The sequence below is a fragment of the Trichomycterus rosablanca genome, chromosome 8 (assembly GCF_030014385.1).
Source record: "Trichomycterus rosablanca isolate fTriRos1 chromosome 8, fTriRos1.hap1, whole genome shotgun sequence".
In the NCBI taxonomy this organism is placed as follows: Eukaryota; Metazoa; Chordata; class Actinopteri; order Siluriformes; family Trichomycteridae; genus Trichomycterus; species Trichomycterus rosablanca.
Genome location: NC_085995.1, coordinates 3306714 through 3378802, shown reverse-complemented (window position 1 = coordinate 3378802; position 72089 = coordinate 3306714). Strand labels below are relative to the sequence as shown.

At 40.6% G+C, this 72089-nt stretch overlaps 3 protein-coding genes across 4 annotated transcripts; 2 read left to right on the top strand and 1 right to left on the bottom strand.

Moving 5' to 3' along the window:
- Positions 1 to 30665: 30665 nt before the first annotated feature.
- On the top strand, positions 30666 to 33868 carry zgc:174917 (uncharacterized protein LOC565650 homolog). The gene is made up of 6 exons (XM_063000943.1): positions 30666 to 30795; positions 31458 to 31716; positions 32203 to 32294; positions 32517 to 32656; positions 33176 to 33280; positions 33785 to 33868. The coding sequence occupies exons 1-6, from the start codon at positions 30666 to 30668 to the stop codon at positions 33866 to 33868; spliced, it is 810 nt and encodes a 269-aa protein (XP_062857013.1).
- Positions 33869 to 37870: 4002 nt separating this feature from the next.
- si:ch211-153b23.5 (uncharacterized protein LOC321177 homolog) lies at positions 37871 to 43516 on the bottom strand. Of its 2 annotated transcripts, none has more exons than XM_062999704.1 (5): positions 43441 to 43516; positions 42013 to 42142; positions 39545 to 39716; positions 38384 to 38585; positions 37871 to 38257 (listed from the first exon to the last, which is right to left on the bottom strand). In XM_062999704.1, exons 2-5 carry the CDS (start codon positions 42118 to 42120, stop codon positions 38065 to 38067), a joined length of 675 nt encoding a protein of 224 aa, XP_062855774.1. In that variant the 5' UTR covers positions 42121 to 42142; positions 43441 to 43516; the 3' UTR covers positions 37871 to 38064. The 2 variants fall into 2 exon arrangements, with proteins under 2 accessions (XP_062855774.1, XP_062855773.1); XM_062999703.1 differs by having other exon boundaries at positions 42013 to 42125; positions 43441 to 43496.
- Positions 43517 to 46822: 3306 nt separating this feature from the next.
- si:ch211-153b23.4 (uncharacterized protein LOC335392 homolog) lies at positions 46823 to 53741 on the top strand. The gene is made up of 9 exons (XM_062999702.1): positions 46823 to 46886; positions 48390 to 48503; positions 48809 to 50488; positions 50574 to 50673; positions 50755 to 50903; positions 51440 to 51552; positions 51960 to 52049; positions 52956 to 53078; positions 53173 to 53741. The coding sequence occupies exons 1-9, from the start codon at positions 46823 to 46825 to the stop codon at positions 53392 to 53394; spliced, it is 2655 nt and encodes an 884-aa protein (XP_062855772.1). The 3' UTR covers positions 53395 to 53741.
- The last annotated feature ends 18348 nt before the right edge of the window (positions 53742 to 72089 follow it).

Sequence of the window (72089 nt, the reverse complement as noted above, 5' to 3'; positions counted from 1 at the left end):
TCTCAAGACCAGCCTAAAAGACCTGGGAATCAACCCCTCAGGTTGGGAGGACCTTGCCCTTGACCGCTCCAGCTGGCGCTGTGCTCTCTCCAAGGGAGCTCGAGAAGTAGAGTCTGCTCCAATCAAGAGAGCAGAGGAAAATCGAGCCATGAGGACTGCCCCAAACCCTCACGTGTGCCCCACATGTGGGCGATCCTTTCAGACACTGATTGGACTCTTCAGTCACCTCCGGACCCATCCCTCATCATGAAACCATGATCATCATCAACCACGATGAACAAACATCAAAGCAGAGGAAACACACATATGGATAAAGGAATAATACAGCTAGACAAAACAGTCCAAGGAGACAATAGGACTCGTCCATTGTCATAGTCAGTCTGTGTTTCCTCACACCCAGCAGGAGTGTGAACCGTTCATACATGTGTAATAGGAACATACTGGGAAGTGACAGTCTGACAAATGAGATCATGAATTAGCGTCTATTGTACGGCCAGAGATTGCTAACACACCATTCGAAATATCTATATTTCAGATTTAATGAATTTGAGAAATGAATCCACTTGTGTGATACATGCCAAAATACACCGATCAGCCAAAAGATTAAAACCACCTCCTTGTTTCTACACTCACTGTCCATTTTATCAGCTCCACTTACCATATAGAAGCACTTTGTAGTTCTACAATTACTGACTGTAGTCCATCTGTTTCTTTGCATGGTCAGGACCCCTACAGGACCACTACAGAGCAGGTATTATTTAGGTGGTGGATCATTCTCAGCACTGCAGTGACACTGACATGGTGGTGGTGTGTTAGTGTGTGTTGTGCTGGTATGAGTGGATCAGTCACAGCAGCGCTGCTGGAGTTTTTAAACACCGTGTCCACTCACTGTCCACTCTATTAGACACTCCTACCTAGTTGGTCCACCTTGTAGATGTAAAGTCAGAGACGATCGCTCATCTATTGCTGCTGTTTGGGTCGGTCATCTTCATCTTCGATACATCACTTTAACATATACTAAAGGAGATTAAAGGGGTTGAACAAACTATTCGGTTAGCCCATGTGTCCTGTGGATGAAAGCAATGCCATCCTAGAAAACATTACTCCCATAAGGCTAGAATTGTTGTACAATTCAATGCCTCTTGTATTTATTGTATTGTTTGTTTTGTGTTGTCTGCACTGTGTGTATTGTAGTGTTTTGCACTTGTGTTCTGTGTTGGTCCAGGAGGAACGTTGTTTCGTTTCAGTATGTACTTGTATAGCTCCGGTTTCCTCCCACAAATCCAAAGACATACAGTCAGGTTAACTGGAGATATTAAAATTGCTCTGTGTGTGTATGTGTGTGTGGGTTTGCCCTGTGAGGGACTGGCAACCAAGCCCAATGAATCAAATCCACCACGACTAAACCAAAACCATACCAGCAAAATGCCCTAGAAAGCACATCAGGGGTCTTGCATTCAGTTCTGTACTGTTCTCCTGTTGCGCTTGGCCACTTGTGGTGAAATCGATGTCAGATGTGTCCACTCAGCGATTTTTTAACATGCCTCAGAGCTCGATGGGACGTTAATATACATGTTATAATGCATTACAGTCTGCTTAAAGGCATCTGCACTTTACGTTCCTCCAATCCAGTCCTCCAGTTGACTCTCGTGTAGGTAGACAGACTCCGAGTCTACACTGTGCTTCGCTTATTTGGACGGTTTTGCGGGCAGACGTCAAACTCTTAATTAAGAGTCAGTTTTATTATCGACAGCATCTATTTAAAATGACCTTCAGTCAGGCGCTTTTGCATGCTAACCCATCCGTCATGCACTGAAGGCACATCCATTTATCCAGCAGCACTTTCCGCAAGTGCATGCAAATGAACGAGCGACGTCGGCGAGCCGAAAATGTCAGACCACACACGAGAAGCGAATCAGGTTCAGCACTCTTTGTCGGGATTTGACCCGCAGACTAACACTGCATGACAGATTATCTGTTTCTAACTCCGGTCCTGAGCAGAAGGAGATTTTTTTTTTTATTGTGCCGTGCTGAATGTGGAGTAGATTTAGGGCTAATTTTTATTATAAATAATCCTGACCTTTACCCAGCCCTTCAGCGTGCCTGATCTAAGGTGAAAATGAGGAACAAATTACACTAACGGCCGCTCAGAGTAATAAAGCTCGCTGATGTGGGTATTGTGGACGCACGTAAATGATTGGTCTTGATCTTACTATCAAAAAATTCAGCTCATAGTCTTGACGCTGAAGAATAAATATGGACAAATACACTGATCAGCCATAACAGCTCCACTTAGCATATAGAAGCACTTTGTAGTTCTACAATTACTGACTGCAGTCTATCTGTTTCTGTATTAGTGACACTGACATGGTGGTGGTGTGTTAGTGTGTGTTGTGCTGGTATAAGTGGATCAGACACAGCAGCGCTGCTGGAGTTTTTAAACACCTCACTGTCACTGCTGGACAGAGAATAGTCCACCAACCAAAAATATCCGGCCAACAGCGACCGTCTCTTACTTTACATCTACAAGGTGGACCAACTAGGTAGGAGTGTCTAATAGAGTGGACAGTGAGTGGACACGGTATTTAAAAACTCCAGCAGCGCTGCTGTGTCTGATCCACTCATACCAGCACAACACACACTAACACACCACCACCATGTCAGTGTCACTGCAGTGCTGAGAATGATCCACCACCTAAATAATACCTGCTCTGTGGTGGTCCTGACCATTGAAGAACAGCATGAAAGGGGGCTAACAGAAAAACAGATGGACTACAGTCAGTAATTGTAGAACTACAAAGTGCTTCTATATGGTAAGTGGAGCTGATAAAATGGCCAGTGAGAGAAGGAGAAACAAGGAGGTGGATTTAATGTTATGTCAACACGCTGTTATCGCTTTGTAATGGTTGGCTGCACAGACGGATGATCTTTCTCCAAAGCTGTCTGTGTCAGACTAGTCTGTAGAAGATCAGCTCCTGATAATTCACTCCAGGTCAGGATCTTGTCAATCCAGCTCACTCTTGGTCTTCCTCGTATTTCCACAAGTATATGAAAGAACAGCATTGATGAATAGGAACAGTGGTTGCAGGTAAAAGGCTCACAGATGTGAATAAAAACATACGTAAGCAAGAAAACAATGTGGACACCCCTTGGAATTAATAGACTAGTAATAAGTACAGTGGTAGCCTAGTGGCTAGAGCTTGGGGCTATCAATCAGAAGAATGTGGGTTTGAATCCAGGCTCTGGTTTGAATGCAGACACTGTTGGGCCCTTGAGCAAGGCCCTTAACCCTGTCTGCTCCAGGGGCGTCGTACAATAACTGACCCTGCGCTCTGAGCCCAGCTTCCAAACAAGCTGGTTTGTTCAGAAAAATAATTACATTGTACTGTACACGTGTATCTGTATATATGACAAATTAAGGCGTTCTTCATTCTTTTTCATTCTAATTACTAGAGTTCAGATGTTTCAACCACACTCACTGTTACCAACAAATATTTGCAGCAACTACTTAAAGACCAAAGAAGACCATGGAGTGATGCCTGTTAAGATGTTTTTCTACAATCACCTGAGCATTTACGGGGCACTTGAAGACAAAGAAAGTCAAGCAATCAGTAACATCACACTTGGAATATCACTGAAATCATGCTGGCGTGACATGTATCATTAGGCAAGGCATTACACAGTGGCAATTCAAAGTGCTTTACATAAGGACAAAATTAAAAGCATTAAAACATTCCTGAGATCTAGAACCTCAGAAAGACTTCTTGCAAACATTTAGTTACAATTAAGAGAACATGAAATTAAAACAAGAGAGATCAAAAATAAAGAACATAAAAAACTAAAAGAAAATATAGTAAAATGAGGGCCACACAGACCCAGAGCCACACAGACTCTCTGTAAATATCAATAAATGGGGGCCACACAGACCCAGAGCCACACAGACTCTCAGTAAATAATAATAAAAATAGGCCACACAGACCTTGGGCCACTCATACCCTGGAGCCACACAGACTCCCCTTAAATAATAATCAAAATAGGCCACATTAGATTTTGCACAAACTTGTGAAGTCGATGCCAGCTCGAGAGCATGCTGGTGTTTCTGCTAAAATAACACTGATAAAAATATCTGATAAAAATAACACATTTTTGCTGATTTTATTATTTGTTGTGAAAAACATTGTATTTCATTCAAGAAAAATGCTAAATCTAGGCATTTTAGCTGAGCTTTGACCATCACTGTTTATGTTTATGTATTGCTATAGGTAAGGTAAGGGAAGGCTGAACTTTTTGCCTTGTATTATCTATGATGTTTTTAATAAAGTAGTTCTGAATAATGATTGATGCCATACATACATAAATAAATAACATTTAATGTTTTTTTCAATAATCACATATTTTCACATAAAAAAAAAAGAAACATGAATTAAACAGATGCTTTTATCCAGAGCAGTAGAGACGCTTGAACCATTAACCTTTCACTAGTAAACCAGTAGTAAATGCCAGTGATGCAAAAAGTGGTTGGAAAGCACCAGTAACATTTTAAAATGTAGTTTTGTACTTACTTTTCCACTCCAGATATTAAACACAGTTGATTTGAAAATCTATTTCTGTCAGTGCAACGTCTCGCAAGAGTAAATTATTCATAATTATTATTAATTAATTATGATTCATATATTTTACAGAAATGCTTGACTACTTTATGACTTTACATTAGGTCAGAGCATTCCAACCTTTTACACATTTATGTCAAATGTAGGTTATATTAAAGCAAACATCACTTAAAATTTAATTTATATATAATTTAACAATATAATAACAAAATATATTTTAGTTGGTCAGTGCAGCTTTAGTTGTCGGGCGGCGAGATGCGAAATATTGGGAATGATTAAAGTAAAAAACATTAAAGCTACTGAATTTTTGTCACTGTAAATATTAGAAGAATTTTATTAATTTATTAATGTATGAAACATTAAAGTAGCAAATAGCCTAAATATATTCTTATTTTAATGATTTATTACACTGTATTTTTATACGTTTTCTTTCTTGAAAATCTGCAAGAATGTAAAATGCACCCAAATTAATGGTACGTGTCTACAGCAAACCTTTGAGCCCTTAAACTCTATGTTTATAACCTTAACGTTTTCTGTAGTCTGACTACATTTTAAGATCAGTATTACATGTGTTTCTGTATTTAAGGAATTTTAAGACACACACTAGTATTAAAAGTATGTGGACACATTTTTAAAAGCATGTTGGACATCCTATTCTAAACGATGAGCTTTAATATTAATTTGGCCTCTTTGCAGCAGACACTGATGTTAAACAAGAACAAAAACTAATTTTTGAAATCTGTTAGCAATGCATTAGGCTGAACCACCTGATGTCAATAACAGAGGGATGTCCACATATTTTTGGTCAGAAGACTGAATATTAGTCACGGATCTGTATTGTGTGCAGAACATTAGCCGGGAGCTGGAGCCGTGTGTAGCCCGGTCAGAGTTAAATTCTATAGATACCTGCTAACAGAGCAGTCAGTACAGGAGCAGCACTGAGGCATCATGGGTAAGGTTTGTGTGGGCTGAAAGGGCGAGGTCGAACAGGACCGGAAGCATTGTGGTGTCTGTGTGGGCTTCATGGATCATGTGACTCAGTGAGCGTGGGTTCAGACTGAGAGCGTAGAAGCAGCTGTAATTACTACAGTTTACTCTTCTTATTCCTCTATTTTTATTCTATCAGTCCTCAGATGAGTGGAGGTTATAAATAGATAGATAGATAGATAGATAGATAGATAGATAGATAGATAGATAGATAGATAGATAGATAGATAGACAGACAGACAGACAGACAGACAGACAGACAGACAGACAGACAGACAGACAGACAGACAGACAGATAGATAGATAGATAGATAGATAGATAGATAGACAGACAGACAGACAGACAGACAGACAGACAGACAGATAGATAGATAGATAGACGAACTGACAGACAGATGGATAGACAGACAGACAGATAGACAGACAGACAGATATATAGATAGATATAAAGATAGACAGACAGTCAAACAGACAGATAGATTAAATAGACAGACAGATAGACAGACAGATAGATAGATATATAGACAGACAGACAAATACATACATACATACATACATAGATACTGTGAATGGAACCGACATCTGGGCTGAACACACATACCAGACACAGGCTTAGTCAGATAGCATAAGGTTTATTACAGGCTCAGAAAACACAAATTTGGCAATCATAGGTACTGAGTCCGAAAACGGATGCAAAGAAAAAATGAACTAAAAACTACACCCCAAATGAGGCGGCAAAGAAACACTATGCGTCGTAGCCCTGGCAATAATTGACAGAGAGAGTCAGCGGCAGCCCCGGAGACGGCTCAGCATGCAGGGAGCTAGAGCAGAGTCAAACGGGACTTGTTTAAGGGTCCGAGTCCGTTGTGTGGCCTGTTGCAAAAGGGAGAGAGAGAGAGAGAGAACAAAAGGGTTAGTGCGTGGCTTTCTCCTGGAGAGTCCTCCTCTTCTGCTCACTACATGGGCCTTTTTATCCTCTTCCCTCTGCGTTGCAGCTGGGCTGTTTATCTGCTGCCAGCCATGTATGATTAGCTGGCCCCGCCCTCTGCCTCCAAGTTTTGTGGTCCACAATACTGGTGCTGAGGGTTGTTTTGCTTGGGGTTTCAGCTCCTTGGCGAACGCTTTGGGGCACTGGCGTGGCTCGGCCGACCTTTGGTGTCGGCAGGCGCGGAGCCTGCCGTCACAATATATAGATATATAGATAGACAGACAGATTCATAGATAGATTAGATAGATAGGTAGATAGATAGATAGATAGATAGATAGATAGATAGATAGATAGATAGATAGATAGATAGATTAGATAGATAGATAGATAGATAGATAGATAGATAGATAGATAGATAGATAGATAGATAGATAGATAGATAGAAGATAGACAGACAGACAGGCCAACAGATAGACAGACAGATAGACAGAGACAGGAAGACAGGCAGACAGATAGATATAAAGATAGACAGTCAGACATGTAGGCAGACAGACGGACAGATAGATATGCATCTTTTTTGGAATCGAATATTTAACAAGCACATGATTATGTGTCGACATAATTTTTTTAAAGTAAAATTGCTAATGAGCTGTTTTATCAAATGAAATTGATTTTAGCCTTTTTAGAATATAAACATAAATAAGCAAAAGAAGTCACAAGTTGCTTGATGAACAAGAGCTGAATAAATCTCAGATGATCTGTCGGTTTGCTTTTGCTCGGTACTGAAAGGGTTACACAGATATTTCTGCACCTCTGGATCTATAGAGCTCCAAGGCCAGTCCAGCTCGTCCAGAAATTATATTTCACAAATCATAATAAACTGCAGATATTTCTGACACAACCTTAGCAAAACCAGATTCGTGGGAGTGTAACATGTAGGAAGGGTGATACGCTTGTTGGATGACTTTGTTCCTTAAATAAATGAGGTTTTATTTACTCACGTTCATTTATGTAATGTGCTTTTTGTTTTGCTTTTTGCAATCATTCAGTGTGACAGAGAGGCAATCAGAAGAAGGGTAATTACTTTTCACCCCACCTTTTGTACCTGCTACGACGATCTTTCTAGCTGTGAGGGTTCTGAACTCTGAAATAAATGACAGATTGTTCTCAGCAGCACCTGAACACCCTGTAATTGTCGTTTAAACATCAATATAATAGTGGAGTAATCTTCCAGGAGTAACGTGAGGTGTCTCTCCAATCACATCTCGGACTGATCTGAAGCCTTTATTCTGTACGTGTCCCAAACCCAAAAGCGGCATCATCGATTCATGTAGCGACATGCTAAAATACAGAGCTCACCGGACCATGGCTAACCAGTAAACAGCACTTCCTTTTTATCCAGCCTAACTTCTCACTCCAGCTATTCGGCGTTTAGGAGCAGAGAAATCGATGCTCGGAGAAATGGTGTGTAATTCGTCCTTGGCTTTGACAGGCTCGGGTCAATAAAGTCATTCCACCTTCAGCCTCTCTCTGCCATCGCGACTAATGCAGGACGCAGCAATACACTGACTGGTGAACTGGCATAATGGATGGCAGCAGCATCAATGATGACTCAAAACAAGGCAGAACTGTGTTTATCTGGGTCCAAATCCACCTATAAGTGTATCAAATATGGCTGCTGAGAGGAAATCCTCATGTCAGGGCAGATCTAGCAACATGTCAGAGCTGCTGAAGGGTTAACGTGATTATACTGGAGCAGAGGTGGATCGATATATATGGTAGTGTATTGACGCATCCGCTCTCCGTACAAATGCACCAGTCATCCCATTTATCAAACCATTAAAACATTAAAAAATATTCAATTAAGTAGAAATATATATTTAAAGATTCATTTATATAAGATAGACAGACAGACAGACAGACAGACAGTTAGATAGATAGATAGATAGATAGATAGATAGATAGATAGATAGATAGATAGATAGATAGATAGACAGGCAGAGGTATATATATATATATATATATATATATATATATATATATATATATATACAGTATATATATACTGTATATATATATATATACACTTGAGGACAAAATTATTAGCCCCCCTATGAAAAATTCATTGTTTTAAATGTATTTCCCAAGTACTGTTAAATAGAGCAAATAACTTTTAACACAGCCTTTTCAAACATCCCAGTTTTATTTTGAATGATTAAATCATTTTACTTTGCCCACAGAAATTAAATTATTTCACAAAATCAAAAACTACCACGGCCAAAATTATTAGCCTCCCTGATGCTAATAGTCAGTTGTGTATCCTTTTTGCTGGATAACAGCCTGCAGTCGTTTACTGTAGTTTTCAACAAGTCTCTGACACATCTCCTGAGGAATCCCAGCCCATTCTTCTTTGGCAAATCTCCCTAGCTCCTCCAGATTTGATGGCCTTCTGGCATGAATCTTCTTCTTCAGTTCACCCCACAGATTTTCAATGGGATTCAAGTCAGGGCTTTGTGCAGGCCAGTCAATAACGTTCACTTTGGTCTTCTGGAGGTAGTTCTTCACCAGGAGCGATGTATGTTTTGGGTCGTTGTCATGTTGGAAGAGAAAGCGACGACCCAGACCAAGTTTTGCTGCTGACTGCTTAAGGTTTTCTTTCAAAATATTCACATATCCTTCTTTCCTCATGATTCCTTCCACCTTGACAAGATTCCCAGGTCCAGATGCACTGAAACATCCCCACAGCATAATACTCCCACCACCGTGTTTCACTGTGGGGACGGTGTTCTTTGGGTGATAAGCCTCCCCCTTTTTCCTCCAAACATAAGCAATGTCTCTATGGCCAAAGAGCTCTACTTTTGTCTCATCTGACCAAAGGACATGCTTCCAGTATGCATAATCTTTCTCCAGGTTGTCCTTAGCATACTTCAGTCTGGCTTGAAGGTGTCTTTTCTGCAGGAGTGGAGTTTTTCTTGGTCTGCAACCTCGCAATTCATTCCTGTGCAGGGCTCTAGTGATTGTCTTTTTTGAGACAATTATTCCTGACCTGGCTAAGTCGTTCACTAGTGTCTTGGCAGTTGTTCTGGGGTCTTTAGACACATCTCTCACTAGTTTTCTTTCCAGGGTCTTTGATATCTTGCGCTTCCTACCTCTGCCAGGCTTGTTCTGAATTGTGTGGCTCTCTTTGAATTTTTTAATAATACTTCTCACTCCAGTTCTTGACACTTGGAAACGCTGTGATAACTTTGTATATCCTTCTCCTGCTTTGTAAGCATCGATGATTCTTTTTCTCAAGTCTAAACTGATTTCTTTTGTTTTTGGCATGATGCTTTCTCAAGTGACAGCTCAAATGCTTACTGAAGCTTTTATACTGTGTGTAAATTGGGAGATAACCCTCAGCTGTGACTTGATTTAACGAGCTTTTATCATTACAAAGTTAAAGCACACCATTGCACAGCAGTGGTTTGTGCTATGGCTCAATAAAAAAGTCAGTTCTTAAGGGGGCTAATAATATTGACCCCGGTGATTTTTGTTTCTTTTGAAATAGTTCTGTTATAGTAAGCAAATAAAAATAATTTATGCTTTCTAAAGAAAACTAGTATGTTTAGAAATGCTATATTAAAAAATCCCTGCTCTGTTATAAAATGACTTTGGGAAATTTGTAAATAACTTTAAATTTCATAGGGGGGCTAATAATTTTGTCCTCAAGTGTATATATATATACAGTACAGGCCAAAAGTTTGGACACACCAGTCAAAAGTTTGGACACACCTTCTCTTTAATGTTTTTTCTTGATTATTTTTATTTTCTACATTGTAGATTAATACTGAAGACATACAAACTATGAAGAATTATGTAGTGAACCAAAAAGTGTTAAACAAACCAGAATATGTTTTATATTTTACCAACTCTACCTCTGCACAACCCAACTGATGGTCTCAAACACATTAAAAAAGCAACAAATTCCAAAAATTCACTCTAGACAAGGCACAAACATTCATTGAAAACCATTCCAGGTGGAAACCTAATAAAGCTGGTTGAGAAAATTTCAAAGAGTGTGCAAATCTGTCATTAAAACAAAATATGGCTACTTTGAAGAATCTAAAATATAAAACATATTCTGGTTTGTTTAACACTTTTTTGTTTACTACATAATTCCATATGTGTTCCTTCATAGTTTGGATGTCTTTAGTATTAATCTACAATGTAGAAAATTTACAAAAATTAAGAAAAACCACAGGAATGAGAAGGTGTGTCCAAACTTTTGGCCTGTACTGTATATAGACAGACAGACAGACAGATGTATATATAGATATACAGACAGACAGAGTATATAGACAGACAGACAGATAGATAGACAGAGTATATAGATAGATCAATGGATAGATAGATAGACAGACAGACAGATGTATATACAGTGTATCACAAAAGTGAGTACACCCCTCACATTTCTGCAAATATTTCATTATATCTTTTCATGGGACAACACTATAGACATGAAACTTGGATATAACTTAGAGTAGTCAGTGTACAGCTTGTATAGCAGTGTAGATTTACTGTCTTCTGAAAATAACTCAACACACAGCCATTAATGTCTAAATAGCTGGCAACATAAGTGAGTACACCCCACAGTGAACATGTCCAAATTGTGCCCAAATGTGTCGTTGTCCCTCCCTGGTGTCATGTGTCGAGGTCCCAGGTGTAAATGGGGAGCAGGGCTGTTAAATTTGGTGTTTTGGGTACAATTCTCTCATACTGGCCACTGGATATTCAACATGGCACCTCATGGCAAAGAACTCTCTGAGGATGTGAGAAATAGAATTGTTGCTCTCCACAAAGATGGCCTGGGCTATAAGAAGATTGCTAACACCCTGAAACTAAGCTACAGCATGGTGGCCAAGGTCATACAGCGGTTTTCCAGGACAGGTTCCACTCGGAACAGGCTTCGCCAGGGTCGACCAAAGAAGTTGAGTCCACGTGTTCGGCGTCATATCCAGAGGTTGGCTTTAAAAAATAGACACATGAGTGCTGCCAGCATTGCTGCAGAGGTTGAAGACGTGGGAGGTCAGCCTGTCAGTGCTCAGACCATACGCCGCACACTGCATCAACTCGGTCTGCATGGTCATCATCCCAGAAGGAAGCTGACGCACAAGAAAGCCCGCAAACAGTTTGCTGAAGACAAGCAGTCCAAGAACATGGATTACTGGAATGCCCTGTGGTCTGACGAGACCAAGATAAACTTGTTTGGCTCAGATGGTGTCCAGCATGTGTGGCGGCGCCCTGGTGAGAAGTACCAAGACAACTGTATCTTGCCTACAGTCAAGCATGGTGGTGGTAGCATCATGGTCTTGGGCTGCATGAGTGTTGCTGGCACTGGGGAGCTGCAGTTCATTGAGGGAAACATGAATTCCAACATGTACTGTGACATTCTGAAACAGAGCATGATCCCCTCCCTTCGAAAACTGGGCCTCATGGCAGTTTTCCAACAGGATAACGACCCCAAACACAACCTCCAAGATGACAACTGCCTTGCTGAGGAAGCTGAAGGTAAAGGTGATGGACTAAACCCAATTGAGCACCTGTGGCGCATCCTCAAGTGGAAGGTGGAGGAGTTCAAGGTGTCTAACATCCACCAGCTCCGTGATGTCATCATGGAGGAGTGGAAGAGGATTCCAGTAGCAACCTGTGCAGCTCTGGTGAATTCCATGCCCAGGAGGGTTAAGGCAGTGCTGGATAATAATGGTGGTCACACAAAATATTGACACTTTGGGCACAATTTGGACATGTTCACTGTGGGGTGTACTCACTTATGTTGCCAGCTATTTAGACATTAATGGCTGTGTGTTGAGTTATTTTCAGAAGACAGTAAATCTACACTGCTATACAAGCTGTACACTGACTACTCTAACTTATATCCAAGTTTCATGTCTATAGTGTTGTCCCATGAAAAGATATAATGAAATATTTGCAGAAATGTGAGGGGTGTACTCACTTTTGTGATACACTGTATATATATATATATATATATTAGGGCTGTCAAACGATTAAAAATTTTAATCGCGATTAATCTCTGAATTTTATATAGTTAATCGCAATTAATCGCATTAAAAAAAATCTGTGTAAATGTTATAGAAAACAAGGATTTTTAAGTGAAATGTTACAATTAAAATGGTGAACACATTTTATGCTAAATGTACTTATGTAAAAAACTGCTGGGACAAGAGAAAACTGTAAGGGAGTTTTATTCACTCACATACTAGGCAGTAATACTATCCAGCAGAGACCCTTGACTTCGTATATATGTCAGATTGTAGGTTAAAATTTCTCCATCAGCAAACATTGTAGATCAGCGGTGCTTTAGGTGGGATAAGGCGTAGTTATTGTAACAGACTTTTCTGTGGTTGTATCGTGATGGACGTTTCTACACGAAGTGAGTGTGTTTTGACCCTTTGGGTCTTCCATAGCGCATGTAGCATGCTCGGCTAACGCGAGGGCTCTGGCTGTCAGCTATTCGGTATGGTAACAGAAGACGTTAATAAAGTGTTAAATGCTCCCGAAACTTGTGAATATACCGTGTATTTATTTCTTTATTAGGCAAGTGCATTACTACCACGCTCGGTTACATTTCAGAAACGCTGTCTTAATGAGAGATGCCGTGCACGGTCAAGTCTCAACATGAACTACGGAAGACTCAAAGGGCCAAAGAGAATTCGCGTTAACGGCACTATTTTTTTTAATCGCGTTAAATTGTGATCGCGTTAATGCGTTATTATCGCGTTAACTTCGACAGCCCTAATATATATATATACATAGATAGACAGACAGATAGATAAAGACAGACAGATAGACAGACAGACAGACAGACAGACAGACAGACAGACAGATAGATAGACAGTGTATATAGATAGATCAATGGATAGATATAGACAGACAGACAAACAGATGTATATATATAGATAGACAGACAGACAAATAGATATAGACAGACAGATAGAGACAGAGTGTATAGATAGATAGATAGACAGACAGACAGACAGACAGACAGACAGACAGACAGACAGACAGACAGATAAATAGACAGACAGAGTATATAGATAGATCAATAGATAGATAGATAGATAGATAGATAGATAGATAGATAGATAGATAGATAGATAGATAGATAGACGTATATACAGACAGACAGACAGACAGATAGATAGACAGATGTATATATACAGACAGACAGACAGACAGACAGACAGACAGACAGACAGACAGACAGACAGAGTAGATGATGATAGATAATGATAGATATTTTTTTTGGGGGGGGGCTACTATGACATACACTACATGGTCAAAAGTATGTGGACAACTGATCATAACTCACTGAACATAAATTTGGGCAAAATATACAGTTGGTCATTAACAGATCATGTTTATTGTTACTAAATTACAAGTGCAGTCCAGGTTTCACTCACTTCTGTCCATGACTGCTGGGTTTTTTAATGATTTGATGTCGTTCTTTTAAATCAAATGTACTTGCGCAGGTAACGTGGTAAAAGAGAAGTTTGTGGTTTTGTCAGATTAAGGTCAGATTCTACATAACAGAAAGTCCACAGAGCACATGTTCTCACACAGGAAATTCCCCTGGTCCACAGCGTCACACTTCCTTATTTTCACCTCGGTTTAATAACTATAACAACAAAACAATGTAAAGCCACATCAGTGTGATAGTTCTGCTCACCTCAGGTCAGACAGACAGGTACAGATCTGTAGAAATACATCATAGATAGACTATTTTAGTTTTTACTTTATTAGTAGTAGTAATTTTAAAACTCTACTTTTAGTGCTTCTTCCTTTTACTGATTTGCATAAATCTTTAGCATTTATATTTTTAGACTTCCTGGCGAAGTGCATTGGGGGGTTTTAAATTCACATTACGGCTCTCGAGGTTCAGCGTTTTATCTGAGCACGTTTAACTATCAGAGTAAAATCAAAATCTTACAGCGTAGCATGGATGGAAGTTCGTTTTCGTCACTGTCAGAGGAGGAATCTTCAACCCAACAGCATAACGACACCACGGAGGAAAATGAACACACGGGGTAGGTGTATATTAGTGTGTATATGTGTATTTCTGTTTGTATATTTGTATATATATACACCGATCAGCCATAACATTAAAACCACCTCCTTGTTTCTACACTCACTGTCCATTTTACCAGCTCCACTTACCATATAGAAGCACTTTGTAGTTCTACAATTACTGACTGTAGTCTGTTTCTTTACATACTTTTTTAACCTGCTTTCACCCTGTTCTTCAATGGTCGGGACCACCACAGGACCACCACAGAGCAGGTATTATTTAGGTGGTGGATCATTCTCAGCACTGCAGTGACACTGACATGGTGGTGGTGTGTTAGTGTGTGTTGTGCTGGTATGAGTGGATCAGAGTTTTTAAACACTGTGTCCACTCACTGTCCACTCTATTAGACACTCCTACCTAGTCGGTCCACCTTGTAGATGTAAAGTCAGAGACGATCGCTCATCTATTGCTGCTGTTTGAGTCGGTCATCTTCTAGACCTTCATCAGTGGTCACAGGACGCTGCCCACAGGGCGCTGTTGGCTGGATATTTTTGGTTGGTGGACTATTCTCAGTCCAGCAGTGACAGTGAGGTGTTTAAAAACTCCAGCAGCGCTGCTGTGTCTGATCCACTCATACCAGCACAACACACACTAACACACCACCACCATGTCAGTGTCACTGCAGTGCTGAGAATGATCCACCACCTAAATAATACCTGCTCTGTGGTGGTCCTGGGAGAGTTCTAACCACTGAAGAACAGCAAAAAGGGGGCTAACAAAGCATGCAGAGCCACAGATGGACTACAGTCAGTAATTGTAGAACTACAAAGTGCTTCTATATGGTAAGTGGAGCTGATAAAATGGACAGCAAGTGTAGAAACAAGGAGGTGGTTTTAATGTTATGGCTGATCAGTGTATATATCTACAGCAGAGACCGGGCCATACAAGAACCAACTCAGAGAAGAGTAAATTAAAGGCGCTGGGTACTAATGAAAGTCTGATCTTCTTTGCGCTTCCGTGTGTAAAGCTAAAGGTTTTGGCCCATTCAGCACAGAACCGCAAGAGCAGCACTAACAGAACGGAGAGCATTATACACGTACCATCAATCCTGCCTGTGAAGTGTTCCACCATAATAAGCTCTTCATTAAGTTCTGACATGCTGCTGCTGACCACGGGGTGGAAATAGTGCGCTTTTTAGCAAAAACCCTGTACGATCTGTAACACGCCGGCGAGAGGTAAAGTTCATGATGAATGATTTCATTACTCTGATCGAGAGTGGGTGCAGATGAGTTACAGTAATGCCCATAATTCCGCACCAGCGACACTCTCACAACCCACTCTGAGCTAACTAAGCTGACTGAAAAGTGACCTTTGGGTTAGAGGTGGGTGCTGGTGCCCACAGACCCTCAGCATAATTATTATAACTGTTTTACTCAGAGGAAATTACACAAAACAACCCGCTAATCATGTACAGAACACTTACAGAACTGAACCGATCTGGCCAAACTGATTAATGCCCTTAGAAATATGTACCAACAATTACAATAAGGGATACAAAAGAGTACAAATGGTGTCACTGGCATGGTATCATCAAACACACACACACACACACACACACACACACACAAACAGACAAGAAAGAAATGTGGACAGCCTTACTTCTTAAAGGGTAATAGTGGCTCAGTGGTTGAGATAATAGACTAGTAATCAGAAGGTTGCCTGTTCAATCCCCACTGCTGTAAGTTGCTTTGGAAGAAAGAGTCTGTTCCATTCATGATATTTGGTGGACACTTTTATCTTAAGCAACTTATAATTGTGTATAAATGCAGATAGTTGAGGGTTAAGGGCCTTGCTCAGGGGGGCAACTGTGGCCGCTTGGTGGTGGTGGGGCTTGAACCAGCAACCTTCAGATTACGAGAGTACCTTACCAGCTCTGCAGTCTGTATAGACGTAAACTGGCAGTAAAATAAGTCAGACAAAAAAGCTCAGTGAGGTGGATGAGGAAGCTCTATCAGGCAAAGTACCATGCTATTGTTTTTTGTTAGCAACATCTACTACCAACTTCCAAACTGCTTCTGTGAGTTGCACCAACAGCTTATAGATTGGGTTTTGCTAAGCCAATATTGCACAAAGACATGCATTGACTCAAGTGGTGTAAAGCACATCACTCATGGACTCTGGAGCAAATTTCATTTAAATATGAACTTTTTTGGTCTAGTTGTTTTAGAACTTCAGTTGGAATTATTATTGCCCAACATCAGTGCCTCACCTTACTAAAGTTCTTGTTCTTAGACTCACATAACAGCACAGAAGAACCAACTCTAATGTCCATGGGTTTGAATGTGATGTTCAGGTGTCCACCACTACCACTAGACAGATACTTTGTACCGCTGGTTTTGAGTGCTGCTGGACCGTGCGTGTGAGCTGTTTTATAGGTTTAGTTAATCATTATTTTGTGTGTTACAGACAGGAGAAGGATTCCGCTCATGAAGAGAGACTGCTCTCAAATGAGGAACAGCTAACGTTAATTACAGAGAGCATGTCCGTCACGTCTGCAGACATGGAGAAACTGCAGCTCCTCAACAAGAACACGGAGCTACGCAGACTTAACAAAGAGGTAGAGCCGGTACACCACACCAAACATTTACACCCTTCAACTTTTATTATACCATTAATAAATCGTATTACCTAAAACACCGGTCAGCTGGGCGCCATCCAGCGGGCATAATTGGCAGTGCCTGCAGGAGACACGGTTCTGCTAGGGCGGGATGACCGGATTATGTGGGTGGGGTCTTCAAACGCTGTGTAAGGACTCTGATTAGCAGATAGAGCCGCCTGTACAGAGTGCATGGGTGAATAAGGGTTCCACTACAGGCTGTGCACTGGTCGGAGGAGGTGTGAGCAGCAATATAGCCACCTTAACTGCAATCAGGGATCCACCAGCAGCGGAAGACAAATTGACTACAATAAATTAGGAGAAAATGTATAAATAAAATAGAAAAAAAAGAGATGTGAAATGATCGGTTCGTGCCTGAGAAACTGCAGCATGACAAAGTATTTAGCTGCAATCAGCTTTTAGTCATAATTACATACACTTTATATACATAGATCTAAGTGTGTGTGTGTGTGTGTGTGTGTGTGTGTGTGTGTTATAGTTAATGAAATTAAATGAAGAATGGGATCACATTTACCGCAGCACCAGCTCTGGACTCCAGCAGCGTTTGGAGTCTCTGGAGCGGGAAAACTCGGCCCTCAAACAGCTAAACAGTCGCCTGCTGCTCAAAGTTGAACACGAACAGGTATCAGTCACATGATTACTACATGATTACTACATGATTACTACACTCATCATGACCTGATTAGATTCTGCCCATTTTTGTTCTGAGCAGAAGTATGTGCACACTCTTATATGTTAAAACTGGAACATGGAACATGAAGCAAATCAGACCGAGTTTAGATGTTCCAGCCAGGCAATCATGCCCTAAAATGTTAATTTACACTAATTTACAGTATTTAGTGGACGCTTTTATCCAAAGCGACTTACAGCTGTGACAGTATACAGTCTAAGCGATTGATGGTTAAGGGCCTTGCTCAAGAGACCAACAGTAACAACCTGGCAGTGGGGCTTGAACCTGCAACCACCTTACCACTAGGCTACAGCTGCCTACACTAGAAGCGTTATACTGTAGATAATTAGAACGTGTAGATATACTTAGGGCATGATTGCCAGTAGTCATATTTCAATATCCCAAGAATACTGCTAGTGTAAATTAACATTTGTCTCTCACACATGCTAACGACATTGTAGCAGTAGTTGATAAAGGCCATCTTCTCACACGGCCCAGAAAGACGTGCTTTGACAAGTTTGGTGTGAAGAAACTTGTTTAGTTTTGTTAGACCTCATTAGATGAATTGAAAATGTTCATTGTAAAACTAACTAACAAAGTTATGGACAATTTGCACTGCACACACACACACACATACAAAATCTTCCCTAATGTACACTAAAAGAGTAACGACTGTTATAAACTGTATTAATGCTCATGATTTTGACCAATGTGATGTCCAATAATCTCATGTTATACATTTTACTACCTCTATTTCTGATATATTAGATCTCTTTTACATTAACAATGCAGCAAATCAACACCAGTTGGCTGAGTTGACCTCATTTTAACAATAAAAATGAAAATATTCCAAAGAAATAAATATATTTGAATCATAACATTTATTCATTGTCTGTTGCACCACAGCTTTATCCTATTCAGGTTTGTGGTGGGTCCAATTCACCCAGCAAAATAGAGGAAACTATCAAGACAGGTCACAAGTGCTCCCACAGAGCACTGCATCTGGGATTTAAACCCAGGACATTCTTGTTATGTAGCGACAGTGCTACCCAGCCTATTAAATAATTTAGACAATGCTAACATCTGTTTTGCTTACTAACTCATTAGCTGAAATTACAACCCAGACTGTCTATTCAAACATACACTCAGGATTCATCACTGGGTTTTTTTACTTTCATGATCTTGTTCCTCATTATTGCCTCACTATTGTACAGACACTCAACCTGATGTTCTTCACATCCAACCTGGTCTAATGATACTGATACTGATTCTTCTGAGCTTTAAGATGCTGTCGGCTCTCTTCAGACTTTAATGTAACCTTCTGATTTAAACTCTGATTAGCTGCTGTCTAAACATTTCACCCTGAATCTGACCAGGAGAGGAACTCTGATGCTTTCTTGCTTTTTAACAACAACCAAAGCTACAAATGATTTGGTTTTATGACTCTGACCTCCAGTTAAATCCCGGATGTGGATACTGTATGGATCACTCACTCACTCACTCACTTTCTTAACAGCTTATCCAATTAGGGTCACAGGGGGGTGCTGGAGCCTATCCCAGCTTTTCAATGGGCGCAAGGCACACAGTAACACCCTGGACAGGACGCCAGTTTATCACAGGGCAGACACACATACACACACACACACACACACACACACTCATTCACCTACAGGGCAATTCAGTGTCTCCAATGAACCTGACTGCATGTTTTTGGACTGTGGGAGGAAACCGGAGCTCCCGGAGGAAACCCACGCAGACACAAGGAGAACATGCAAACTCTGCACAGAAAGGACCAGGACCGCCACCTGTACGGATCAGGGTTTTTCAAGTCCCAAGCCAGAAAATTATAATAATTAAATAAACAAATATTGAGAGGTACGTAAACATGAAAAGAACTTGTACACAAATGTCCCTTTTTGGAGGCTTTATGACACACCTTGTAAACCACAGTGGGACCAGATAATTCACAAATTACATTTATATTGTTTTGTGTTTTGATGCACTATTTGTGTTGCCTGGGTCGCGATAAAAATCATAAACAACATGTGGGTCGCTTGAAAAATCCTGGTATAAACCACATGTTACTGTTCTGTTTACCAACAGACTCTGTTTGTGATTTAGTTTTAGTTAATTTTATGTTGGTATATTATATTTTATTTCAGTAAAATATGTGTATTATAATTTATATACCTGTAATAGGTTACAGGGCTGTTTTGACAGTTGTTTTGTGCTGCTTTTGTTTTATTGTCCTGAGCGTCTGTAGAGATTTGTGGTGGAAGTCATAAATGTGATCTGTTATAAATAAACGTGTCAGGTACGATGGGTTTTGGCACAGAACAAGCGATTGTAATACTCAGCCATGAGATCGGGGTCTTAAATTCAGTCCATCCAAAGCTGAAGCAACTACCTCAGGTACTTGAGTTTAATTATTAAGTTAACGCCTCAGTTATGAAGTTCAGGAATTACCAAAATTGGGTTGCGTAGAGCAGGGTTTTTTAACCCATGTGCCAGGGTAGTTATAGTGTTTAAGTAAAGTGCAAATATCCATATAGACAGTGACCAGAGGCAGGGATCGAACCCAGGTCCTCGAGACCTGCTGTATGTAAAACAAGCTGATCACATGTACAGTGTATCACAAAAGTGAGTACACCCCTCACATTTTTGCAAATATTTCATTATATATTTTCATGGGACAACACTATAGAAATAAAACTTGGATATAACTTAGAGTAGTCAGTGTACAGCTTGTATAGCAGTGTAGATTTACTGTCTTCTGAAAATAACTCAACACACAGCCATTAATGTCTAAATAGCTGGCAACATAAGTGAGTACACCCCACAGTGAATATGTCCAAATTGTGCCCAAATGTGTCGTTGTCCCTCCCTGGTGTCATGTGTCAAGGTCCCAGGTGTAAATGGGGAGCAGGGCTGTTAAATTTGGTGTTTTGGGTACAATTCTCTCATACTGGCCACTGGATATTCAACATGGCACCTCATGGCAAAGAACTCTCTGAGGATGTGAGAAATAGAATTGTTGCTCTCCACAAAGATGGCCTGGGCTATAAGAAGATTGCTAACACCCTGAAACTGAGCTACAGCATGGTGGCCAAGGTCATACAGCGGTTTTCCAGGACAGGTTCCACTCGGAACAGGCTTCGCCAGGGTCGACCAAAGAAGTTGAGTCCACGTGTTCGGCGTCATATCCAGAGGTTGGCTTTAAAAAATAGACACATGAGTGCTGCCAGCATTGCTGCAGAGGTTGAAGACGTGGGAGGTCAGCCTGTCAGTGCTCAGACCATACGCCGCACACTGCATCAACTCAGTCTGCATGGTCGTCATCCCAGAAGGAAGCTGACGCACAAGAAAGCCCGCAAACAGTTTGCTGAAAACAAGCAGTCCAAGAACATGGATTACTGGAATGCCCTGTGGTCTGACGAGACCAAGATAAACTTGTTTGGCTCAGATGGTGTCCAGCATGTGTGGCGGCGCCCTGGTGAGAAGTACCAAGACAACTGTATCTTGCCTACAGTCAAGCATGGTGGTGGTAGCATCATGGTCTTGGGCTGCATGAGTGTTGCTGGCACTGGGGAGCTGCAGTTCATTGAGGGAAACATGAATTTTAACATGTACTGTGACATTCTGAAACAGAGCATGATCCCCTCCCTTCGAAAACTGGGCCTCATGGCAGTTTTCCAACAGGATAACGACCCCAAACACAACCTCCAAGATGACAACTCCCTTGCTGAGGAAGCTGAAGGTAAAGGTGATGGACTAAACCCAATTGAGCACCTGTGGCGCATCCTCAAGTGGAAGGTGGAGGAGTTCAAGGTGTCTAACATCCACCAGCTCCGTGATGTCATCATGGAGGAGTGGAAGAGGATTCCAGTAGCAACCTGTGCAGCTCTGGTGAATTCCATGCCCAGGAGGGTTAAGGCAGTGCTGGATAATAATGGTGGTCACACAAAATATTGACACTTTGGGCACAATTTGGACATGTTCACTGTGGGGTGTACTCACTTATGTTGCCAGCCATTTAGACATTAATGGCTGTGTGTTGAGTTATTTTCAGAAGACAGTAAATCTACACTGCTATACAAGTTGTACACTGACTACTCTAACTTATATCCAAGTTTTATTTCTATAGTGTTGTCCCATGAAAAGATATAATAAAATATTTGCAGAAATGTGAGGGGTGTACTCACTTTTGTGATACACTGTATGTCCACTTCTCATAGGATTGCATGTACAGTGAGTTCTGGAGGTGTGAATATATCCTTAAACTTACAGCACACACACACACACACATACACACACGCATTCTATAGCAGGGTTAGGTCATAAAGAAAAATAATAATAATGAAATAAACAAATTGTAACAGGCACATAAAAATGAAATGGAGGCTTTACATTACATCTCGTAAACCACAGTGGGACCAGATTGCCACCATGTTTATTATTAAGTAGATTTTGTTTTGTGTTTTGTTTTGATGCATCGTTTGTGTTGGCCAGGTAATAAATGGCCCACAGCAGCGGTAAAACACGCTAGCACACCAGAGCTGGGATTTCAAATACATCGTTTTGAATCTCAGCTCTACCATCAATGAACAATGTTTGGCTGTTGTTCATAGGGTGGGACAGGCCGGATAGGGACTACTCGAAATGCGGCCTCTACTGGGTGGTTGATGGTGTCTGCACAGAGTCGAGGAATAATGCTGATTGGGCTGTGGCTTTCCGTGTACAAAGCTAATCAGCATATGAACTCGCCTCGTGCAGGTGAAAAGATGCGGTCGGGTACTGCACATGTGTCGGAGAGGGCGTGTGACAGTCTCGCTCTCCTCAATCGGGGCGGGGGTCAGCTACAGTAGACAGAAAGCATAACGCAATTGGGTATGAATTGGACATGCTAAAATTGGGAGAAAAAGGGAGAAAATGCATTAAAACATAAATAAATAAATGACCCACGGACAAGTATCAGCTGGTAGCCCAGTGGTTGGGGACCAGTGTTCTAGAGTATTCCAGATTGTGGAATGTCTTGACCTGACCTCAACCTTACTCAAGACCAATGAGGTGAATTGGAACACTGACCTTCACTTACTTTAATGCCCTTGTAGCTAAGTGGAAGTGAATATCTTCTTTTATAATCTATTAGCAAAGAACTCCATATTAATGTTGAATCAGCAGATACGGATGTGATGTTTGGTGTCCTCATACATTTGTACAGATATTAACACGTAAATGTACCAGAATAAAATCCATACATTAATAAACGTTTGCTTTAACATAAGCGTTTGTGTGCAGGATAAAAGTGAGTACTACGAGCATACGCTCATGCAGGAGCTGAAGAAGAACCAGCACCTTCAGGAATACGTCCGGCTCCTTGAGAGCCGCATTCACCGCGCCGACGCCCTCAAGAACTGGCCACTAGGTCCACAGGTGAGCTCCACACCTCCGGCTTGTGTGTTCGTCTTCAACAGCATCATGAGTTACTCATCATTTTTATAATCATTTCCTGTTTAGAACATGACAGGAGTGGCGGAGGTGCACGCTCTGGAACCGAATCCTAAATCCACCACCCCCTCCGCTCCTCTGCCTTCAGAGCTCCAGAGCCGCAGGTCCAGCCGAGGTCTTCCCGAAACACAGAACAAGCAAAGCGGTTCCGCAAAGGAGGTGCAGGACCTAAAGGAGCAGCTGGAAGCTCTGAGGTGTCAGGTCAGTAAGAAGATCTACACAAATCTGTGGTCCAGTTATGGTGGTTTAGAGATAAACTCAGGACAGATGGGACTGAGCTAGGACTAAATGCCCAACACCAGATGGAAGCCTGAATGAATATTCACGTCCTAAACAGCAATTCGTTTTGATGGAAATATTCTGTGTTTTAGCGGGTAGACAGCGCCACCCAGTGGCTTGTTAGATTGTTGTTTCTAGAACCGAGGCACAGATTCATTTATTTACCCTTACTAATCACTTCAATCTGGTCAGGGTCTAGGTGGGTTCTGCACCATTCAGAGCAAAATTAGAGTAGCCATTCAACATTCTGCATGTCTTCTGGAGGACACATATGTACCTAGAGGATCAAAAATTCTGCCCATTTAATAACTGCACCATCACATCACTTTCTGTGTGTGTGTGTGTGTGTGTGTGTGTGTGTGTGTGTGTTTGTGTGTGTGTGTGCGAAAGAGAGATTCAAGTTTTTAACCAACAGCTTTATCCTGGTCAGGGATGCAGTGGGTTCAGCACCACCTTGAACAAGCCACCCTAGACAGAGCACCAGTCTGTAGGAGTACATAAGACCATTTTACATTTACTTACTCACAACTAGGGGATATCAGGAGAAACCAATCTACCTTCTGCATGTTTTGAAGAGCTGGGAGAAAATGTGTGTTCCCCAAAAGAAACCTAAACAGACACAGAAAAACAAAAACTTCTCAGACAGTGAGCAGTGGTTAGGGATGCACCCAAGTATGTTTATGTGCCTAACATATTTAATGAGTAGGTAAATGTGTGTGTGTGTGTGTGTGTGTGTGTGTAGACTAAGGTCTATGAGGACGACTACAAAATCGAGCAGAAGGATCACGAGCGAATGATGCAGGAGAATAAGAGACTGCGGAGGCGTGAGGGAGAGATGAGGCAGCAAATGGTTCTCTTACACGAACAGGTGAGGGTTTATATCCTGGACAGCTGTGGACATAAACATAAACTATATGGACAAGTATTGGGACGTCCCTTCTAATTATAGAATACATGTGTTTCAGCCAAAGCAATTGCTAACGGGTGTAATAAATCAGTTTTATAAAAGGAATTATATGCTGCCAACTTTGGAGCAACAGTTTAGGGAAGGCCCTTCATTGTTCCAGCATGACTGTACCCCTGTGCACTAAGCAAGCTCTATAATAACATGAAGAATAGGACAGTGGAAGTCTAGTGGGTAGAGCTTTGGGCTATCAACTGAAAGGTTGATCACAGGTTGGTGATTTATTAGTGGTTGTTAATATGTGGCTCAGTAATCTGTTGTAAACAGGAAAATCATCCCAAAGACGGGAAGGAAGAAGAAAGGAACTAAAAGAAGGAACCCTGAGTTGCCATTAACACTTTTTCGACATTTAGCAGATGCTTTTATCCAAAGCGACTAACAGTACTGTGACAGTATATCGTCTGAGCAATTGAGGGTTAGGGGCCTTGCTCAAGGGCCTAACAGCAGCAACCTGGCAGTGGTGGGGTTCAACCAGTGAACTTCTGATTACTAGTCCAGTACCTTAACCACTAGGCTACAGCTAGGCCAATGCATCTGAAATGTTTCTCAGTGTCACTCAGATACCAGGGTTGCCAGTTTTTTTGTCTGAAAGTTTTAACATTTATACTTTAAGATCCAGGGTAGATTTAGATCCATGGTCCACCTTATATTATGGTTTGAGTGACTGGATCTTCTGGCCTTTGTCTTTAATTATATAATATAATAATAAGAAATAATAATAAAAATAATAGAATTTAATTTATAAGCGCCTTTCAGGATACCCAAGGACACTGTACAATTCAAGTAAAATTAAAACAAGTTGCCAACCAATAATGTACAGTAAAATATAGGTAACAATACAAACAACACAAAAACAACAAAGCAAACCAAGAAAACAAGAAAGGAAACAGAAAGTAATTATGGTGAATTTATTGATACCAGATCAACAGAGATGTTTCCAGAAAAATGTTAAGTTGGCATGATGGTGCAATTAGTCTGAACTGGAAAAAAAAACGTTGTTAAAGTTTCTTCTATATTATTACAAACATACAAATTCACCTTTAATATTTTTATGTTCAACATTAATAATTTTTTGTTTATTTTTAATGATCTTCAGTTGAAGGTGTATGAGGACGACTTTCATAAGGAGCGTTCGGATAAACAGATCCTCCAGAGGCTCCTGATGAAGAAAAGTCCCACAGTAAAGGAACCGGTTCTGGTCCATCGCTGTAATAACGATCAGGAGAGAGCCAGAGAGAACCGGAGGAGGAACCGAGAGGAAAACCGAGCAGCTTATGTGTGTCCCAAACACGGTGAAACTCCCTGAGAACTGGAGTACCCATGACCTACACGATAAAATCTGTGTTAGATCAGTTCTGAATTTACTCTGTATGTTTCTGTGGTGGGAACCTGTATGCAGCTGTATGTAGTATATTGTTTATAAAAGGGTCATCACTTTCTTAACTGCTTATCCAATCAGGGTTGCGGTGGGGTGCTGGAGCCTATCCCAGCTTTTCAATGGGCGCAAGGCACACAGTAATACCCTGGATGGGGCGCCAGTCCATCGCAGGGCAGACACACATACACACACACCCATTCATCTATAGGGCAATTCAGTGTCTCCAATTAACCTGACTGCATGTTTTTAAACTGTGGGAGGAAACCGGTGCTCCCGGAGAAAACCCACGCAGACACGGGGAGAACATGCAAACTCCACACAGAAAGGACCCGGACCGCCCCGCCTGGGGATCGAACCCAGGACCTTCTTGCTGTGAAGCGACAGTGCTACCCACCTTGCTGCCCCGAGTCTCTTGCATTACTATTTCTAGTACATGTTGTAATAACTTATAGAACCTTTAAGGGTTTATCCTTAGATGAGTATTCAAAGACTAAGATCAAAGATCTGCTTCAATGTGAACAAAGGACACTATTTTAAGAATCCCTTATTATTATTAGTTCTTTAATGTATTAGTAAAGATCTTAAAATGTTTTTATAAAAAGGGTTCTACTTACTTTTTTATGTTTTAAAATCCAACACAGAATCATAACCCTTGAGGAACAAAGTAAAACTCTTTACAGGGTCACAAGCTACACGTTGCAGCCCCATAATGTTAAAATAGCACTCTGTTTTGCGTTCCCAGACGGTTCTTAAGGTAGAACCGTTTTACCTTGAGATGTTAACCATCCAAAGAACAGAATCCTTTATGTTTTAGGTGTACGAGAGACAGATGTATAGTATGTAAATAAAACATAAACATGTATTTCCTGATTGATCATGATGAGGGCAGTATTTTTGCAGCAGAGGGCAGCAGCAAGTAACAGATACACGATACTATAAGCTGTATGGCCAAAAGTATCCGTACATCCCTCTTTAATACCTAATACCAAAATCATGACATTAAAGGACACGTATTACAAACAAGTTAATAACATGCATTACATTTTATGCTTTCAACTTTGTGCTAACAGTTTGGGGAAGGCCCTTTCTTGTTCCGTGTGATTGTGTGTGGGAAAACAAGTGTTGTTTATTGTTTTATTTACTGTAGATTAAAAAAAATTCAGACCCCCTTTATTGTGTTGTTAATATTTATTCTGTAAATAAAATTGTTAAATGCAAATGACACCTGGTTTCATTATATAAATTGCAGTTGGATTATTGAACCACAAGTTGTCCCCAGACAGGTACACGACACAAGATTTTCCAAACTGCTCTCAGACTAATGATAAGAAAGCTAAATGAGAATCCAATAATTGTAGGATAACCCACGAGTAGCAAAAACAACAGTAAATACAAAACATGTCCTAATTATTTACTGGTCATACTGGGATTAGATGTTTAGAAGAACACTTATGTCTCTGCTTGGGTCTGTTGTTAAATAAACCACTAACAGTACCAGTAAACTTTCTGTTAATCCTACACTAAATTATACATCCAAATGATGAAACGGTCACATTTAACTAAACATTGTCACGAGTAAGTAACAGTTAAAACAATACACTGGATCCCAAAAAAATCCCAAAACTAAACAGAACTTAAATTAATTCTATAAATGTAACTTAAATCATTGATTTAAGCCTATAAATAATCATTATGAGACTAATAATAATTATTGTAGTAACAAAAACAATAACAACAACAACAACAATAATGATAATAAAAATAATTTAAAAAAAAATTAGAATAATAATAAGAAGAAGAATATTAACAGTAATAATAATAATACTCATAATTATACTTATAATGGTTAAATGACCATATAACTACAGAACTCAACACATGACCATATAACTACATAACTCAACACATGACCATATAACCACAAACCTCAACACATGACCATATAACTACATAACTGAACACATGACCATATAACTACATAACTCAACACATGACCATATAACCACAAACCTCAACACATGACCATATAACTACAGAACTCAACACATGACCATATAACCACAAACCTCAACACATGACCATATAACTACAGAACTCAACACATGACCATATAACTACATAACTCAACACATGACCATATAACCACAAACCTCAACACATGACCATATAACTACATAACTGAACACATGACCATATAACTACATAACTCAACACATGACCATATAACCACAAACCTCAACACATGACCATATAACTACAGAACTCAACACATGACCATATAACTACATAACTCAACACATGACCATATAACCACAAACCTCAACACATGACCATATAACTACAGAACTCAACACATGACCATATAACTACAGACCTCAACACATGACCATATAACTACAGACCTCAACACATGACCATATAACCACAAACCTCAACACATGACCATATAACTACAGACCTCAACACATGACCATATAACTACAACATTCAACAGATGACCATATAACTACAGACCTCAACACATGACCATATAACCACAAACCTCAACACATGACCATATAACTACAGACCTCAACACATGACCATATAACTACAACATTCAACAGATGACTATATAACTACAGACCTCAGCACATGACCATATAACTACAGACCTCAACACATGACCATATAACTACAGACCTCAGCAGATGACCATATAACCACAAACCTCAGCAGATGACCATATAACCACAAACCTCAGCAGATGACCATATAACCACAAACCTCAGCATATGACCTGACCATATAACTACAGACCTCAGCACATGATCGTATAACCTGCAGATGGCGGTGTAGAATGAATGTATGTGGAAGCTTTTTTTGGGTGTTATGTTCCTGCTTGGGTGTAAACCAAACCCTCTCTAGTACTCACATTTTACACATGAAGGAAATACCTGAAAAAAATCACATCACGATGTGATCGTGATCAGGAAACTGATTTAGGATTCAACAGAGCAGAACTTCCGAGCAGGACTGAAACTCGAGAGTTATTTAAGGTGTGGATCTAGTGATGATTTAATTGTGGAAAACCCTCAGGTGTCTCTCACTGTATATAAGAGCACAAACTTCTGCAACTGCAAGCAACCTGAGACACATCGGTACATCAGCACATCAGTACACCAGTACACCAGTACATCAGTACACCAGTACATCAGCAGGTAGTACAGAGTTCATTTTCCTGATTTATATATTCTATATATTGCATTTCTGACTCATACATGTATATAATTAATTCTTCCTTTTTTAAAAGTCATTTAATATTACATTAAAATTTTACTTTTACTTATTTTAGGGTAGTTTTGTTGGCTTCTCCTTTTTTAAATTTAATTGACGTTGTATATGTACTTTCATTGTAGTATTTCAGTTTAAGGGTAAATGACAGTGTAAGTTATTATCTTTAAAAAATTAAATTAAATTAAAACGTTATTACAGTATATTTTTGCCTCATAATATTATTAATGCTTTAATATTTTTCCTATCTCGTAATAAAGTACTTTAACATTCTAAGTATGTTAACATTGCAATTAAATATAGTTATATGTTGTTTAATTCTACTTTTATGTTTTTGTGCATAAAATGGACATATTTATTATATTTTACATTTACAATGCTATCATTATTATTAGTTAAATATCAGTTTATTTTAACAAACTGAAAATGAAAATGCTTGTGAACAAAAGACTAAAATCAATCATTTTAATTTTACGTTAGTGTGTCCTTGATTAATTTCATTTTTAGTTTTAAATAATAACCCTGATCTAAGTATTTATTCATTTATTAGGATGTTAACATCATGTTTTACACTTTGGTTACATTCATGACAGGAACGGTAGTTACTCATTACACAAGATTCATCAGTTCACAAGTTTAATATCAAACACAATCATGGACAATTTTGTATCTCCAGTTCACCTCACTTGCACGTCTTTGGACTGTGGGAGGAAACCCGAGCTCCCGGAGGAAACCCATGTGGACACGGGGAGAACATGCAAACTCCAGACACCACATGGGGATGGAAGCCAGGACCTTCTTGCTGTGAGGCGACAGTGCTACCCACTTAGCCACTGTGCCTCCCCCCTGATCTAAAAAACCTAAATTAGATTATACAATTGGTCTGGATGATAGATATGTTAATTTTATTTAATATGGTGTATTATTCAGGAGTTCTCTCCACTCCTATCAGATATATTGATATTTTGGAGGTTGATTCTTCTCTTACAAGGCACAGCTTATGTAAGGTTTAGTAGGTAGGACGCTCTTCACCCTCCACTATTTTATCAAGCCGCTCATGCATTCCAGTTTTTGGCCAGTCTCCATTTCTCTATAAAAAGCACAGAATAAATTTGCTGAGCGGGCACAGCGTGAGAACAGGAGGTTTTTAGAGGAGGAAATGCCTCAGTCAGGGGGTCAATCTGAGTTCAATCACTTTGTCCTTTTCTTCTTTCTCCAGAGGCCTTAATAAAATAAAACCTTTTTTCTGTAGTCTTGTTGAAACAGACTCAGGAAGAAAAAGCAGCACCCGTCCAGACTGTACGAAGACTGTACAAATCCACAGCCATGGGACTTGAGAAGACAGACGTTCAGATGCTGTACAATAAGCAGGGCTATCTGACCAGCCTCAACATCCTGAACAGGGAGGATCTCCAGCAGGCCAGAGATGCCTTTGCTGAGCTGGAGAGACAATTTGGTGAGTGTCAGAATAGATAGTTCTCCAACAATTAAGTCCAACAATTAAATACTTAAGCAGTAACTAATCACTATTGATGACTGAGCATCCAATCAAGTTGACAGAACTTTGTGAAAAAAAACGTCCTGATGAGATGAAATGTAGAAAGAATAATAGGTCTTAAATGCTATCAAATATTTTGATTTAATACTACATATTTTAGACAGTACTGGATTAGGATAGACTTAATCTAAATAAATATAGGCCCAGGTGGCGCAGCGGGATATTCCACTAGCACACCAGCGTCAAGATTCTGAACTCCTCGGTGTTGCCACCGGTCGGCTGAGCGCCATCTAGCACAATTGGCAGTGCCTGCAGCAGACACGGTTCTATGTGGGTGGGGTCTTCAAAAAATGTTGTGTAAGGACCCTGATTGGCAGATATAGAGGCGCCTGTGCAGAATGCATGGGCGAAAAAGGGTTCTGCTAGGGGCTGCATGTGAGTCGGAGGAGGCGTGAGCAGCAATATACCCACCTCGACTGCAAAATAGACAAATTGACTACGCTAAGTCGGGAGAAAATGGGAGAAAATGCATAAATACAATAGAAAAAATATGAATAAGTATAATAATGTTGTTAAATATCTATATTTACTAAAGATAAACCATGTGTATATCATTGTAGGTGAGGAGTACACCTCGTACAGCCTGCACAACGTCCATATGAAATACAACTGGGTCATGGCACTAGCCAAACACCCAAACGTCCTGGAGGTGATCACGGCGGTCCTGGGTCCGGACGTTATCCTGCTGGACTCTCGTTTCATCTGCAAATACCCAGTGTCAAAACAAAGCAGCGACATTATTTCTAACAACCAGGAAAACCAGTCCAGTCAGGAGAGTGAGCACGTTCTTCCATATGTGGCGTGGCATCAGGATATGAAGTAAGTGAAATGTAAAATCCATCCATCTGTTTGGGTTGCTTATGAGGGTGTGTGGACATTAAATGCACCATTTATCAAAGAACTAATTGTGAATAAAAAGCAGTGGTTTACTACCCAAAGATTTGTGCTGAAGGAAATAGCATTAGGGTTTGGCCAGGGCTAAACACAGCATGGGCATTTTAAACAACAAGGGTCTCACTATGTCTGCTAAAAAGCAAATACAGCATTTCACAGTAAAACAAATATTATACCAACATGGAGAATGTAAAATCATCTGTCAGTGAGCTGAAGCTGAGGTGTGATTTAGTTCTGGAGCCGGACAATGCAAATATAAGACACAAAAGCTGGGTCACTAACAGAATTATTATGATTAAAGATTTGGATTGGTGTAGTCAAAATAGTCACAGATTAAAAAGGGAACGATTAATTTTTAAGGTCACTAGATACAGTAGCCATATTCTACCATATGTTGTATATTTTGTTTAGGTACTGGGGACTTGATGGTGGGCCGGTGGTTTCTGTCTGGCTGGCCTTGGATGATGCTCAGGAAGATAATGGTGCTCTACAGGTCATTCCAGGTAAAATACCTCCTCCCACCTTTGTAGACACATTAATCCACCACATTTTTAGTTCTCCAGGTCAGCTTACACTTTTAGCTTAGTCAGTCAGAATTTCCTTAATGATGTTTATACAGGTTGTGCGCCTGAAATAAAGCCTCTATTCAGAATGTCCAAACCCCAGGCCTAGAGAGAATGTTTTCACTTAAATACCATCGTGATGTTGGTCTTTTTTTGTGACAGGAAGTCACTTCTCTGGCCTTCTGCCTCATCGACAAGCACAGCGTGCGGGCAACATGCTGACGGTAAATCAGGAGATCCAAGAGGAGCTGGTGGAGAAGGAGAAGGCAGTGCTGTGCCCCCTACTGGCAGGGCAAATGTCTGTGAGTATACATACGCGTTCAAAAACAGAAAACAGAAGAGGTATTTATTTTTAATGCAGGCGGTTACATGGTGCACTGTTATTGTAAAATGTGACAGGGATTTGATTAATGAAATATTAATAGATTAAAAATCCAAGATTTCTTTGTCAATTCTAAGTACAAGTGTATTATATAATTCAATTATATTCACCACTAGCTCAGTGGTGTAAAAACATGTGAACATATTTCACTGGAAGTAATTGAATATATGTAAAAAAATGAATTATATAAAAAAAATAGACCATATAATAAACACTGCTTTTCCTAACACGGTGTTTCTCACATTCCTCTTGAAAACCTTTTTTTTTTTTTTATAATAAACCACATTTACTTGTACCTGTAATAGAAATAAGAGTCTGGTGGGGTGTCTGAAACCCCTGATCTCAATAATTATGGAACATAAGGATCTCCACATAATCATGAACCTATACACATATTAGCTTTAGATTTCATGATTGTTCCTCGGATATTTCCATGCAGATTCATGATGGACTCCTGGTTCATGCGAGTGACCCCAACACATCAGGAAGAAGACGCTGTGGCTTCGTGATCCGCTACGTCCCCACCGCAGCCTTTCCAATTCAGGTGAGAATTCCACACAGCCTTTAGTTTATTAATAAATATTTAAAATAAATATATTTAGGGCCGCTCAGGACACCAGAGCTGGAATCTTGAATACATCATATAGAATCTTAGCTCTGCCATCCGGCTGGGCTCGGCGGCTACATGAACAACGATTGGCTCTTGTTCAGGGATGGGATGAGCCGGACCAGGGTTCCTTATAAATGGTGCAATTACGACCTCTATTGGCTGATTGATGGCGCCTGCGCAGAGTTGGGGAATAATCCGCTGATCAGGGTGTGGCTGTCCGTGCACAAAGCTGATCTGCATATGAATAAACCTTGTGCAGGAGAAAAGATGCAGTCGGCTTCAGTCAGAGCGGGGATCAGCATCAGTGGAGAGGAAGCGTAATGTAATTGGATGCGGGAGAAAATGCATAAACAATATATATATATTAAAAAAAATTAAATCTATTTATTCCACACTCCTGACTGATTGTAAACTGGTGCTCTGTGTTTCCCTTGACAGGACCCCGAGCGTCCGAGGCGTTTCCATGACACAGTGGTGGTCAGTGGGCAGGACAAGTACAACCACTTCAAGTCAGAATTTTGAAATGTGATTAAAATGTGAAATGTGATTTATATCTTTATCTGTCTGTGATTCACATCTGTGATTCACATCTGTATCTATCTGTGATTCATATTTTTATCTGTCTGTGATTCATATCTTTATCTGTGATTCATATCTGTATCTGTCTGTAATTCATATCTGTATCTGTCTGTGATTCATATCTGTATCTGTCTGTGATTCATATCTTTATCTGTCTGTGATTCATATCTTTATCTGTGATTCATATCTGTATCTGTCTGTGATTCATATCTTTATCTGTGATTCATATCTGTGTCTGTCTGTGATTCATATCTTTATCTGTCTGTGATTCATATCTGTATCTGTCTGTGGTTCATATCTTTATCTGTGATTCATATCTTTATCTGTCTGTGATTCATATCTTTATCTGTCTGTGATTCATATCTTTTTTTGTCTGTGATTTATATCTTTTTTTGTTTGTCAAGTCAAGTCAAGTCAACTTTATTTATATAGCGCTTTTTACAGTGATTTATATCTTTTTTGTCTGTGATTCATATCTGTATCTGTCTGTGATTCATATCTTTATTTGTCTGTAATAGCTGAATATTTAAAACTTTACTGGTTATTTTACTGATGAAATTAAAATGGGTTATAGAATGGTGGGTAATTCATACATCACTCTGTACTGTACTGTTTCATACCGATAGTAACACTGAAATTCTAATTTTATTCTAATAAATATTTAATGTAGTGACTCCACTATCTCAGTGAATATGTATCTGGTACTGTATTTTTGGGAAGTTATTATATAAATATTATGTAATAAATATTATATAATAAATATTATTATTGTTCTATTATTGTTATTATTATAATGTATTTTGACTTAAGCAGCCATCCTGACAGCTATAGTAAAAGTTATAAAATAAAAAATTATCCTGTCCACATGCTATATTAACAGTTCCATTTAAAACTGATTAAACCATTTTAAAAACTGGTCAGGTAGGTAATGAAACATTCCAGTTTTGCAGCATGAACATGTTGTTGAGCAACCATGTTGATTATGATACAGTTTAAAAATCCACTTAAGCAGAAATTCATATGATCACACATTATTTTTAATTTTTTTGCCACATGACAAAATTACTCTATATGACAAAATTACTAAACAAAACTTTACAATACTAAGACGTTTCACAATACAGTACTGTATAAAGAAATGACATTAAACCAGTTATTAACTATGAAAAAACATTGGACATTGTTGTCCAATGTAAATAATTAATAAACAATTCAGTAAAACTCTTGCAAAGCTTGTAGAGACATTTACAAGATGAGTTGCCGCTATAATTGCTACCAAGCTTCTTCTGAATAAGCTTCTACTGAAGGGTCTGAATACTTTTGTGAATAACATTAAAACCACCTCCTTGTTTCAACACACATTGTCCATTTTAGCAACTCCACTCACCATATAGAAGCACTTTGTAGTTCTACAATTACTGACTGTAGTCCATCTGTTTCTCTGCATGCTTTGTTAGCCCCCTTTCATGCTGTTCTTCAATGGTCAGGACCCCCACAGGACCACCACAGAGCAGGTATTATTTAGGTGGTGGATCATTCTCAGCACTGCAGTGACACTGACATGGTGGTGGTGTGTTAGTGTGTGTTGTGCTGGTATGAGTGGATCAGACACAGCAGCGCTGCTGGAGTTTTTAAACACTTTACTGCCGCTGCTGGATTGAGAATAGTCCACCAACCAAAAATATATCCAACCAACAGTGCCCCGTGAGCAGCGTCCCGTGACCACTGATGAAGGTTTAGAATATGACCGACTCAAACAGCAGCAATAGATGAGCGATCCTCTCTGACTTTACGTCTACAAGGTGGACCAACTAGGTAGGAGTGTCTAATAGAGTGGGCAGTGAGTGGACACGGTATTTAAAAACCCCATTAGCGCTGCTGTGTCTGATCTACTCATACCAGCACAACACACACTAACACACCACCACCATGTCAGTGTCACTGCAGTGCTGAGAATGATCCACCGCCTAAATAATACCTGCTCTGTGGGGGTCCTGACCATTGAAGAAATATATGAAAATGTATGTATGCATGTAAGTAAGAGGGGCATGGGCTCAATTCCCCTAGGAGGCGGACGGCCAGGACCAAAGACATGAAGTCAGGTCAACCTAAGTGTGACTGTGTGTGTGTCTGTGTGTGTTTGCCCTGTGATGGACTGGTGACCTGTCCCGGGTGTTTTCTTTGCCCAATAAATCAAACCTACTGCAACCCTGACCAGGATAAAGTGGTGATAAAAACAGACAATAAATGACTGAATTAATGCTTGAAATTACTTGGTTATATACAAAGCGGATTCCAAAAAAGTTGGGAAACTAAACAAATTGTGAATAAAAACTGAATGCAATGATGAGGAGATGGCAAATATCAATATTTTATTCGTAATAGAACATAGATGACAGATCAAAAGTTTAATCTGAGTAAATGTAACATTTTAAAGGAGAAATATGTTGATTCAAAATTTCACAGTGTCAACAAATCCCAAAACAGTTGGGACAAGTAGCAATAAGTGGCTGGAAAAAGGAAATTGAGCATATAACGAACAGCTGGAAGACCAATTAACACTAATTAGGTCAATTGACAACATGATTGGGTATAAAAAAAGCTTCTTAGAGTGTCAGTGTCTCTCAGAAGCCAAGATGGTAAGAGGATCACCAATTCCACCATTGTTGCGCAAAAAGATAGTGCAGCAATACCAGAATGGTGTTACCCAGCGTAAAATAGCAAAGACTTTTAAGTTATCATCATCAACCGTGCATAACATCATCAAAAGATTCAGAGAATCTGGAACAATCGCTGTGCGTAAGGGTCAAGGCCGTAAAACTCTACTGGATGCTCGTGATCTCCGGGCCCTTAAACGTCACTGCACCTCAAACAGGAATGCCACTGTCAAGGAAATAACAGAATGGGCTCAGGAATACTTCCAGAAAGCATTGTCAGTGAACACAATCCACCGTGCCATCCGCCGTTGCCAGCTGAAACTCTACAGTGCAAAGAGGAAGCCATTTCTAAGCAAGCTCCACAAGCTCAGACGTTTGCACTGGGCCAGGGGTTATTTAAAATGGAGTGTGGCAAAATGGAAGACTGTTCTGTGGTCAGATGAGTCACGATTTGAAGTTCTTTATGGAACACTGCGACGCCATGTCATCCGGACCAGGGAGGACAAGGATAACCCAAGTTGTTATCAACGCTCCGTTCAGAAGCCTGCATCACTGATGGTATGGGGTTGCATGAGTGCTTGTGGCATGGGCAGCTTGCATGTCTGGAAAGGCACCATTAATGCAGAGAACTACTGTATGTTCAGGTTCTAGAACAACATATGCTCCCATCTAGACGTTATCTCTTTCAGGGAAGACCCTGCATTTTTCAACAAGATAATGCCAAACCACATTCTGCAGCAATCACAACATCATGGCTACGTAGGAGAAGGATCCAGGTACTGAAATGGCCAGCCTGCAGTCCAGATCTTTCACATATAGAGAACATTTGGCGCATCATAAAGAGGAAGGTGCGACAAAGAAGGCCCAAGACGATTGAACAGTTAGAGGCCTGTATTAGACATGAATGGGAGAGCATTCCTATTTCTAAACTTGAGAAACTGGTCTCCTCTGTCCCCAGACGTCTGTTGAGTGTTGTAAGAAGAAGGGGGGATGCCACACAGTGGTAAAAATGGCCTTGTCCCAACTTTTTTGGGATTTGTTGATGCCATGAAATTTTGAAACAACATAGTTTTCCCTTAAAATGATACATTCTCTCAGTTTAAACTTTTGATCTGTGATTTGTGTTCTATTCTGAATAAAATATTAGATGTTGGCACCTCAACATCATTGCATTCAGTTTTTATTCACAATTTGTTTAGTGTCCCAACTTTTTTGGAATCCGGTTTGTACTTTTGGTAGACAATGAATGTGTAGAATCATAAGATCATAAAAAGGACAGTCGCAGAAATCATTGCAAACACTTTATTAGGATTTTACACAGAAGTGAAAACGTTAGAATCACATTTAGTGAATTTAGTGAAAGCAATTTCAGTGAGTACAAAGCACACAAATAAATATTTTTAGTGCAAGAAAGATGATTGTTTTAATTCACTGCTGTAGTTGAGATTTTTAAAAAGCCTGAATGATCAAGTCAGCACCACATCAGGCCAGTTTAAGAACTTCAGTAACCATCACCCCAAGTCCATCAAAAACCTGATGTAATGGGGCATTGCACATGAAGGCACTGGTGGTCACCAGTTTATTTTTCTTATCCACATGAACTTCCTCCACGTTCTTATTGACGTGGGTACAGCCGAGCTCCACCATGGTTTTAGCCACTCCTGCATACGGCCACCTGCAAAACAACAAACCGCTTTAGACAGATACGAGCTGGTAATGTAATGCATGATAATATTCCTTATAAAAAGAGTTCCTCAGGTTCTACAGTGTGTGTCTGTAAAGCAGGGTGTATGATGCTCACTTTTCACACTCGTGGTCATGACCCACGGTGAGCTCACAGCCGGGTAGAACCTTCGCTGCCAGTACTGGAGAGATGCAGCACATTCCCAGAGGTTTTCCTGCCTGGTGGAAGCTCCTGATGATTTTCTCCACCAGAGGCTTTACAGAAAAATCTTTTCCCTTGGTGGCCCAGTCACTGAGATTCTTAGCTGCTCCGAACCCGCCTGCAACAAAAAGGAAGAGTAAATCATTTGTATTATTTAAAGGGATAGTATTTTTTTTTTCACACAGGGACTTTAAAAAACCATAATAATAGCTAATTTTATTCATTTCATTAATTGTGGGTAGCACTGTCGCCTCACAGCAGGAAGGTCCTGGGTTCGATCTGCGTGGGTTTCCTCCTGGAGCTCCAGTTTCCTCCCACAGTCCAAAAACGTGCTGTCAGGTTCATTGGAGACACTGAATTGCCCTATAGGTGAATGGGTGTGAATATGTGTGTGTGTGAGTGTGTGTGTGTGTGTGTGTGTGTGTGTGTGTGCGTGTGTGTGCCCTGCGATGGACTGGCACCGCATCCAGGGAGTTACTGTGTGCCTTGCGCCCATTGAAAAGCTGGCTTCAGCACCCCCCACCATGACCCTGATTGGATAAGTGGTTAAGAAAGTGAGTGAGTGAGAGCAATAGCATAGAAAGAACTTTATTTCATTACTGGCTTCTACTTTTGCTCAAGATATTTTCAGTCAGTTCTTCAGTTTTTCTACCAATGATGGTTTTGAGACAACATTTAAAGCTTTAAAAAGCTGGTTCAGCATTTTCAGTGTTGAGAGACACAAGAAAATAGTCATGGACGATACAGTGGTCAGCACAGTTAGCAAAATTCAACGAATGGGGCAAATTCTAACCATTAACAGGGCATTCCTAAGCTATTGCTAAATGTTTACTGAAAATCTATTCAGGTTTTTACAGTTCTAAAATGTCCATAAGCTTCTTTAATCAGCATTCAGGGTTTTTTTTTTATTGCCCAGGACCCCGGGTTATAACCTGCACTGCTTGTCTTATAACTGACCTTTCTGAAGTGACACTGAATTTAGTAAGCATAGAGAAAGGCTGGAAAATGTGTCTCTGTTTCCTGATTCATTACTGACTAGGAGTAATCTGAGACAAAATGCTTATATAAATGCGGAACCTGGAATGATGAGAGCATCGTAGTTAGCTACATCCAGCCCGGCCAGGTCAGTGATGTTTCCTCGAGCGATGCGGGCACTCTCCTGCATCACGTTGCGCTTGTCCGTCACTGGTTTTCCTTCGCAGTGGTTCACCACGTGCATCATCTCAGCATTAGGGGCAAACATTTCCACCTGTGGATGTATATCCATGTTTTAGCTATAGGAAACTGGCTTGGTGTGTGATTTTATACCACTAAACTAAAGTAAAGATTCTTGCCATTGGTTGGTAGTGATGCTTTCTATTGTAGTCAATACTATGTAAGCTCTTAGAAATAGACTTGGTGTTGACACGCTCAATGGTACCTATTTCGTACCTTATTGTGTCTTAAATTAATTTAAACAAAGCAGCCCATTGACCTTCCTTCATACCAAAGTCATAAAACCATAAATGTATGGACTGTACTTTGAGCATAGGCCAATGTAATGCAAAAAAAAAAAAAGAACAGGCCTTCCTCAAACCTTTGCTGCAAAGTTAAAATCATACAATTAGCTTTTTTTAATATAGTGTTTATACAGTAATACATTGCTGTATAGTAATACTTGCTCATATTATTATACGTGTACATTATACACATAATAATATATAACAATTACTGTAAATAAATACACACTATATACAGTGTGTCACAAAAGTGAGTACACCCCTCACATTTCTGCAAATATTTCATTATATCTTTTCATGGGACAACACTATAGACATGAAACTTGGATATAACTTAGAGTAGTCAGTGTACAGCTTGTATAGCAGTGTAGATTTACTGTCTTCTGAAAATAACTCAACACACAGCCATTAATGTCTAAATAGCTGCAACATAAGTGAGTACACCCCACAGTGAACATGTCCAAATTGTGCCCAAAGTGTCAATATTTTGTGTGACCACCATTATTATCCAGCACTGCCTTAACCCTCCTGGGCATGGAATTCACCAGAGCTGCACAGGTTGCTACTGGAATCCTCTTCCACTCCTCCATGATGACATCACGGAGCTGGTGGATGTTAGACACCTTGAACTCCTCCACCTTCCACTTGAGGATGCACCACAGGTGCTCAATTGGGTTCAGTCCATCACCTTTACCTTTACCCTCCAGTTTTCGAAGGGAGGGGATCATGCTCTGTTTCAGAATGTCACAGTACATGTTGGAATTCATGTTTCCCTCAATGAACTGCAGCTCCCCAGTGCCAGCAACACTCATGCAGCCCAAGACCATGATGCTACCACCACCATGCTTGACTGTAGGCAAGATACAGTTGTCTTGGTACTTCTCACCAGGGCGCCGCCACACATGCTGGACACCATCTGAGCCAAACAAGTTTATCTTGGTCTCGTCAGACCACAGGGCATTCCAGTAATCCATGTTCTTGGACTGCTTGTTTTCAGCAAACTGTTTGCTGGCTTTCTAGTGCGTCAGCTTCCTTCTGGGATGACGACCATGCAGACCGAGTTGATGCAGTGTGCGGCGTATGGTCTGAGCACTGACAGGCTGACCTCCCACGTCTTCAACCTCTGCAGCAATGCTGGCAGCACTCATGTGTCTATTTTTTAAAGCCAACCTCTGGATATGACGCCGAACACGTGGACTCAACTTCTTTGGTCGACCCTGGCGAAGCCTGTTCCGAGTGGAACCTGTCCTGGAAAACCGCTGTATGACCTTGGCCACCATGCTGTAGCTCAGTTTCAGGGTGTTAGCAATCTTCTTATAGCCCAGGCCATCTTTGTGGAGAGCAACAATTCTATTTCTCACATCCTCAGAGAGTTCTTTGCCATGAGGTGCCATGTTGAATATCCAGTGGCCAGTATGAGAGAATTGTACCCAAAACACCAAATTTAACAGCCCTGCTCCCCATTCACACCTGGGACCTTGACACATGACACCAGGGAGGGACAACGACACATTTGGGCACAATTTGGACACGTTCACTGTGGGGTGTACTCACTTATGTTGCCAGCTATTTAGACATTAATGGCTGTGTGTTGAGTTATTTTCAGAAGACAGTAAATCTACACTGCTATACAAGTTGTACACTGACTACTCTAAGTTATATCCAAGTTTCATGTCTATAGTGTTGTCCCATGAAAAGATATAATGAAATATTTGCAGAAATGTGAGGGGTGTACTCACTTTTGTGATACACTGTATGTGCATTTTGTCTAGCAGCTCTTATGTTTGTATTTTTATGGGTTTTTTTATTGTCTTTCCTTTCTGTTCTTTACTATCCTTCTCTTGTACTGCTGCGACAAGTTCATTTCCCTAACGGGATCAACAATCTTATCATATCATATCTTAAATTAAAATATACAACCTAAAGGTACAACTGATATTCTCTTGAAGGTTCCACCTCAGATCCAAACGTACTTCTACCTCTATTTTATTACAGATCTTAGAACTAATATACATGTTGTGTGGTGTATCATGAAATGGGGTTTACCTTGGCTCCAGCTCGACTCAGGTGTACCATTATGGCAGAAGCTTCATGGATCTCAGTGCCATCATAAACTCCACAGCCAGCAAGGATCAATGCTACACGCTTCGCCATTGTACCTGAAGCAGAGGACAACCTACAGATAACAGCAGAGTACTACTAAGAATCAATCTGGAAACCTAAAATACTGTTTGGGATGAGATTTTGTTTAGCTTTTTAATTACATTTTAAATTTGTAGTCACTTGTGTGACAGATTAAAGCTGCAGTATGTAATATTTTGCTGTGAAAGACGTTAAGCTTGTATATTATACATCAAGGTTGTCACCACACCTTTACATAACATAAACAGGATTTATATGTATGAACACTTGCAGTTGCAACCATCAGATAAACAGAAGAGCGATCACATCGACAGGTTACACTTGCCTACAATAGCATTTTACCAGAGAGACCTCCAAATCTCTAAATGTACACAAGTTTCATACAGCAGCTTTAACACCACTAGCATGAATATTTGCCGAACTTGCAGGTTCTATAATCTGCTTGCAACTGAACGTTTGTTGATTCGATTTAAGGATTTAGATCCTTCTCTGGTAGAAAAGTTCCATACTGCAGCTTTAAGCAATATGAGAAAACTCTCTATGAGCATAAAAGCAACACTGGTCACTGCAAAACCTAGATGAATCTAAATCCCACTCACTCACTTTCTTAACCATTTATCCAATTAGGCCTATCCCAGTTTTTCAATGGGCGCAAGGCACACAGTAACACCCTGGACGGGGCACCAGTCCATCACAGGGCAGACACACACACTCACACACACACCCATTCACCTATAGGGCAATTCAGTGTCTCCAATTAACCTGACTGCATGTCTTTTTGGACTGTGGAAGGAAACCGGAGCTCCCGGAGAAAACCCACATAGACACAGAGAGAACATGCAAACCTGGGGATCGAACCCAGGACCTTCTTGCTGTGAGGCGACAGTGCTACACACTGAGCCACCATGTGAATCCAAATCTGTACAATCCGAATCAGCATCAATTGAGCAAATCATTTTAAAATCAGTTATATATTTATATATTTATTTATTAAGAAATAAAAGATAGGACCATTTAATTCCCCCATAATTCACACCCAATCAGAGAAGCTAAACCTGAACAGGTGAACAACAGGTACAGTGATACAGCATTTTACATCATTAAATATTTAAATCACCTCCTGTCTCTGTAATATACACCCACCAATAGAAGAAAAGAGCAGCTATGGAGAAGCTGTCCCACGTTTCATCATCATTTCCTCAACCATCTACCGAGCTTCCTTCTCCAGCACAAATAAACTCTTTTAGCTCCCTCAGACATTCACAGTTTCCAAACCTGAGCTCATTTTCTCTACACACATTTACATGTTATTAAAAAATAAACATAACTCACCGTGTTACAGCAGATGAGTCTGAAGTGTACCCGCCTCTGAGGTGTCTCAGTTGCTACAACCAGACCGACAGACTGCCTGTTGCTTTATAAGCGCTCAGGTTCTCCACGCCCTCCTCTGAGAAGCCAGGCCTCCTCCTCCTCCTCCACGGTGCCATACGAGAGCTGCTGGGCAGGAAGAGAAGCCAGAATTACACGTGTTTACCCAGTAAGGTCATGCTGAGTCATTCCAGTTCTCCTCTGTATCCACTACTGGTGATAGTGCTGGTGTTGCATTACCTTAAGAACTATATAAATATCAGGATCTGTATTTTATTTGTGTTATTATTTTACAGCTAATCTTTATATTCACCTGTTAGCATCCTTACATATTAATAAGCATTATTTAGATTTATTTAGACTGGTGTGTCTTTGGGAACTGTGATCACTTGCAAACCCTTTTTTTTTTTTTTAAATGAGCACATACAGTGGCTTGCAAAAGTATTCATACCCCTTGAACTTTTCCATATTTTGTCACATTACAACCACAAACATAAATATATTTCACTGGAATTTAATGTGAAACACCAACACAAAGTGGTATACAATTGTGAAGTGGAAGGAAAATTATACATGATTCAAAACATTTTTTACAAATAAAAAACTGAAAAGTGCGGTGTGCAAAAGTATCCAGCCCCCTTTTCTCTGAGTGCAACCAATTGCATTCAGAAGTTGCCTGATGACTGCTAATGACTAAAAAAAGTCCACCTGTGTGTAATCTAATCTCAGTACAAATACAGCTGCTCCGTGACGGCCTCAGAGGTTGGTTAAGAGAATATTGGGGAGTAAACAGCATTATGAAGTCCAAAGAACACACCAGACAGGTCAGGAATAAGGTTGTGGAGAAGTTTAAAGCAGGCTTAGGCTATAAAAAGATTTCCCAAGCTTTGAACATCTCATGGAGCACTGTTCAATCCATTATCCGGAAATGGAAAGAGTATGGCACAACTGTAAACCTACCAAGACAAGGCCGTCCACCTAAACTTACAGGCCGAACAAGGAGAGCACTGATCAGAGATGCAGCCAAGAGGCCCATGGTGACTCTGGACGAAATGCAGAGATCCACAGCTCAGGTGGGGGAATCTGTCCACAGGACAACTATTAGTCGTGCACTGCACAAATGTGGTCTTTATGGAAGAGTGGCAAGAAGAAAGCCATTGTTAAAAGAAAACCATAAAAAGTCCCGTTTGCAGTTTGCCAGAAGCCATGTTGGGGACACAGCAAACATGTGGAACAAGGTGCTTTGGTCAGATGAGACCAAAATTGAACTTTTTGGCCTAAATGCAAAACGCTATGTGTGGCAGAGAATTAACACTGCACATCACTCTGAACACACCATCCCCACTGTCAAATATGGTGGTGGCAGCATCATGCTCTGGGGCTGCTTCTCTTCAGCAGGGACAGGGAAGTTGGTCAAAGTTGATGGGAAGATGGATGGAGCCAAATACAGGGCAATCTTGGAAGAAAACCTGTTGGAGTCTGCAAAAGACTTGAGACTGGGGCGGAGGTTCACCTTCCAGCAGGACAACGACCCTAAACATAAAGCCAGGGCTACAATGGAATGGTTTAAAACAAAACATATTCATGTGTTAGAATGGCCCAGTCAAAGTCCAGACCTAAACCCAATCGAGAATTTGTGGCAAGATCTGAAAACTGCTGTTCACAAACGCTCTCCATCTAATCTGACTGAGCTTGAGCTGTTTTGCAAAGAAGAATGGGCAAAAATGTCAGTCACTAGATGTGCAAAGCTGGTGGAGACATACCCTAAAAGACTTGCAGCTGTAATTGCAGCAAAGGTGGTTCCACAAAGTATTGACTCAGGGGGGCTGGATACTTTTGCACACCACACTTTTCAGTTTTTTATTTGTAAAAAATGTTTTGAATCATGTATAACTTTCGTTCCACTTCACAATTGTATACCACTTTGTGTTGGTCTTTCACATTAAATTCCAGTGAAATATATTTATGTTTGTGGTTGTAATGTGACAAAATATGGAAAAGTTCAAGGGGTATGAATACTTTTGCAAGCCACTGTAATTCCCACAGACACACTCCAAAATCATGCAGTACTGATGCTGAATGATTGACATTCCAATTTATATTGAGCTCAGAGCTCTGTGCAAGTAACACGAGTTCCTTCACGCCAAACCCAAAGTCAAACTATGTTATTATAGAACTTGGTTTGTGCACAGGGGCATGCTGGGACATGGGGCATGTTTCCTTGTCACAAAGCTGGTTGATGTTGAAAGGATAGCATTCGATTTCACTTCAGTTCAGTTAAATTAACTCTGAATACACATCTGTATGTTTGAATCGATGCACCTGTTAGCAACAAGCATGACTAAAATATCCAGTGGCGTCTACAAACTTTTGGCCATATATGTTTTTAAAAGACAAAAAAGTCTTAGAGATGTACTGTAATTACTGTGTTTGTTTTCACTACAATTACTGACTGTAGTCCATCCGTTTATCTACATACTTTTTTAACCTGCTTTCACCCTGTTCTTCAATGGTCAGGACTACCACAGGACCACCACAGAGCAGGTATTATTTAGGTGGTGGATGATTCTCACACTGACATGGTGGTGGTGTGTTAGTGTGCTGGTATGAGTGGATCAGACACAGCAGCGCTGCTGGAGTTTTTAAACACCTCACTGTCACTGCTGGACTGAGAATAGTCCACCGACCAAAAATATATCCAGCCAACCGTGCTCCGTGGGCAGCGTCCTGTGTCCACTGATGAAGCTTTAGTAAATGACCGACTCAGCAGCAACAGATGAGCGATCGTCTCTGACTTTACATCTACAAGGTGGACCAACTAGGTAGGAGTGTCAGTAGAGTGGACAGTTAGTGGACACGGTGTTTAAAAACTCCATCAGCGCTGCTGTATCTGATCAACTCACACTAACACACCACCACCATGTCAGTGTCACTGCAGTGAAGAACAGGGTGAAAGCAGGTTAAAAAAGCATGCAGAGAAACAGATGGATTACAGTCAGTAATTGTAGAACTACAAAGTGCTTCTATATGGTAAGTGGAGCTGATAAAATGGACAGTGAGTGTAGAAACAAGAAGGTGGTTTTAATGTTATGGCTGTTCGGTGTATATCCTAATTGAAACCTCTTACATCTCACTGGTTTGTACAGTGAATTGAACCCTTCCCTGGTCTGGCTGAGTTATGTTATACTGTGTTAAGGAAGTGCTGTAATGGGGAAGTTCCACAGCCTAATTTTAGAGGAGACTCCACCCAGCAGAGGGTTTATAAACCGGGACCGAGGTGCAGCTTCTCCGCTCCGGTACTGAACTGATGGTGGTGATGATGATGAGGGCTGATGATGAAGAACTGATGGCTGCTTCTGATCACCACAAATCTCTGCATTTCTCCATCTGTATTCTCGCCATTTCTGCTGGTAGGTTCCACCATGATTTATTCTGCATTAATACAACAATTAACAGCCATTAAAACAGCAAACATCAATATAATATATCTACAACATTACACAGCGTTTAAATCAGTGTGTATTAATTCAAAAATATCTTTAAAAGAAGCGAATTATTTGATTGTATTTATGTTTTATTTATTCTGGGATTAAAGTGAAGTAAGTAGAGATTTTATTTGCAGGATTGAAACAGGAATGTAAATACAAATCCTAAATGTTATTATAAAAGAAGCATCAGTCAGTAATGTATGGGTAAACATTAATGAAATTACAAAAGTAATCCTAATTTGATATTTTCTATTATATTGTATTTTATTTTGGGGTTTTTTTTAATAAAAACTATTTTAAACAGTAACATATTGTAGCGTCAGTGGGAGGAGCCGTGGTATCCAGGCTTACCGTCAGCGTGTATCCCAGTGTGGCAGACTGGGTGGCTGCGGTGAGAGCTGGATAGGTAGCTTATATGTTTGTCTGTTGTATGAATGTATGTGTGAATGAATGAGTGTACGTCCTAAACCACTGAGAGATCTGCCAAGGGCAGCTCACTCGAGGTCCCGACGCTCGCCTTCCTGTTCGCCGGCGCCACAATATTTTATCTTGACTGTGTATTTTGACTTATTCCTGCCATATTTGACGCAGCCTGAAATTAAAACACTGATTTTATTAAAAGTAAAATATTATTTACGCTTTCTACCCACACTCATTTTGACGGATGCTTTTAATTACAGTCATTGCACAGTAATTTACTTTACTTTGGCAATTTACTTTTACTATTTTATCAGTTTTCATTTTACATCTTCAGTGCAGCACTTTAAGTTTATATGTGAATGTATAAACAGTGCCACATAAATAAACACTGCATGGCAAAAACTATGTGACTATGTGAGTAGGAATTTATAATACCATTATAATATAATAATACCATCATAAGTGTACCAGTAGAGGGCAGGATTCAAATTTAAAGTACCTCCTGTTTAAAAGAAATGTATGGTTCTGTAGAAATGTGTTAAATTCACACAGCATAAACGTTCAGTTCTTGAAGAGGTAGGGTGGCTTGGTGGGTAGCACTGTCGCCTCACAGCAAGAAGGTCCTGGGTTCGATCCCCAGGCGGGGGAGGTCCAGGTCCTTTCTGTGTGGAGTTTGCATGTTCTCCTCGTGTCTGAGTGGGTTTTCTCCCACAGTCCAAAAACATGCAGTCAGGGTAACTGGAGACACTGAATTGCCCTATAGGTGAGTGTGTGTGTGTGTGTGTGTGTGTGTGTGTGTGTGTGTGTGTGTGTGTGTCTGCCCTGCAATGCACTGGTGCTCCGTCCAAGGTGTTACTCTGTGCCTTGTGCCCGTTGAAAAGCTGGGATAGGCTCCAACACCCCCCTGCAACCCTTATTGGATAAGCGGTTAAGAAAGTGAGTGAGTATTTTACTGTTTTCCTCAATTTTTTGCTTGTTTGTTTGTTTGTTTTTTCTTTGATTAAGGTTCCTTGCTGCTTCTGGTTAATGACTATGCCAGCTCTCCTGATGAAGCCTTTATTCCTGACACGGCTCTGGGCATCGAGCTGCTCATTATCGCGGCCCTGCTGGCGTATGCTGGTGGGTAAATAAAGCTACAGGTTATTGTATAAATGTAAAAACCTCCAGTTTATTAGGTTATAATATGTTCAACATGGACAGGATGATTATGATTATGTTAAATAAGGCATAAGGCAAAATAAAATAATATTCAATTAATTAAAGATCAGCAGGACATGTAATATTTAACTGTTGGGGTTTTTTTCTGTGAATCATAGGTAAAAGTGTGTGTTTTTGCAGGACAAGTGATGCACAATTTTATATTAACCAACACATTCATACCTTTACACCTTTGTGACCAGCACTTCCTCTCTCTTGTGTTTTAGGAGTGTGTCGGGGTCTGTCTCAGAGCTCCCTGTTCACCACACTGTGTCTGACAATCTCAGCGCTGTGGTGCGGATCTGGACTGGTTCACATCTTGACCGGGGAGGGTATAATCAGTGAGGGGAACGAGCTCCGAAATGCCATGATACCCGGCCTGGCTGCGTTTACGTTGGCATTGCTTGTGATTTGTGTAGTAGCGGTTGTGCAGGGACAGGTGGTGCTGTGCTTTATCGCTCTGACCATAAGTCTGGCGTGCGCCCATGAGATCGCCGGTCTGGCGGATTTAAAATTTCGCCAGGCTGCCACAGGCGCCTGTTACCTTTTGGTCTGTTTGGTCTGTGCGTATTTCGGTATTGGGCGTTTGTTGTTGTATATCACAAGCGGTCACGTTGAACTGCCAGGGACTGGTCTGATTGATAAGACCAGTCAGTCGGCTCAAGGTCAAGATGCTAACAGTGTAATTGCTGTGGGATTGGTAATGAACCTGCTGTCAGCTAGCGTGCTAGCTTGTCCAGTGCTTGGTGTGGTCCCTCGGCTGTTTATTGGTCACGTCCCGTGGCTCTGGACGGCTGGAGTCTTCCAGCTGGGGGTGTGTGTTCTGTGCTTTAGAGCTTTGGACATCTTGGCAGCGACTTTCTTCGGCTTCACGAGCATTTTAAAGTTGGCCGAGGGGTACAGCGCACTGGTCAAGGACCTGACCAATCAGACGCCGTTCTCTCCCGTCCCTTTCCCTACTGTGTTCGCGGTTTTGTTTTTCATCCTCGCGTTGTTTAGCTGCGTCAGGAGCTTACTTGATGGTGTTTACCTGCTGTTTTTCGTCGCATACTGTATAGCCATCGCCGCCCAGCCTGGAGGGTTCTTCCAGGGGGGTACGCAAGGTGTTCAAGCGGCTATATTTGTAGCGTCTGCCCTAATGATCCTGGTGACTCTTTACAACCAAGGATCTCAAAAAAAGATACCAACAGGTGAGGGTTTACTTAAAAGCCTTCTCGCTCGCAGCAATCGATTCACCCTACGCACCCAAGACAAGGACCTCCACGCCCCATATCTGGGCTATTCTAAATATGCTGATGCTGAAGTCCTAGGTCATGGCTGTAGCATGCTAGCGGCTTTTGCGATCACAGCTAGCATGGCCAGTCAGGATCCTTTGACCGTTCTGATTTTGCCCTGGGCTGTAGTTTCAGGCGGCGTCCTGCAGTTACTGTGTGGATTAGTGGCCTTTGCCAGGGGAAAGACCCTTGAGAGTACTGCCTTTATCTACTATGGCATGATGTGGACCGTGTGGGGTCTGACACGTTTCGGTGGGCTTTACGGTGACGTCAGAGGGTTTCACGTTGCAGTGGGAATCATCAGCTTCATGGTTTTTAACGTTCTGGTCGCAGGCGGGACACTTTTCCTCAACACAGCATGGTTTGTTTACGCCGTTTGCTTCCAGCTCATTCTCATTAGCTTCCTGCTCGACGCTGTGGATGCGCTACCCTACGGTTACGACATCGGCGTCACCATCATTTTCGGCCTGGTCAGCTTCTACTTCTTCTTGGCCAGCTTGTTGAATTGCACGTTCGAGACGCCACAGCTTCCATTCGGTGAACCTCTGATCAAGCTGAGTGGATTTGGTGGAGGCAGAGACCGCTGTCCACACCTTCAGGCCAGGAAATCATCATCCGTCAAGCAGATCGCAGGTGATTCGCTGGATCTTTTAGCTGGACATGTAATCCAAGTTGACCTTAATGGTTAATCTTAATGACATTGTTTATACTCATCTAGAGATCATGAAGAATGGAGGAATATGTGGAATGCCCACTGATACCGTCTACGTCCTTGTGGCAGCCTGCAATCGACCAGGTGCCGTTGAAAAAGCTTATAAGTAAGAAATCTTCCCAATAGTAAACTGATACAAATAATAAATACAGGTTTTAATATTTGTTACATGTTTGGTTGTTTGTAGGGTGAAAAAACAGGCTCAAGAACGTCCAATGTCCATCTGGATCTCCTCCATTAAACAGCTGGAACCAGTCAGACACCAGATAAATCCACTGCTGTGGGACTTCATGGAAGTTGCCTGGCCTTCGTCTATAAGCCTGGTCATTCCTAGAGGTTGGTTGCTTTGCCACCTTCAAAACATAAACTGTACCCATCATACTGACTCTATATTGTACCAATTACATGTGCCAATTATACTGGAAATTACTATACACATTCTGTACCCACATACTGCCGTTATTCCCCCAGTACTATACCCATACTGTATCATACTGTACCCATACAGTCCATGCTGTACCCATACAGTCTATACTGTACCCAGACTGCCCACACTGTACCCATACAGTCCATATTGTAGTGATAGTGTACCTATACTGCTTACACTGTACTCTTATGGTCAATACTGTAGTATTAGTGTACCCATACGGTCCATACTGTAGTGATAGTGTACCCATACTGCCCACACTGTACCCATACTGCCCACACTGTACCCATACATTCCATATTGTACCCATACAGTTCATACTGTACTAATGATGTACCCAGACTGCCCACACTGTACCCATAGTGTAATACACTGGAACTCACAGTAATTTAAAGCAGGTTTAGTATGTGTGCTTATAATTAAATCCACTTTTTCTGTCCATTAGCCCCCTGGATGGACTCTTTTGGTTTAAATGAATCATCACAATATATCGGCACCCCACAAAGCATAGCCATCAGGAACCCAGACTGCACTGTGGCAAATCATCTGATCAGCCTGGTACGTCATTTCATCCTGCCGACATTATATATACATCTATACACACAATAAAGGGTTTTTTATCTGGAACCCTCACACTATAATGTTTGCATGCATGGAAAATGAATCAGATAAAATACATTATATGTTTTGGACACTTAGGGCTCTCTGTTTCATCTTGACTGTGCCCAGGTCTATGGAGAAAGGGTTTGACACGTTTGGGGTAAAAAATAAAAACTCCAGGGGCCTGAACAAAGCCCTGAACTAAACACCTTTATGATTAATTGGAACACTGGGCACAAATTTCCACACTCCAAAAGAAAAATCTTATGAAAAGCCTTCCCTGAAGAGTACATGCTGTTGTAGCCACTTTGCAGCTCCATATTAAGCCCTTAATTTTGTATTATGTTATTTTTTTCACACTGTAGGTCGGTCCCATTGCAGTTACGTCAGCAAACCCAACAGGTGAAGCAGATACAACTCATCATAACCAGGTTTATGCCAAGCTGGGTAATAAGGTAAATAAATACACATTAAAATATGAATCTTATCGCATTTGTTTTAAGGTATAAATATACACTGATCAGCCATAACATTAAAACCACCTCCTTGTTTCTACACTCACTGTCCATTTTATCAGCTTCACTTACCATACAGAAGCACTTTGTAGTTCTACAATTACTGACTGTAGTCCATCTGTTTCTCTACATATCTTTTTAACCTGCTTTCACCCAGTTCTTCAATGGTCAGGACCCCCAGTATTATTTAGATGGTGGATCATTCTCAGCACTGCAGTGACACTGACATGGTGGTGGTGTGTTAGTGTGTGTTGTGCTTTTTTAAATACTACATCCACTCTATTAGACACTCCTACCTAGTTGGTCCACCTTGTAGATGTAAAGTCAGAGACGATCGCTCATCTATTGCTGCTGTTTGAGTCGGTCATCTTCTAGACCTTCATCAGTGGTCACAGGACGCTGCCCACAGGGCGCTGTTGGCTGGATGTTTTTGGTTGATGGACTATTCTCAGTCCAGCAGTGACAGTAAGGTGTTTAAAAACTCCAGCAGCGCTGCTGTGTCTGATCCACTCATACCAGCACAACACACACTAACACACCAGCACCATGTCAGTGTCACTGCAGTGCTGAGAATGATCCACCACCTAAATAATACCTGCTCTGTGGTGGTCCTGTGGGGGTCCTGACCATTGAAGAACAGCATGAAAGGGGGCTAACAAAGGCATGCAGATAAACGGATGGACTACAGTCAGTAATTGTAGAACTGAAAAGTACTTCTATATGGTAAGTGGAGCTGATAAAATGGACAGTGAGTGTAGAAACAAGGAGGTGGTTTTAATGTTATGGCTGATCGGTGTAGTGTTGGATATTTTAAACCCAGTTAACGATTGTTATTGTTATGTTTAGGTGGACGGGGTGCTTTGTGATGGACCCTCACCGGAAAACATCGCCTCCACTGTGGTGGACTGCACTAAGATCGAGAGCGGCCAGATTGGCTTTTACAGGGTCGGACTAATTCCTAAATCAAAGGTATTATTTAAAAATTTCAGGAATAAAATTACACCACAGTTTAAATCAGACAATGTTTTTCTTTGCTTATTATTTATTATGTGATATTTTCAAGGTCCTGGAGCTCTTTGAAAAGATTCAGAGGAGGCATCGACACGGACGGCTGAACGCTGGATTCGAGACGGACATCACAGATTCTCTGACAAAATCCCAGACAGAACTGCCAGATTCAGAAACAGACTCGGGTTTAAGCCAGCCCACCCCTGCAGAATCCCTCAGCTCATTGGATCTCAGCCAACATGGCAACCAGGATGAGAACGATGAGGAGGGATCTTAACTGTTGCCTAACATCACATGATGATCTTTAATTTGTAAAATAATTTATAACACTGTAAATAATGGCAATAATGGTAAATAATATAAAACTTTAAATTATGGCAATAAAGCAATGTCAGTATAAAATACCACCACAATATCTAAAAAATATCATGCATCACCCACGTTACATGCTGTGCCACAGTGCCAGTCTAATCTACAGCGTGTTTGTTCTGTATTTAAAAAAGTGCAGTCATTTTTTTACAAAAAAATTGTTATTTATTTAAATTTTTTATTCATGTTTCAGGAACACATGGAGGATTGATTTATAGTATCTGTGCACTTTTCACTGTATCGTTTTAATTTGCTCTTTGTATTGTACAGTAATTTTAAATTATATTTTGTAAATGAATCAATAAATACATTTTCGATCAGTAGTATTGAAATACTGTCACTTTTGCATAACAGTTGAAAATATGTAAATACAGATGGATGGATAGATGGATTGGATGGGTGGGTCGGTAAGTGGTTGGGTTGGATAGACGGATGGATGGATGGATGGATGGATGATGGATGGATGGATGGGTGGGTGGGTGGATGGATGGATAGATGAATGGATAGATAGATGAGTGGATGGATGGATGGATGGATGGATGATGGATGGATGGATGGATGGATGGATGGATGAGTGGATGGATGGATGATGGATGGATGGGTGGGTGGATGGATAGATAGATAGATGAATGGATAGATAGATGGATGGGTGGGTGGATGGATGGTTGAGTGGATGGAGGGATGGATGGATGGATGGGTGGATGGATGGGTGGGTGGGTGGATGGGTGGATGGATGGATGGATGGATAGATGAGTGGATGGGTGGGTGGGTGGATGGATGGATGAGTGGATGGATGGATGGATGGATGGGTGGGTGGGTGGATGGATGGGTGGATGGATGGATGGATGGATGGATGGATGGATAGATAGATAGATGAGTGGATGGATGGATGGGTGGATGGATGAGTGGATGGATGAATGGATGAGTGGGTGGATGGATGGATGGGTGGATGGATGAGTGGATGGATGGATAGATGAGTGGATGGATGGATGGATGGATAATTGGATAAAATCCCCCCACATTGATATGAAAGGTTATTATTAAATTATAAAAAGTGTTTATTCAGAGTTATTGCTGCTGAAGGTTTTTAAAGTAAGTTAATGCAGCACATAAATATTAGTCAGTGGTGTTGAAATACTGTCACTTCTGCAAAACAATTGACAATAAATAAATAAAAATGAATTAACAGAGAGATGGATAGAAGTATTAAAAGATGAATGGGTGGACAGACGAACGGACAAACAGACGGACAGATGGATGAGTGGATTAGTGAGATGGTTGAGTGGGATGGATGGATGGATGGATGGATGTATGGATGTATGGATGGCTAAAATAATCTGAAATATTATTTTGTATGTAAAGTCCAGGAAGTATGATTAAACTGGAAAAGTCTGTTGAGATGTAATTCTCGCCTATAAAGATAAATGGAAAGTTTCGTAACTGACAATAAGGCAGAAAATACCAAAAATGTTGAGAAACAGAATTTTTTCTTGGCCAGCACTACCTGATGCCTGCATGCTTCCTGCATGACACCCCACATGACAGACACGTTTTGGAATTTTATGTTTTACATAAATGCTTTAAGTAGGAAAACAGCCTGTGCCAGTTCATCACAGGGCATCATCACAACTCACGTATAAACTCCTTCACTCAAAATTAAAGTAAATTCCACCAAAATAGAAGCTGATTCCATATACACCGATCAGGCATAACATCATGACCACCTAACATTGTGTTGTTCCCCCTTTTGCTGCCAAAACAGCCCTGACCCGTCGAGGCATGGACTCTGACACCTTTCTATCAGAACCAGCATGAACTTCTACAGCAATTTGAGCTACAGTAGCTCGTCTGTTGGATTGGACCAAAAGGGTCAGCCTTCGCCGCCCATGACCCTGTCACCGGTTTACCACTGTTCCTTCCTTGGAACACTTTTGACAGATACTGACCACTGCAGACCGGGAACACCCCACAAGAGCTGCAGTTTTGGAGATGCTCTGACCCAGTCGTCTAGCCATCACAGTTTGGCCCTCATCAAACTTGCTCACGCTCACCCATTTTTCCTGCTTCTAACATAAACTTTGAGGATAAAATGTTCACCTGCTGCCTAATATATCCCCCCCACTAACAGGTGCCGTGATGAAGAGATAATCAGTGTTATTCACGTCACCTGTCAGTGGTCATAATGTTATGCCTGGTCGGTGTATATGGACAGATATTATTCACTATTAAATTTGACTTAACTATAAAAGTCACCTTAAGCTCATTAAAAGTGAGACACCATATTTTACTGAACACCAACTGAGTTTTAGATTTAAGGATCCTTGAAGCCAACATGATGCACGTAAACACACTTCTGAATATGACACCAAAATGTCTGAATATTTTTTTATTTTTAAATAATTCACAAAAAACAACAACAATTGTAATTAGATCTATTCAGAATTAAATCAACAACACAATAAAGTCTGCAAGTTCAACTTGAGATGATCAGATGAGTCAGTAAATCATGAGTTGGAATCACTTTATTTAAACAGATAATGAACGATTGTTCTGGAGAATATTATATTGCAGTTTCTTCCTGATTGCTCAGATAAATACCCAAGAAATGCTCAGTTATAAATAAATAATAGATATAATTATAAATGACAGCTCATTATTACAAGAAATGACTTTTAGATGTCTTGTCCTGGGTGTGTACACTGTTAGAATAGGCTTTGGGCCCAGCACAATCCTGAGTTCATACTAAAGTTCAAATGAATGAAGGTTGTGTGAATGCTTTTGTTTGTGTAACCTTGGAAGTTTCAAATAAATGACAGTGAAGGAAGTGATAACAACATTTTAAAGATCTGATGTGACCTCATCCCATCACCTGAAACTATTTCCATCCTCCATCACCTGAACCTGCCGTCAGTCTTCTGTCATTATGTAATTATGTGATTAAAATATGTTAAAATGTCACTGTGTCCTTCTGCATTCTTTTATTTATTCATTTATTCATGTATTTATTCATTTACTCTCTGTTCTACCAAGGTTTTATCCTACTCAGGGTTGTGGTGTGTTTGTATCTATGCACATTTGTATGACATTTACATTTACATTTTCAGCATTTCAGCATTTATCCAAAGCGACTTACATTACAGTTACATTATACAGTTTGAGCAATTGAGGGTTAAGGGCCTTGCTCAAGGGCCCAACAGCAGCAACCTGGCAGTGGTGGGGCTTGAAACAGCGACTCTCTGATCACCGGTCCAGTACCTAAACCACTAGGCTACAGCTGGCCCAATTTGTTTGTATCAAATAATAAAACGTTCATTTTAAGTGATATAAAAAAATTTTTTTTTATTTTATTACATTTGTTTGTAAAAGTGTAAGAGCAAAACCTGTTGTGCCACCACGCTGTTCCATTTTTAATGATAATAATAATAATAAGTCACAACAGGGTCTATTTTAGGGGAAACCCCGAGTTTCACAGCAGATTTAGATCTTCATTCATAATTTGATTTCATGCAATGAGACAATGAGACGAGATTTACTGAGACACAGGAAGTTTCAGATATTTTTAATTAAAGGATTAACATGCTCTCTATATATATTTAGAGTACAACTGATTGTAACTGTTTCCTTTTTCCTAAGAATAAATAAAGGATGTTATTTTACACTCCTGCTACTAAACATACCTTTTATCACATTTTTTGGGCTTCTGGGTAATAAGAAATCTAAATAAAGAAGGTACTGTCACCACTAAATACTAGTTTCTGTTTCTCCACTGTCAGGCAATTAAATAACAAACGAACCCATTTCCAAGAAATGATGCTGATATAATAGTGATGATAATCATGCAGAACCAGCTGGTGACTCCTGTAACTGATACGACACATTAAACACGTCCAGAGTTCAAATCTGTAACAACATCTTCAACCTAAATGATCATAATAAATGTTTCAGGAATAAGCTTACCTTACGCTCAGGTGGGTGCTAGTTCACTACCCTTGAGACTCAGGGTTCGAATCCTCTCTGGTGTTTCACAATAAGCTGTTGGTGGATTTTCTTCTAAAATTCTTTTTTTTTTTTTTTTGCTCTGATTCTAGTTTTAAAGTTTACACCAATCCATCATGGGTCCTTAGCCTCAGCCACTCCCGACTGACTGATAGCACTAGAGAGGATTCAAACTCGGGTTATTCCTGAAACATTTATTATGATCATTTAGGTTGAAGATGTTGTTACAGATTTGAACTCTGGTTGTGTTTAATGTGTCGTATAAGCTACAGGAGTCACCGGCTGGTCCTGCATGATTATCATCACTATTATATCAGCATTATTTCTTGGAAATGGGTTCGTTTGTTATTTAATTGCCTGACGGTGTAGAAACAGAAAGCAGTATTTAGTGGTGACAGTACCTTCTTTATTTAGATTTCTTATTACCCAGAATCACAGAAAATTTTGATAAATCCCTTCAGGTATGTTTAGTAGGAGGAGTGTAAAATAACTTCCTTTATTTATTTTTAGGAAAAAGGAAACAGCTTTACTCCAAATATATATATATATATATATATATATATATATATATATATATATATATATATACTGTATATATATATATATATATATATACATATATATATATATATAGAGAGAGAGAGAGAGAGAGAGAGTGAGAGAGAGAGAGAGAGAGAGAGAGAGAGCAGGTTAATCCTTTAATTAAAAATATCTGAAACTTCCTGTTTCTCAGTAAATCTCGTCTCATTGTCTCATTGCATGAAATCAAATTATGAATGAAGATCTAAATCTGCTGTGAAATTTCCTTTTAAAAAGGGTTTTCCCCTAAAATAAACCCCTTTGTGATTTTGTATTTAAATAAAATATTAATTATGTTAATTTTTACTGATAGCAGTTAGAAAAAAATCTCAACGTTTTTATTTAGGACTAATTATTATTATTAATAGAAATGAAACAGCGTGGTGGCACAGCAGGTTTTGCTCTTACACTCTTACAAACGAATGTAATATAATGAAAAGATTCACATACAAACACACCACAACCCTGAGTAGGATAAAACCTTGGTAGAACAGAAAGTAAATGAATAAATACATGAATAAATGACTAAATAAAAGAATGCAGAAGGACACAGTGACATTTTAACATATTTTAATCACATAATTACATAATGACAGAAGACTGACGGCAGGTTCAGGTGATGGAGGATGGAAATAGTTTCAGGTGATGGGATGAGGTCACATCAGATCTTTAAAATGTTGTTATCACTTCCTTCACTGTCATTTATTTGAAACTTCCAAGGTTACACAAACAAAAGCATTCACACGTCCATCATTCATTTTAACTTTAGTATGAACTCTTTCCTGGTCAGGGTTGTGCTGGGCCCAAAGTCTATTCTAGAAAAACTAACAGTGTACACACCCAGGACAAAACATCTAAAAGTCATTTCTCATATTATTAAGCTGTCATCTATAATTAGATCTATTATTTACTTATACCTGAGCATTTCATCTGTGCAGTCAGGAAGAAACTGCAATATAATATTCTCCAGAACAATCGTTCATTATCTGTTTAAATAAAGGTGAATTTTCCAGCTCGTGATTTACTGACTCATCTGATTAAAATCAACGTCGTGTTCTGCTTTATGTAATGATGAGTTGAACCTGCAGACTTTATTGTGCTGTTAATTTCATTTTGAATAGATATAATTACCATGACTTTTATATTTTAGACAAATTTAATGATGAATAAATAATCTGTGTAAATGTAAATGTAATTTTCTTATTTTAAAGGAAGGACAATAAAATAAAGATTTTATTTTGACTGTTTCCCTATATAAAACAGAAAATTCCAAAATAAATCTGTCATGTGGGGGGTCATGATGACGCAGCAGGTAGTGTTGGCCAGGGAAAAAATCTGTTTCTCAACATTTTTGGTATTTTCTGCTTTATTTAATGAAAATCTGAAATGATCTGGATGAAAAGGTCTGGCTTGCAATGTGTCACACTGCTAGCCTTTGTGTGCTCATATGTGCCACGCCCCTCTTCTCCGTGAGCACACTCACTCCTGCCATGCCTCACTCCGGATTGGTCCCCCTGAGCAATCAGCCCCAGCTGAGCCTAATCAGGGAGCATTTAAAAGGAGAGCTGAGGAACAGGCTGGCAGGGGTTATTTTGGTAATTTTGGTTTGGATGTTTGGACTCTTTTGACTGGTTAGACTGGTTAGACTGGTTAGACTGGTTAGACTGGTTAGACTGGTTAGACTGGTTAGACTGGTTAGCTTTGCTTGGTTAATTCTTGACTTTTGTCTGTCCGTGTGTATTTACCTAGTTTGTTCTGGTTTCATGTTCTCCTTCTTTGTTCTTGTTAGCCCTGTTTAGTTTCTTAGCTTTGTTAGCCCTGTTTAGTTTCTTAGCTTTGTTAGCCCTGTTTAGTTTGTTAGCTTTGTTAGCCCTGTTTAGTTTGTTAGCTTTGTTAGCCCTGTTTAGTTTCTTAGCTTTGTTAGCCCTGTTTAGTTTCTTAGCTTTGTTAGCCCTGTTTAGTTTGTTAGCTTGGTTAGCCCTGTTTAGTTTGTTAGCCTTGTTAGCCCAGTTTAGTTTGTTAGCCTTGTTAGCCCATTTAGTGTGTTATACCTTATTTAGCTGTGTAGTCCATGTTTAGCCTAGTTTAGTTTGTCTAGTCCTGTTTAGTTTAGTCTGTCTTGTGTGCTTTGCCTGTGTTACTAGCGATGTTCTTAGGTTGTGTTACTAGCCATGTGCTTAGCGTATGTTCCTAGCCCGTGTCTTGATTAATAAATATCTTTAGTGTACATCTCTGCGTGTGTGTCCGCCCCTTTCGTCTCGTCCTCACCCCCTCGTGACATAATAACCCCTCGCAAGGACACAGCGAGATGTTTAGTGTGACAGATAGTAATTTTCCGGAGTTTGACTCCATGAGGTTTCCTCTAACCTTCTTACTTTACAAGCCAGCTCCCTATGATGGAAGCGACCTTTTGGTTGAGGGTTTTCTGCTTCAGAGCCAGCTCTACCTGCAAAACCTTCTCGACCCGCAGCCTTCTGAAACACAAAAGGTGATGTTCATGATGTCAAGGTTGAATGGTGCTGCGCGAGAATGGGCGAGGCAGCTCTGGACTGAGAAGGGAGCTGTGCTGAACTCTGTGCAAGAGTTTGAGGGCCTCATGCGAGCTCAATTTTCTTGTCGTCACCCCAAGGGCTCAAGGGGCCTTTTTGTTTGTTCACCGGCCCCAGTGCCGTGTTCTCAAGTTCGGGTCAGTCTTAGGCCGAGTTCGTCTGTCCAAGTCTGTCCAATGTCTCCAGTGTTTTCGCAGCTGACTCCCGAAGCCTCTTCGCCAGGCTCACCGCAGCTGACTCCCGAAGCCTCTTCGCCAGGCTCACCGCAGCTGACTCCCGAAGCCTCTTCGCCAGGCTCACCGCAGCTGACTCCCGAAGCCTCTTCGCCAGGCTCACCGCAGCTGACTCCCGAAGCCTCTTCGCCAGGCTCACCGCAGCTGACTCCCGAAGCCTCTTCGCCAGGCTCACCGCAGCTGACTCCCGAAGCCTCTTCGCCAGGCTCACCGCAGCTGACTCCCGAAGCCTCTTCGCCAGGCTCACCGCAGCTGACTCCCGAAGCCTCTTCGCCAGGCTCACCGCAGCTGACTCCCGAAGCCTCTTCGCCAGGCTCACCGCAGCTGACTCCCGAAGCCTCTTCGCCAGGCTCACCGCAGTTGATTTTTGTTCTCGAGTTGGTGTCCTCCGACGGCACTTCTGTTCCTGAGTTGGTGTCCTCCGACGGCACTTCTGTTCCTGAGTTGGTGTCCTCCGACGGCACTTCTGTTCCTGAGTTGGTGTCCTCCGACGGCACTTCTGTTCCTGAGTTGGTGTCCTCCGACGGCACTTCTGTTCCTGAGTTGGTGTCCTCCGACGGCACTTCTGTTCCTGAGTTGGTGTCCTCCGACGGCACTCCTGTTTTTGAGATGGTGCGCCCCGATGGCGCTCCTGTCCCTGAGTTGGTGCATCCCGATGGTGCTTATGAACTCTCGTTGGCACCCCTAGGTGCTTCTGGCTCCTCGACAGCGTTCCCCGACTGCGCCTCTGGATTTCTGTCGGCAGCCTGCGTCCCACCATTTTTATCACGACTGCCTGAGGACATATTTAATGACTTCAAATTTACCCCGCAGGGACCGGGACCTCCTTGTTTTTGTTGTTTAAGGCACTCCAGGTGTAGTGCCTTTGGGAGGGGCATCTGTCACACTGCTAGCCTTTGTGTGCTCATATGTGCCATGCCCCTCTTCTCCGTGAGCACACTCACTCCTGCCATGCCTCACTCCGGATTGGTCCCCCTGAGCAATCAGCCCCAGCTGATCCTAATCAGGGAGCATTTAAAAGGAGAGCTGAGGAACAGGCTGGCAGGGGTTATTTTGGTAATTTTGGTTTGGATGTTTGGACTCTTTTGACTGGTTAGCTTTGCTTGGTTAATTCTTGACTTTTGTCTGTCCGTGTGTATTTACCTAGTTTGTTCTGGTTTCATGTTCTCCTTCTTTGTTCTTGTTAGCCCTGTTTAGTTTCTTAGCTTTGTTAGCCCTGTTTAGTTTCTTAGCTTTGTTAGCCCTGTTTAGTTTGTTAGCTTTGTTAGCCCTGTTTAGTTTGTTAGCTTTGTTAGCCCTGTTTAGTTTGTTAGCTTTGTTAGCCCTGTTTAGTTTCTTAGCTTTGTTAGCCCTGTTTAGTTTGTTAGCCTTGTTAGCCCTGTTTAGTTTGTTAGCCTTGTTAGCCTGTTTAGTGTGTTATACCTTATTTAGCTGTGTGTAGTCCATGTTTAGCCTAGTTTAGTTTGTCTAGTCCTGTTTAGTTTAGTCTGTCTTGTGTGCTTTGCCTGTGTTACTAGCGATGTTCTTAGGTTGTGTTACTAGCCATGTGCTTAGCGTATGTTCCTAGCCCGTGTCTTGATTAATAAATATCTTTAGTGTACATCTCTGCGTGTGTGTCCGCCCCTTTCGTCTCGTCCTCACCCCCTCGTGACACAATGAATATTCCTGTACATCCAGAATGGTCATTTAGGGTCATTCCTACAATTCGGTGCCTTTTGTGTCCCCTGTATTGATCATTGTATTTATTACGCACATTTTAAACAATACAATTTCTAAACATCTTACTGAAATAATTAACTTTCAAATACTAAACACAATGTTTTCTAACCTCCCAAAATAAAATGACTGTATTCATACTGTTTTTATCTCTTAGATAGCAGAGGTTTTCCCATGTCCCCAGTGCTGTACATTCTGATTTAGTGATGATATATGAGGTTTAATCATGAAAATATCTCAGTCTTTCAGTATTGTTTAAAAGCTTTGATTAAGTCCCTCTAAACCCTGGATTTTTTTTCTTTATGAGTTTGATTTTATTGCTGATTATGAGGGTTTTTCACACGTCCCTCAAGCAGGGGCGGAGCCAGGGGGTGGCCAGTGGTGGCCATGGCCACCATAAATGAATCTTCGGCCACCCCTCCGGCCCCCCCATCACCGCTTTGCTGGCAACTTTTTTTGCGGAAGCATTTCTGCACGCAGGTGTTCTCACAGGGACGCAATTCAACAGCGCACCTCAAAGAAGTAGTTCTCCACCAAAACAGTGCAGTAATACACTCGACATAAATGTCAACCACCAACACAATTACAGATGTAGTACTACTTAGTACTACTAGTACTACTATTACTATTTAGTAGTATTTGTGGCGAGCTACGAGTAAAGGCGCCAGCTGGCTCTGCGCGTTCCAGTGTTGCCAGATTGGGCGGGTATCCGCCTAATTGGGCGGATTTTGTTGGAAAACAATTTAATCGCAGTTAAATAACACTTCTATTTAAAAGAATATATTCCGTTTCAAGAAGCTCCAGCATTGTAGAAGGCTATTAAAAGTAAAGTCTATTTTCAATGCTGATTTGGCTTAATAGTGTTGGTCAGTCTGTATCATATTGTTAAAAGAAAATTAAAATTAGTTTTCCATGCATTCACACTAGCATGTTCTGGGGTTCAAATGAGTCTCATCATTACACACAAGTTGGCAGCCAAATGATAAAGTATTGCAAGGGAATATCTAGTGCTGGACAATAGTTCGATATCGATGTATATCGTGATAGAAAATGTTTCAATAACGGTGATATGATTTTTAAACAAATTCGATCGATATGCATACGTAAGTGCATGATGACGTGCGCCACAGTTCCCGCTCTGATTACACTATAATACCTACAACACGGTGGATATTAGCGGCTAAATGAGTTCAACAGCTGTGAGTGAACGAGCATCCACAGTCAATCTGCGACCAGCCGTTCGAGGGGAAAAAAAAGTCTCTGTGACTCTGAAAGTCTCCGGTGCACCAACACACACACATTAGGCCCATATCTAATCATATCTATAAATCTAAACCAATCAGAGATAGTGAAGGGCGGGACCAGCGTCATCACCGGCGGGCGTTACACAGCGAAATATCATGACGGAGTGTGTAGAATATGTGTGAGCATCTGTGCTGCTGTTACAGATGTTTGTTTTAATGTAAAAACAATCAAATATCGGTGATAAGAAGACGTGACGTGTTTGTCTCAGTTGTTGTTTTCTTTAGTTCACTGACGTGAGAAGAGTTTTGCGCTTCGCTTTCACTGCGACTCTCGACCTAAATAACCGATTTGCTCAGCGCTCGACTCGAGAGATAAAACATCATTAAAGTTCCATGATACAAACAAACATCTGTGTGAAATAACCATCAAACCCAGTCTAACAGCTCCACATGTATCTGTGTTTAACTGGATTTACTTCACGTGTGGTGTTTATATTTCACGTTAAACGTTGTTCGTTCTGTCCGGGTTACTTTTACCGCGTCACATCACACAGTTCATCTTTTCTTTAAGGCACTTAAAAAATATCAGCGACAAACTTACTCAAAATGTAATAATGTCATGTGATGTAGCCTATGTCAACAATATGCGTCTCGTTACTGCATTAATTATATGTAATATTCTTATCATTAAATGAGATGTTTAGTTTGAAGCCCTTAAAACACTTGCACTTTTAATTTAGATTTTCTTTTAATTTAATTTATCTTGAGTTTAAATTTCAGCTTAGTGAAGCACTTTAATCACCAACACTTTTTCAGTAAGTTACCTTTCGTGTAGAATTGTGCTTCAAATAAAGAACTTTATGTTGACCAGATTGTTAGTTAATCAATATCAATCAAAGTAAGTATTAAAAAAAGTGAACCTGTAAAACAGGTGTTAAATGCGATGCGGTTGAAAATTTGGGTGCACCTAACTTTTGTGCTGGTGCACCTAAGAAAAAAAGTTAGGCACACCAGTGCAACCAGTGCAAAAGGTTAGTCTAGAGCCCTGAGTGTTGCCAGATTGGGCGGTTTTCCTCTAAATTGGGCTTTTTTTTTATGCTAGGCTTGATGTAATTCTACATGACACTCACTGCCTGTATAGGTAAATGAGTGAGTGACCAAAACACTACTAGATCCACAGCAACTTGCCAGCAAACAAGGTTTCAGACAGTTTCTGTGCCACCCCTGTGTGAGCAATGGTCTCAGTCTGGCCACCCCTATGAAAATTGTCTGGCTCCGCCACTGCCCTCAAGTTGCCGTCCACCCTGTTATCTCTTACTACTGTCTCTTAAAATGAACAGCTGTTTTACATACTGACATCATTTCCTGGAGCTCACATGATCTTTTTGGAGGGAAACAACTGTGGAAGATGAGCCGCTTAGTAAACTCCTCATTTTAATGTTGTTTTTTACACATTTTATCCTGAAAGTCTTATATGGTCCACTATAACATGTCCACCCTGTTATAGGATATATGAGAAAAAGCTAAACGATTTAATCATTTTAAAAATAATCATACTAAACAGCAGAGAATTCTTTGTAAATTCACTTTTATGCTAGCATGGTTTTGCTCACTCGCTAGCTAATGGCTAATTTTATGTCAGAATGTCCACCCTGTTATGGTCCACCCTGTTATAACCTAATACGTAACAGGCTGGACGTCACAGTGTATATGAGGTGCATGTGTAATTTATCTTGACCAATATTAGTTTGGAAAAGTATAACACGTCCTTTTTATAATAAAATATGAAAAACAAATTAAATTAAATGTTTATTTTCAAAAAGTTTTAAGGACCAAAAGGCACCCAATCCCAGGAAGGACCCTTTAATGTGATATCTGTAGTACACTAAAAACTAGGACTGGAGCAAAATAAAAGTAAAGCATCTCTTACACCATGTTGGTAACAGGAAGGGGAATCATGACCGGGTATAAATCCAAGCCTCAACCATTGCAATTGCCAATCCAAATTTACCATTGTTACATTCAAGTGCTCCTCTTCGTAGACACTGAGCAGAGTGAAAAGGTGTATGTTTTTCTGAAAAACTGGCACAATGTGGCACTAGGAAAAGTAAATATTGGCAGCAATAAGAGACATCAGGCCACAGTCTGAGAATTCAGAGAAGTGACTAAATTCAGACACAAAAATAACCAAACCTCCTCGTTCCATCAACCACACAAACAGTGAGGCCGGTGGACGTGGTCTGTGTTAGCTCAGGGTTAAACAGAAGCTCCGCCCGTCTGCATTTAAACTATTGTTGAGGTGTTGCATTTATTTATAACACCTGAGGTTATAATACACCACAACAGTAAAACTAACTCCTTGTTCCTACACACATTGTCAATTTTATCAGCTCCACTTACCATATAGAAGCACTTTGTAGTTCTACAATTACTGACTGTAGTCCATCTGTTTCAATGCATGCTTTGTTAGCCCCCTTTCAGGCTGTTCTTCTATGGTCAGGACCCCCACAGGACCACCACGGAGTAGGTAGTATTTGGGTGGTGGATCATTCTCGCCAGGTCAGTTACACTGACATGGTGGTGGTGTGTTAGTGTGTGTTGTGCTGGTATGAGAGGATAAGGCACAGCAGCGCTGCTGGAGTTTTCACTATCACTGCTGGACTGAGAATAGTCCACCAACCAAAAATATATCCAGCCAACAGCGCCTCATGGGCAGCATCCTGTGACCACTGATGAAGGTCTAGAAGATGACCAACTCAAACAGCAGCAATAGAGGCAACAGTGCTATCCACTGAGCCACCGTGCTGCCCCAAACAGTGAATTACCAACACCACTTGACCACTGAGGTACGATTAAAGTCATTTTAAGGATGATGGTTACTACAGGCGGTGAGTTTTTCTCAAAACTCTGTCCAGATATCTCTAACCAGTCATTGCCAAGCTGCCAACAAACAAACAAACCCTGCCAGTAAAGGAAGTGTTGTGTTCTCATCCTGTCAAAAATTAACATTAATATTTTCATTTGAATCCAAAGTCACAGAAGGGTTTACTGTAGAAAAAGAAAGTTCACAGCAGATTTACTGGTTAGTTTGTAATTTGATTTCATGCAATGAGACAAAGTTTACTGAGAAACAGGAAGTGTAGATCATTTAAAAATTAAATAATTAACCCAGTCAACAAGTCAACAAACACTTTATCTTGATAGTGCATCTCTAAGGAACGAGCAACCCAACTGTGACCCTGGTTATGCAGTGATTGTGGATTTCATTGTCACTGGGTTACATAGATGCCCCCCACAGCTCATCACTGTCAGATCACATTAACCCCACATTTACACTGACCACAGGTACACCCTCCATGATGTGAACTCAACCCTCCACCGCACTGCCCCCAATTGGCTGCACTCGCCAGGTCGTTATTATTATAGTACAATATAGTGGCATGATATGTGAGTGACATTCAGCTCAGCCAATCAGAATGCAGCACCTGGTTTATACATGTGCGTCCAGACGTTCTGCAGTTAGTTAGTTTTGTATATAAGACTCGCTGTACTGCCCCAGCATTGAACCCAGTAGGTAGTTTGGGTGCTGGAGCTAGGCAGTCTAAAGTGTTGTAACGCTCATTGAAGTCCTGACTAAACAGTTAAAGTGACTCTACCTTGTCGTGTGCCTTCATTCCCACACCTCCACCACCGCACGCAGCAAAAGACCCGTAGGATCCCCGCTGGACCAGCAGCACTCACAGTAGCAACCCTCTACAGTAGCAAGTGGCTAAAGAAAGTAAAAACATGAAAATATTAAGTAAAATATTAAAATAACTAAAAGACAGTGAAATATCAGAATACATGTAATTAAAATGTACAGTGAGTGCACAGCAAGGGATTTTGGGAATCTGTGTAACTTGCTTAACGTTACTAGACCAATGTATATATAGGGTTTTATGTAATAAAAGGTGACATATACATATATATTTATATATATATATATATATATATATATATATATATATATATATATATATATATATATATATATATATATACAGGTCCTTCTCAAAAAATTAGCATATTGTGATAAAGTTCATTATTTTCCATAATGTAATGATAAAAATTAAACTTTCATATATTTTAGATTCATTGCACACCAACTGAAATATTTCAGGTCTTTTATTGTTTTAATACTGATGATTTTGGCATACAGCTCATGAAAACCCAAAATTCCTATCTCAAAAAATTAGCATATTTCATCCAACCAATAAAAGAAAAGTGTTTTTAATACAAAAAAAGTCAACCTTCAAATAATTATGTTCAGTTATGCACTCAATACTTGGTCGGGAATCCTTTTGCAGAAATGACTGCTTCAATGCGGCGTGGCATGGAGGCAATCAGCCTGTGGCACTGCTGAGGTGTTATGGAGGCCCAGGATGCTTCGATAGCGGCCTTAAGCTCATCCAGAGTGTTGGGTCTTGTGTCTCTCAACTTTCTCTTCACAATATCCCACAGATTCTCTATGGGGTTCAGGTCAGGAGAGTTGGCAGGCCAATTGAGCACAGTAATACCATGGTCAGTAAACCATTCACCAGTGGTTTTGGCACTGTGAGCAGGTGCCAGGTCGTGCTGAAAAATGAAATCTTCATCTCCATAAAGCTTTTCAGCAGATGGAAGCATGAAGTGCTCCAAAATCTGCATTGACCCTGCCCTTGATAAAACACAGTGGACCAACACCAGCAGCTGACATGGCACCCCAGACCATCACTGACTGTGGGTACTTGACACTGGACTTCAGGCATTTTGGCATTTCCTTCTCCCCAGTCTTCCTCCAGACTCTGGCACCTTGATTTCCGAAAACAGTACTTTGGACCACTGAGTAACAGTCCAGTGCTGCTTCTCTGTAGCCCAGGTCAGGCGCTTCTGCCGCTGTTTCTGGTTCAAAAGTGGCTTGACCTGGGGAATGCGGCACCTGTAGCCCATTTCCTGCACACGCCTGTGCACGGTGGCTCTGGATGTTTCTACTCCAGACTCAGTCCACTGCTTCTGCAGGTCCCCCAAGGTCTGGAATCGGCCCTTCTCCACAATCTTCCTCAGGGTCCGGTCACCTCTTCTCGTTGTGCAGCGTTTTCTGCCACACTTTTTCCTTCCCACAGACTTCCCACTGAGGTGCCTTGATACAGCACTCTGGGAACAGCCTATTCGTTCAGAAATTTCTTTCTGTGTCTTACCCTCTTGCTTGAGGGTGTCAATGATGGCCTTCTGGACAGCAGTCAGGTTGGCAGTCTTACCCATGATTGCAGTTTTGAGTAATGAACCAGGCTGGGAGTTTTTAAAAGCCTCAGGAATCTTTTGCAGGTGTTTAGAGTTAATTCGTTGATTCAGATGATTAGGTTAATAGCTCGTTTAGAGAACCTTTTCATGATATGCTAATTTTTTGAGATAGGAATTTTGGGTTTTCATGAGCTGTATGCCAAAATCATCAGTATTAAAACAATAAAAGACCTGAAATATTTCAGTTGGTGTGCAATGAATCTAAAATATATGAAAGTTTAATTTTTATCATTACATTATGGAAAATAATGAACTTTATCACAATATGCTAATTTTTTGAGAAGGACCTGTATATACACACATCTGTCACCTTTTATTACATAAAAAAAACAGATTTTTATAATAAAAGGTGACATATATATATATATATATATATATATATATATATACAGGGGTTGGACAATGAAACTGAAACACCTGTCATTTTAGTGTGGTAGGTTTCATGGCTAAATTGGACCAGTCTGGTGGCCAATCTTCATTAATTGCACATTGCACCAGTAAGAGCAGAGTGTGAAGGTTCAATTAGCAGGGTAAGAGCACAGTTTTGCTCAAAATATTGCAATGCACACAACATTATGGGTGACATACCAGAGTTCAAAAGAGGACAAATTGTTGGTGCACGTCTTGCTGGCGCATCTGTGACCAAGACAGCAAGTCTTTGTGATGTATCAAGAGCCACGGTATCCAGGGTAATGTCAGCATACCACCAAGAAGGACAAACCACATCCAACAGGATTAACTGTGGACGCAAGAGGAAGCTGTCTGAAAGGGATGTTCGGGTGCTAACCCGGATTGTATCCAAAAAACATAAAACCACGGCTGCCCAAATCACGGCAGAATTAAATGTGCACCTCAACTCTCCTGTTTCCACCAGAACTGTCCGTCGGGAGCTCCACAGGGTCAATATACACGGCCGGGCTGCTATAGCCAAACCTTTGGTCACTCGTGCCAATGCCAAACGTCGGTTTCAATGGTGCAAGGAGCGCAAATCTTGGGCTGTGGACAATGTGAAACATGTATTGTTCTCTGATGAGTCCACCTTTACTGTTTTCCACACATCCGGGAGAGTTACGGTGTGGAGAAGCCCCAAAGAAGCGTACCACCCAGACTGTTGCATGCCCAGAGTGAAGCATTGGGGTGGATCAGTGATGGTTTGGGCTGCCATATCATGGCATTCCCTTGGCCCAATACTTGTGCTAGATGGGCGCGTCACTGCCAAGGACTACCGAACCATTCTGGAGGACCATGTGCATCCAATGGTTCAAACATTGTATCCTGAAGGCGGTGCCGTGTATCAGGATGACAATGCACCAATACACACAGCAAGACTGGTGAAAGATTGTTTTGATGAACATGAAAGTGAAGTTGAACATCTCCCATGGCCTGCACAGTCACCAGATCTAAATATTATTGAGCCACTTTGGGGTGTTTTGGAGAAGCGAGTCAGGAAACGTTTTCCTCCACCAGCATCATGTAGTGACCTGGCCACTATCCTGCAAGAAGAATGGCTTAAAATCCCTCTGACCACTGTGCAGGACTTGTATATGTCATTTCCAAGATGAATTGACGCTGTATTGGCCACAAAAGGAGGCCCTACACCATACTAATAAATTATTGTGGTCTAAAACCAGGTGTTTCAGTTTCATTGTCCAACCCAGGGCCGGCGCTAGGGGGGGGCTGAGGGGGGCATTGCCCCCCCAAATTGTGTCTTTGCCCCCCCAAGCACAATGCAAGCAACGGCTAACCTTTATTGTGAACCTTTAACTGATTTGTTTTTAACTTAAACTTAAAGATGAAAATTCAATTAAAATACCACTAAAAATAAAAAAGTAATATTAAAAAAAAAAAAAAAAGCCACGTAACGGTCTATTCCACTAGTCCATTACTGCTCGGGTCACTATACACACAATAGGCCACATGTGAGGAACAGGAGGCCGGATGGGGCATTCATATGGAATGAAAACATATACTGTATATAAAATGAAACTCGACATAGATGGAATGAAAAACTAATGACCAAAGGTACACAAACCCCTTTGCTTGCGTTGCGCTTGGAGGGGCAGTGAGAAAATCAGGGGGTCCAAGTGCCAGCCCTGGTTTCATTCTATATATACCGAGTTTCATTTAATATATATCGAGTTTCATTTTATATATTTCAGTTTATATTCCATATATATTGAGTTTCATTTTATATATATCAGTTTTCATTCCATATATATCAAGTTTCATTCCATATATATAATTTTCATTCAATATATATCATTTTCATTTTTATATATATAAAGAAAATTGTTGAGAGGGCCCAAAAAATTTTTTTGCACTAGGGCCGATGAGTTACACCACTGACCTCTGTGCAGTTAAACTACAGGAAGTCACGCATTTACTGTCAAACAGTAATCAGGCCACTGTGAGTTAGTAACACATTATTAAACTAAAGTCTAATCTTAATCTCAAGGAAATAAAAAAACAGAATCAGGAAACTGAACAACAGGTGATAAGTAAACAAATGCTGATTTCCTCTTTTGTTCACCCTTTGCACTCTTCATCTGTAAACATGCTGCTCATAAACTTACTGAGTTCATAACTGGAAGAAAACCATGATGCTGACATTTCTGCTAAATCAGCAGCAAGGGGAAAGGGGGCAATAGGGGTATATCGATACCTGTTACTACCTCACAGAAATTAACAACAATCCAGAATGCAGCAGAGGCAGAAATAGACACAGAAAAGCTGTACAATTACAAATAAATAATTAAATAAATAAAACTGTAGTCTGACCATGTTGAACGGAAAGGTCTGGATTGCAATCGACACTCCTATTGATCCACAATGTGTGTGTGTGTGTGTGTGTGTGTGTGTTTGTCTTGTGATGTACTGGCGACCTGTTTGGAGTGTTTTATTACATTACATTACATCATATTGTCCCAGAACAAGTTACATAGTAAAAACAGATTTTTATTAATAACT

What these genes read in the sequence shown, in the direction of transcription:
- zgc:174917 (XM_063000943.1), top strand. Translation starts at nt 30,666, where the DNA reads ATGGGACTTGAGAAGACAGACGTTCAGATGCTGTACAATAAGCAGGGC. An exon ending in TGAGCTGGAGAGACAATTTG is followed by an intron (nt 30,796 to 31,457) that starts GTGAGTGTCAGA and finishes ATATCATTGTAG; the next exon opens with GTGAGGAGTACACCTCGTAC. An exon ending in TGCTCTACAGGTCATTCCAG is followed by an intron (nt 32,295 to 32,516) that starts GTAAAATACCTC and finishes TTTTTGTGACAG; the next exon opens with GAAGTCACTTCTCTGGCCTT.
- si:ch211-153b23.5 (XM_062999704.1), bottom strand. Translation starts at nt 42,120, where the DNA reads ATGGCGAAGCGTGTAGCATTGATCCTTGCTGGCTGTGGAGTTTATGAT. An exon ending in CGATGCTCTCATCATTCCAG is followed by an intron (nt 38,586 to 39,544) that starts GTTCCGCATTTA and finishes TTTTTGTTGCAG; the next exon opens with GCGGGTTCGGAGCAGCTAAG. An exon ending in CATGACCACGAGTGTGAAAA is followed by an intron (nt 38,258 to 38,383) that starts GTGAGCATCATA and finishes GTTGTTTTGCAG; the next exon opens with GTGGCCGTATGCAGGAGTGG.
- si:ch211-153b23.4 (XM_062999702.1), top strand. Translation starts at nt 46,823, where the DNA reads ATGGCTGCTTCTGATCACCACAAATCTCTGCATTTCTCCATCTGTATT. An exon ending in TATTCTCGCCATTTCTGCTG is followed by an intron (nt 46,887 to 48,389) that starts GTAGGTTCCACC and finishes TCTTTGATTAAG; the next exon opens with GTTCCTTGCTGCTTCTGGTT. An exon ending in ATCCGTCAAGCAGATCGCAG is followed by an intron (nt 50,489 to 50,573) that starts GTGATTCGCTGG and finishes ATACTCATCTAG; the next exon opens with AGATCATGAAGAATGGAGGA.